Raw genomic sequence first — 72,089 nt, 5'->3', positions numbered from 1 at the left:
TCTCAAAGTGGTATGGCCGTAAGCGAAATCTGCTGCCAAAAAGGCCTATTTAAAAGGTTAGAACATTAGTTAAGTAAACTAAAAAGCTTACAGCACCTGGTATTCCCAGGCGGTCTCCCATCCAAGTACTAACCAGGCCCGACCCTGCTTAGCTTCCGAGATCAGACGAGATCGGGCGTTCTCAAAGTGGTATGGCCGTAAGCGAAATCTGCTGCCAAAAACGGCCCTTTTGAAGAAATTCATAGACTTTGACTCTTTTACAAGACCTGGCTTTTTGAAGAAACTCAGAGACTATTTCAGGCTTTTTGATGAAAACCATAGACTCTTTTTTTTTTTTAAACCAAAAAAGCTTACAGCACCTGGTATTCCCAGGCGGTCTCCCATCCAAGTACTAACCAGGCCCGACCCTGCTTAGCTTCCGAGATCAGACGAGATCGGGCGTTCTCAAAGTGGTATGGCCGTAAGCGAAATCTGCTGCCAAAAACGGCCTATTTAAAAGGTTAGAACATTAGTTAAGTAAACTAAAAAGCTTACAGCACCTGGTATTCCCAGGCGGTCTCCCATCCAAGTACTAACCAGGCCCGACCCTGCTTAGCTTCCGAGATCAGACGAGATCGGGCGTTCTCAAAGTGGTATGGCCGTAAGCGAAATCTGCTGCCAAAAACGGCCCTTTTGAAGAAATTCATAGACTTTGACTCTTTTACAAGACCTGGCTTTTTGAAGAAACTCAGAGACTATTTCAGGCTTTTTGATGAAAACCATAGACTCTTTTTTTTTTTTAAACCAAAAAAGCTTACAGCACCTGGTATTCCCAGGCGGTCTCCCATCCAAGTACTAACCAGGCCCGACCCTGCTTAGCTTCCGAGATCAGACGAGATCGGGCGTTCTCAAAGTGGTATGGCCGTAAGCGAAATCTGCTGCCAAAAACGGCCTATTTAAAAGGTTAGAACATTAGTTAAGTAAACTAAAAAGCTTACAGCACCTGGTATTCCCAGGCGGTCTCCCATCCAAGTACTAACCAGGCCCGACCCTGCTTAGCTTCCGAGATCAGACGAGATCGGGCGTTCTCAAAGTGGTATGGCCGTAAGCGAAATCTGCTGCCAAAAACGGCCCTTTTGAAGAAATTCATAGACTTTGACTCTTTTACAAGACCTGGCTTTTTGAAGAAACTCAGAGACTATTTCAGGCTTTTTGATGAAAACCATAGACTCTTTTTTTTTTTTTTTTTTTTTTTAAACCAAAAAAGCTTACAGCACCTAGTATTCCCAGGCGGTCTCCCATCCAAGTACTAACCAGGCCCGACCCTGCTTAGCTTCCGAGATCAGACGAGATCGGGCGTTCTCAAAGTGGTATGGCCGTAAGCGAAATCTGCTGCCAAAAAGGCCTATTTAAAAGGTTAGAACATTAGTTAAGTAAACTAAAAAGCTTACAGCACCTGGTATTCCCAGGCGGTCTCCCATCCAAGTACTAACCAGGCCCGACCCTGCTTAGCTTCCGAGATCAGACGAGATCGGGCGTTCTCAAAGTGGTATGGCCGTAAGCGAAATCTGCTGCCAAAAACGGCCCTTTTGAAGAAATTCATAGACTTTGACTCTTTTACAAGACCTGGCTTTTTGAAGAAACTCAGAGACTATTTCAGGCTTTTTGATGAAAACCATAGACTCTTTTTTTTTTTTTTTTAACCAAAAAAGCTTACAGCACCTGGTATTCCCAGGCGGTCTCCCATCCAAGTACTAACCAGGCCCGACCCTGCTTAGCTTCCGAGATCAGACGAGATCGGGCGTTCTCAAAGTGGTATGGCCGCAAGCGAAATCTGCTGCCAAAAACGGCCTATTTAAAAGGTTAGAACATTAGTTAAGTAAACTAAAAAGCTTACAGCACCTGGTATTCCCAGGCGGTCTCCCATCCAAGTACTAACCAGGCCCGACCCTGCTTAGCTTCCGAGATCAGACGAGATCGGGCGTTCTCAAAGTGGTATGGCCGTAAGCGAAATCTGCTGCCAAAAACGGCCTATTTAAAAGGTTAGAACATTAGTTAAGTAAACTAAAAAGCTTACAGCACCTGGTATTCCCAGGCGGTCTCCCATCCAAGTACTAACCAGGCCCGACCCTGCTTAGCTTCCGAGATCAGACGAGATCGGGCGTTCTCAAAGTGGTATGGCCGTAAGCGAAATCTGCTGCCAAAAACGGCCCTTTTGAAGAAATTCATAGACTTTGACTCTTTTACAAGACCTGGCTTTTTGAAGAAACTCAGAGACTATTTCAGGCTTTTTGATGAAAACCATAGACTCTTTTTTTTTTTAAACCAAAAAAGCTTACAGCACCTGGTATTCCCAGGCGGTCTCCCATCCAAGTACTAACCAGGCCCGACCCTGCTTAGCTTCCGAGATCAGACGAGATCGGGCGTTCTCAAAGTGGTATGGCCGTAAGCGAAATCTGCTGCCAAAACGGCCCTTTTGAAGAAATTCATAGACTTTGACTCTGCTACAAGACCTGGCTTTTTGAAGAAACTCAGAGACTATTTGAGGCTTTTTGATGAAAACCATAGATTCTTTTTTTTTTTTTTTTTTTTTTTTTAACCAAAAAAGCTTACAGCACCTGGTATTCCCAGGCGGTCTCCCATCCAAGTACTAACCAGGCCCGACCCTGCTTAGCTTCCGAGATCAGACGAGATCGGGCGTTCTCAAAGTGGTATGGCCGTAAGCGAAATCTGCTGCCAAAAACGGCCTATTTAAAAGGTTAGAACATTAGTTAAGTAAACTAAAAAGCTTACAGCACCTGGTATTCCCAGGCGGTCTCCCATCCAAGTACTAACCAGGCCCGACCCTGCTTAGCTTCCGAGATCAGACGAGATCGGGCGTTCTCAAAGTGGTATGGCCGTAAGCGAAATCTGCTGCCAAAAACGGCCCTTTTGAAGAAATTCATAGACTTTGACTCTTTTACAAGACCTGGCTTTTTGAAGAAACTCAGAGACTATTTCAGGCTTTTTGATGAAAACCATAGACTCTTTTTTTTTTTTTTTTTTTTTAAACCAAAAAAGCTTACAGCACCTGGTATTCCCAGGCGGTCTCCCATCCAAGTACTAAGCAGGCCCGACCCTGCTTAGCTTCCGAGATCAGACGAGATCGGGCGTTCTCAAAGTGGTATGGCCGTAAGCGAAATCTGCTGCCAAAAACGGCCCTTTTGAAGAAATTCATAGACTTTGACTCTTTTACAAGACCTGGCTTTTTGAAGAAACTCAGAGACTATTTCAGGCTTTTTGATGAAAAACATAGACTCTTTTTTTTTTTTTTTTTTTTTTAAACCAAAAAAGCTTACAGCACCTGGTATTCCCAGGCGGTCTCCCATCCAAGTACTAACCAGGCCCGACCCTGCTTAGCTTCCGAGATCAGACGAGATCGGGCGTTCTCAAAGTGGTATGGCCGTAAGCGAAATCTGCTGCCAAAAAGGCCTATTTAAAAGGTTAGAACATTAGTTAAGTAAACTAAAAAGCTTACAGCACCTGGTATTCCCAGGCGGTCTCCCATCCAAGTACTAACCAGGCCCGACCCTGCTTAGCTTCCGAGATCAGACGAGATCGGGCGTTCTCAAAGTGGTATGGCCGTAAGCGAAATCTGCTGCCAAAAACGGCCCTTTTGAAGAAATTCATAGACTTTGACTCTTTTACAAGACCTGGCTTTTTGAAGAAACTCAGAGACTATTTCAGGCTTTTTGATGAAAACCATAGACTCTTTTTTTTTTTTTAAACCAAAAAAGCTTACAGCACCTGGTATTCCCAGGCGGTCTCCCATCCAAGTACTAACCAGGCCCGACCCTGCTTAGCTTCCGAGATCAGACGAGATCGGGCGTTCTCAAAGTGGTATGGCCGTAAGCGAAATCTGCTGCCAAAAACGGCCCTTTTGAAGAAATTCATAGACTTTGACTCTTTTACAAGACCTGGCTTTTTGAAGAAACTCAGAGACTATTTCAGGCTTTTTGATGAAAACCATAGACTCTTTTTTTTTTTAAACCAAAAAAGCTTACAGCACCTGGTATTCCCAGGCGGTCTCCCATCCAAGTACTAACCAGGCCCGACCCTGCTTAGCTTCCGAGATCAGACGAGATCGGGCGTTCTCAAAGTGGTATGGCCGTAAGCGAAATCTGCTGCCAAAAAGGCCTATTTAAAAGGTTAGAACATTAGTTAAGTAAACTAAAAAGCTTACAGCACCTGGTATTCCCAGGCGGTCTCCCATCCAAGTACTAACCAGGCCCGACCCTGCTTAGCTTCCGAGATCAGACGAGATCGGGCGTTCTCAAAGTGGTATGGCCGTAAGCGAAATCTGCTGCCAAAAACGGCCCTTTTGAAGAAATTCATAGACTTTGACTCTTTTACAAGACCTGGCTTTTTGAAGAAACTCAGAGACTATTTCAGGCTTTTTGATGAAAACCATAGACTCTTTTTTTTTTTTTTTTAACCAAAAAAGCTTACAGCACCTGGTATTCCCAGGCGGTCTCCCATCCAAGTACTAACCAGGCCCGACCCTGCTTAGCTTCCGAGATCAGACGAGATCGGGCGTTCTCAAAGTGGTATGGCCGCAAGCGAAATCTGCTGCCAAAAACGGCCTATTTAAAAGGTTAGAACATTAGTTAAGTAAACTAAAAAGCTTACAGCACCTGGTATTCCCAGGCGGTCTCCCATCCAAGTACTAACCAGGCCCGACCCTGCTTAGCTTCCGAGATCAGACGAGATCGGGCGTTCTCAAAGTGGTATGGCCGTAAGCGAAATCTGCTGCCAAAAACGGCCTATTTAAAAGGTTAGAACATTAGTTAAGTAAACTAAAAAGCTTACAGCACCTGGTATTCCCAGGCGGTCTCCCATCCAAGTACTAACCAGGCCCGACCCTGCTTAGCTTCCGAGATCAGACGAGATCGGGCGTTCTCAAAGTGGTATGGCCGTAAGCGAAATCTGCTGCCAAAAACGGCCCTTTTGAAGAAATTCATAGACTTTGACTCTTTTACAAGACCTGGCTTTTTGAAGAAACTCAGAGACTATTTCAGGCTTTTTGATGAAAACCATAGACTCTTTTTTTTTTTAAACCAAAAAAGCTTACAGCACCTGGTATTCCCAGGCGGTCTCCCATCCAAGTACTAACCAGGCCCGACCCTGCTTAGCTTCCGAGATCAGACGAGATCGGGCGTTCTCAAAGTGGTATGGCCGTAAGCGAAATCTGCTGCCAAAACGGCCCTTTTGAAGAAATTCATAGACTTTGACTCTGCTACAAGACCTGGCTTTTTGAAGAAACTCAGAGACTATTTGAGGCTTTTTGATGAAAACCATAGATTCTTTTTTTTTTTTTTTTTTTTTTTTTAACCAAAAAAGCTTACAGCACCTGGTATTCCCAGGCGGTCTCCCATCCAAGTACTAACCAGGCCCGACCCTGCTTAGCTTCCGAGATCAGACGAGATCGGGCGTTCTCAAAGTGGTATGGCCGTAAGCGAAATCTGCTGCCAAAAACGGCCTATTTAAAAGGTTAGAACATTAGTTAAGTAAACTAAAAAGCTTACAGCACCTGGTATTCCCAGGCGGTCTCCCATCCAAGTACTAACCAGGCCCGACCCTGCTTAGCTTCCGAGATCAGACGAGATCGGGCGTTCTCAAAGTGGTATGGCCGTAAGCGAAATCTGCTGCCAAAAACGGCCCTTTTGAAGAAATTCATAGACTTTGACTCTTTTACAAGACCTGGCTTTTTGAAGAAACTCAGAGACTATTTCAGGCTTTTTGATGAAAACCATAGACTCTTTTTTTTTTTTTTTTTTTTAAACCAAAAAAGCTTACAGCACCTGGTATTCCCAGGCGGTCTCCCATCCAAGTACTAAGCAGGCCCGACCCTGCTTAGCTTCCGAGATCAGACGAGATCGGGCGTTCTCAAAGTGGTATGGCCGTAAGCGAAATCTGCTGCCAAAAACGGCCCTTTTGAAGAAATTCATAGACTTTGACTCTTTTACAAGACCTGGCTTTTTGAAGAAACTCAGAGACTATTTCAGGCTTTTTGATGAAAAACATAGACTCTTTTTTTTTTTTTTTTTTTTTTAAACCAAAAAAGCTTACAGCACCTGGTATTCCCAGGCGGTCTCCCATCCAAGTACTAACCAGGCCCGACCCTGCTTAGCTTCCGAGATCAGACGAGATCGGGCGTTCTCAAAGTGGTATGGCCGTAAGCGAAATCTGCTGCCAAAAAGGCCTATTTAAAAGGTTAGAACATTAGTTAAGTAAACTAAAAAGCTTACAGCACCTGGTATTCCCAGGCGGTCTCCCATCCAAGTACTAACCAGGCCCGACCCTGCTTAGCTTCCGAGATCAGACGAGATCGGGCGTTCTCAAAGTGGTATGGCCGTAAGCGAAATCTGCTGCCAAAAACGGCCCTTTTGAAGAAATTCATAGACTTTGACTCTTTTACAAGACCTGGCTTTTTGAAGAAACTCAGAGACTATTTCAGGCTTTTTGATGAAAACCATAGACTCTTTTTTTTTTTTTAAACCAAAAAAGCTTACAGCACCTGGTATTCCCAGGCGGTCTCCCATCCAAGTACTAACCAGGCCCGACCCTGCTTAGCTTCCGAGATCAGACGAGATCGGGCGTTCTCAAAGTGGTATGGCCGTAAGCGAAATCTGCTGCCAAAAACGGCCCTTTTGAAGAAATTCATAGACTTTGACTCTTTTACAAGACCTGGCTCTTTGAAGAAACTCAGAGACTATTTCAGGCTTTTTGATGAAAACCATAGACTCTTTTTTTTTTTAAACCAAAAAAGCTTACAGCACCTGGTATTCCCAGGCGGTCTCCCATCCAAGTACTAACCAGGCCCGACCCTGCTTAGCTTCCGAGATCAGACGAGATCGGGCGTTCTCAAAGTGGTATGGCCGTAAGCGAAATCTGCTGCCAAAAAGGCCTATTTAAAAGGTTAGAACATTAGTTAAGTAAACTAAAAAGCTTACAGCACCTGGTATTCCCAGGCGGTCTCCCATCCAAGTACTAACCAGGCCCGACCCTGCTTAGCTTCCGAGATCAGACGAGATCGGGCGTTCTCAAAGTGGTATGGCCGTAAGCGAAATCTGCTGCCAAAAACGGCCCTTTTGAAGAAATTCATAGACTTTGACTCTTTTACAAGACCTGGCTTTTTGAAGAAACTCAGAGACTATTTCAGGCTTTTTGATGAAAACCATAGACTCTTTTTTTTTTTTAAACCAAAAAAGCTTACAGCACCTGGTATTCCCAGGCGGTCTCCCATCCAAGTACTAACCAGGCCCGACCCTGCTTAGCTTCCGAGATCAGATGAGATCGGGCGTTCTCAAAGTGGTATGGCCGTAAGCGAAATCTGCTGCCAAAAACGGCCCTTTTGAAGAAATTCATAGACTTTGACTCTTTTACAAGACCTGGCTTTTTGAAGAAACTCAGAGACTATTTCAGGCTTTTTGATGAAAACCATAGACTCTTTTTTTTTTTTTTCTTTTTTTTTTAAACCAAAAAAGCTTACAGCACCTGGTATTCCCAGGCGGTCTCCCATCCAAGTACTAACCAGGCCCGACCCTGCTTAGCTTCCGAGATCAGACGAGATCGGGCGTTCTCAAAGTGGTATGGCCGTAAGCGAAATCTGCTGCCAAAAAGGCCTATTTAAAAGGTTAGAACATTAGTTAAGTAAACTAAAAAGCTTACAGCACCTGGTATTCCCAGGCGGTCTCCCATCCAAGTACTAACCAGGCCCGACCCTGCTTAGCTTCCGAGATCAGACGAGATCGGGCGTTCTCAAAGTGGTATGGCCGTAAGCGAAATCTGCTGCCAAAAACGGCCCTTTTGAAGAAATTCATAGACTTTGACTCTTTTACAAGACCTGGCTTTTTGAAGAAACTCAGAGACTATTTCAGGCTTTTTGATGAAAACCATAGACTCTTTTTTTTTTTTTAAACCAAAAAAGCTTACAGCACCTGGTATTCCCAGGCGGTCTCCCATCCAAGTACTAACCAGGCCCGACCCTGCTTAGCTTCCGAGATCAGACGAGATCGGGCGTTCTCAAAGTGGTATGGCCGTAAGCGAAATCTGCTGCCAAAAACGGCCCTTTTGAAGAAATTCATAGACTTTGACTCTTTTACAAGACCTGGCTTTTTGAAGAAACTCAGAGACTATTTCAGGCTTTTTGATGAAAACCATAGACTCTTTTTTTTTTTAAACCAAAAAAGCTTACAGCACCTGGTATTCCCAGGCGGTCTCCCATCCAAGTACTAACCAGGCCCGACCCTGCTTAGCTTCCGAGATCAGACGAGATCGGGCGTTCTCAAAGTGGTATGGCCGTAAGCGAAATCTGCTGCCAAAAAGGCCTATTTAAAAGGTTAGAACATTAGTTAAGTAAACTAAAAAGCTTACAGCACCTGGTATTCCCAGGCGGTCTCCCATCCAAGTACTAACCAGGCCCGACCCTGCTTAGCTTCCGAGATCAGACGAGATCGGGCGTTCTCAAAGTGGTATGGCCGTAAGCGAAATCTGCTGCCAAAAACGGCCCTTTTGAAGAAATTCATAGACTTTGACTCTTTTACAAGACCTGGCTTTTTGAAGAAACTCAGAGACTATTTCAGGCTTTTTGATGAAAACCATAGACTCTTTTTTTTTTTTAAACCAAAAAAGCTTACAGCACCTGGTATTCCCAGGCGGTCTCCCATCCAAGTACTAACCAGGCCCGACCCTGCTTAGCTTCCGAGATCAGATGAGATCGGGCGTTCTCAAAGTGGTATGGCCGTAAGCGAAATCTGCTGCCAAAAACGGCCCTTTTGAAGAAATTCATAGACTTTGACTCTTTTACAAGACCTGGCTTTTTGAAGAAACTCAGAGACTATTTCAGGCTTTTTGATGAAAACCATAGACTCTTTTTTTTTTTTTTTTTTTTTTTTAAACCAAAAAAGCTTACAGCACCTGGTATTCCCAGGCGGTCTCCCATCCAAGTACTAACCAGGCCCGACCCTGCTTAGCTTCCGAGATCAGACGAGATCGGGCGTTCTCAAAGTGGTATGGCCGTAAGCGAAATCTGCTGCCAAAAAGGCCTATTTAAAAGGTTAGAACATTAGTTAAGTAAACTAAAAAGCTTACAGCACCTGGTATTCCCAGGCGGTCTCCCATCCAAGTACTAACCAGGCCCGACCCTGCTTAGCTTCCGAGATCAGACGAGATCGGGCGTTCTCAAAGTGGTATGGCCGTAAGCGAAATCTGCTGCCAAAAACGGCCCTTTTGAAGAAATTCATAGACTTTGACTCTTTTACAAGACCTGGCTTTTTGAAGAAACTCAGAGACTATTTCAGGCTTTTTGATGAAAACCATAGACTCTTTTTTTTTTTTAAACCAAAAAAGCTTACAGCACCTGGTATTCCCAGGCGGTCTCCCATCCAAGTACTAACCAGGCCCGACCCTGCTTAGCTTCCGAGATCAGATGAGATCGGGCGTTCTCAAAGTGGTATGGCCGTAAGCGAAATCTGCTGCCAAAAACGGCCCTTTTGAAGAAATTCATAGACTTTGACTCTTTTACAAGACCTGGCTTTTTGAAGAAACTCAGAGACTATTTCAGGCTTTTTGATGAAAACCATAGACTCTTTTTTTTTTTTTTTTTTTTTTTTTAACCAAAAAAGCTTACAGCACCTGGTATTCCCAGGCGGTCTCCCATCCAAGTACTAACCAGGCCCGACCCTGCTTAGCTTCCGAGATCAGACGAGATCGGGCGTTCTCAAAGTGGTATGGCCGCAAGCGAAATCTGCTGCCAAAAACGGCCTATTTAAAAGGTTAGAACATTAGTTAAGTAAACTAAAAAGCTTACAGCACCTGGTATTCCCAGGCGGTCTCCCATCCAAGTACTAACCAGGCCCGACCCTGCTTAGCTTCCGAGATCAGACGAGATCGGGCGTTCTCAAAGTGGTATGGCCGTAAGCGAAATCTGCTGCCAAAAACGGCCTATTTAAAAGGTTAGAACATTAGTTAAGTAAACTAAAAAGCTTACAGCACCTGGTATTCCCAGGCGGTCTCCCATCCAAGTACTAACCAGGCCCGACCCTGCTTAGCTTCCGAGATCAGACGAGATCGGGCGTTCTCAAAGTGGTATGGCCGTAAGCGAAATCTGCTGCCAAAAACGGCCCTTTTGAAGAAATTCATAGACTTTGACTCTTTTACAAGACCTGGCTTTTTGAAGAAACTCAGAGACTATTTTAGGCTTTTTGATGAAAACCATAGACTCTTTTTTTTTTTAAACCAAAAAAGCTTACAGCACCTGGTATTCCCAGGCGGTCTCCCATCCAAGTACTAACCAGGCCCGACCCTGCTTAGCTTCCGAGATCAGACGAGATCGGGCGTTCTCAAAGTGGTATGGCCGTAAGCGAAATCTGCTGCCAAAAACGGCCTATTTAAAAGGTTAGAACATTAGTTAAGTAAACTAAAAAGCTTACAGCACCTGGTATTCCCAGGCGGTCTCCCATCCAAGTACTAACCAGGCCCGACCCTGCTTAGCTTCCGAGATCAGACGAGATCGGGCGTTCTCAAAGTGGTATGGCCGTAAGCGAAATCTGCTGCCAAAAACGGCCCTTTTGAAGAAATTCATAGACTTTGACTCTTTTACAAGACCTGGCTTTTTGAAGAAACTCAGAGACTATTTCAGGCTTTTTGATGAAAACCATAGACTCTTTTTTTTTTTTTTTTTTTTTTTTAAACCAAAAAAGCTTACAGCACCTGGTATTCCCAGGCGGTCTCCCATCCAAGTACTAACCAGGCCCGACCCTGCTTAGCTTCCGAGATCAGACGAGATCGGGCGTTCTTTTTTTTTTTTTTTTTTTTTTTGATGAAAACCATAGACTCTTTTTATTTATTTATTTTTTTAAACCAAAAAAGCTTACAGCACCTGGTATTCCCAGGCGGTCTCCCATCCAAGTACTAACCAGGCCCGACCCTGCTTAGCTTCCGAGATCAGACGAGATCGGGCGTTCTCAAAGTGGTATGGCCGTAAGCGAAATCTGCTGCCAAAAACGGCCCTTTTGAAGAAATTCATAGACTTTGACTCTTTTACAAGACCTGGCTTTTTGAAGAAACTCAGAGACTATTTCAGGCTTTTTGATGAAAACCATAGACTCTTTTTTTTTTTTAAACCAAAAAAGCTTACAGCACCTGGTATTCCCAGGCGGTCTCCCATCCAAGTACTAACCAGGCCCGACCCTGCTTAGCTTCCGAGATCAGATGAGATCGGGCGTTCTCAAAGTGGTATGGCCGTAAGCGAAATCTGCTGCCAAAAACGGCCCTTTTGAAGAAATTCATAGACTTTGACTCTTTTACAAGACCTGGCTTTTTGAAGAAACTCAGAGACTATTTCAGGCTTTTTGATGAAAACCATAGACTCTTTTTTTTTTTTTTCTTTTTTTTTTAAACCAAAAAAGCTTACAGCACCTGGTATTCCCAGGCGGTCTCCCATCCAAGTACTAACCAGGCCCGACCCTGCTTAGCTTCCGAGATCAGACGAGATCGGGCGTTCTCAAAGTGGTATGGCCGTAAGCGAAATCTGCTGCCAAAAAGGCCTATTTAAAAGGTTAGAACATTAGTTAAGTAAACTAAAAAGCTTACAGCACCTGGTATTCCCAGGCGGTCTCCCATCCAAGTACTAACCAGGCCCGACCCTGCTTAGCTTCCGAGATCAGACGAGATCGGGCGTTCTTTTTTTTTTTTTTTTTTTTTTTGATGAAAACCATAGACTCTTTTTATTTATTTATTTTTTTAAACCAAAAAAGCTTACAGCACCTGGTATTCCCAGGCGGTCTCCCATCCAAGTACTAACCAGGCCCGACCCTGCTTAGCTTCCGAGATCAGACGAGATCGGGCGTTCTCAAAGTGGTATGGCCGTAAGCGAAATCTGCTGCCAAAAACGGCCCTTTTGAAGAAATTCATAGACTTTGACTCTTTTACAAGACCTGGCTTTTTGAAGAAACTCAGAGACTATTTCAGGCTTTTTGATGAAAACCATAGACTCTTTTTTTTTTTTAAACCAAAAAAGCTTACAGCACCTGGTATTCCCAGGCGGTCTCCCATCCAAGTACTAACCAGGCCCGACCCTGCTTAGCTTCCGAGATCAGATGAGATCGGGCGTTCTCAAAGTGGTATGGCCGTAAGCGAAATCTGCTGCCAAAAACGGCCCTTTTGAAGAAATTCATAGACTTTGACTCTTTTACAAGACCTGGCTTTTTGAAGAAACTCAGAGACTATTTCAGGCTTTTTGATGAAAACCATAGACTCTTTTTTTTTTTTTTCTTTTTTTTTTAAACCAAAAAAGCTTACAGCACCTGGTATTCCCAGGCGGTCTCCCATCCAAGTACTAACCAGGCCCGACCCTGCTTAGCTTCCGAGATCAGACGAGATCGGGCGTTCTCAAAGTGGTATGGCCGTAAGCGAAATCTGCTGCCAAAAAGGCCTATTTAAAAGGTTAGAACATTAGTTAAGTAAACTAAAAAGCTTACAGCACCTGGTATTCCCAGGCGGTCTCCCATCCAAGTACTAACCAGGCCCGACCCTGCTTAGCTTCCGAGATCAGACGAGATCGGGCGTTCTCAAAGTGGTATGGCCGTAAGCGAAATCTGCTGCCAAAAACGGCCCTTTTGAAGAAATTCATAGACTTTGACTCTTTTACAAGACCTGGCTTTTTGAAGAAACTCAGAGACTATTTCAGGCTTTTTGATGAAAACCATAGACTCTTTTTTTTTTTTTAAACCAAAAAAGCTTACAGCACCTGGTATTCCCAGGCGGTCTCCCATCCAAGTACTAACCAGGCCCGACCCTGCTTAGCTTCCGAGATCAGACGAGATCGGGCGTTCTCAAAGTGGTATGGCCGTAAGCGAAATCTGCTGCCAAAAAGGCCTATTTAAAAGGTTAGAACATTAGTTAAGTAAACTAAAAAGCTTACAGCACCTGGTATTCCCAGGCGGTCTCCCATCCAAGTACTAACCAGGCCCGACCCTGCTTAGCTTCCGAGATCAGACGAGATCGGGCGTTCTCAAAGTGGTATGGCCGTAAGCGAAATCTGCTGCCAAAAACGGCCCTTTTGAAGAAATTCATAGACTTTGACTCTTTTACAAGACCTGGCTTTTTGAAGAAACTCAGAGACTATTTCAGGCTTTTTGATGAAAACCATAGACTCTTTTTTTTTTTTAAACCAAAAAAGCTTACAGCACCTGGTATTCCCAGGCGGTCTCCCATCCAAGTACTAACCAGGCCCGACCCTGCTTAGCTTCCGAGATCAGATGAGATCGGGCGTTCTCAAAGTGGTATGGCCGTAAGCGAAATCTGCTGCCAAAAACGGCCCTTTTGAAGAAATTCATAGACTTTGACTCTTTTACAAGACCTGGCTTTTTGAAGAAACTCAGAGACTATTTCAGGCTTTTTGATGAAAACCATAGACTCTTTTTTTTTTTTTTCTTTTTTTTTTAAACCAAAAAAGCTTACAGCACCTGGTATTCCCAGGCGGTCTCCCATCCAAGTACTAACCAGGCCCGACCCTGCTTAGCTTCCGAGATCAGACGAGATCGGGCGTTCTCAAAGTGGTATGGCCGTAAGCGAAATCTGCTGCCAAAAAGGCCTATTTAAAAGGTTAGAACATTAGTTAAGTAAACTAAAAAGCTTACAGCACCTGGTATTCCCAGGCGGTCTCCCATCCAAGTACTAACCAGGCCCGACCCTGCTTAGCTTCCGAGATCAGACGAGATCGGGCGTTCTCAAAGTGGTATGGCCGTAAGCGAAATCTGCTGCCAAAAACGGCCCTTTTGAAGAAATTCATAGACTTTGACTCTTTTACAAGACCTGGCTTTTTGAAGAAACTCAGAGACTATTTCAGGCTTTTTGATGAAAACCATAGACTCTTTTTTTTTTTTAAACCAAAAAAGCTTACAGCACCTGGTATTCCCAGGCGGTCTCCCATCCAAGTACTAACCAGGCCCGACCCTGCTTAGCTTCCGAGATCAGATGAGATCGGGCGTTCTCAAAGTGGTATGGCCGTAAGCGAAATCTGCTGCCAAAAACGGCCCTTTTGAAGAAATTCATAGACTTTGACTCTTTTACAAGACCTGGCTTTTTGAAGAAACTCAGAGACTATGTCAGGCTTTTTGATGAAAACCATAGACTCTTTTTTTTTTTTTTCTTTTTTTTTTAAACCAAAAAAGCTTACAGCACCTGGTATTCCCAGGCGGTCTCCCATCCAAGTACTAACCAGGCCCGACCCTGCTTAGCTTCCGAGATCAGACGAGATCGGGCGTTCTCAAAGTGGTATGGCCGCAAGCGAAATCTGCTGCCAAAAACGGCCTATTTAAAAGGTTAGAACATTAGTTAAGTAAACTAAAAAGCTTACAGCACCTGGTATTCCCAGGCGGTCTCCCATCCAAGTACTAACCAGGCCCGACCCTGCTTAGCTTCCGAGATCAGACGAGATCGGGCGTTCTCAAAGTGGTATGGCCGTAAGCGAAATCTGCTGCCAAAAACGGCCTATTTAAAAGGTTAGAACATTAGTTAAGTAAACTAAAAAGCTTACAGCACCTGGTATTCCCAGGCGGTCTCCCATCCAAGTACTAACCAGGCCCGACCCTGCTTAGCTTCCGAGATCAGACGAGATCGGGCGTTCTCAAAGTGGTATGGCCGTAAGCGAAATCTGCTGCCAAAAACGGCCCTTTTGAAGAAATTCATAGACTTTGACTCTTTTACAAGACCTGGCTTTTTGAAGAAACTCAGAGACTATTTTAGGCTTTTTGATGAAAACCATAGACTCTTTTTTTTTTTAAACCAAAAAAGCTTACAGCACCTGGTATTCCCAGGCGGTCTCCCATCCAAGTACTAACCAGGCCCGACCCTGCTTAGCTTCCGAGATCAGACGAGATCGGGCGTTCTCAAAGTGGTATGGCCGTAAGCGAAATCTGCTGCCAAAAACGGCCTATTTAAAAGGTTAGAACATTAGTTAAGTAAACTAAAAAGCTTACAGCACCTGGTATTCCCAGGCGGTCTCCCATCCAAGTACTAACCAGGCCCGACCCTGCTTAGCTTCCGAGATCAGACGAGATCGGGCGTTCTCAAAGTGGTATGGCCGTAAGCGAAATCTGCTGCCAAAAACGGCCCTTTTGAAGAAATTCATAGACTTTGACTCTTTTACAAGACCTGGCTTTTTGAAGAAACTCAGAGACTATTTCAGGCTTTTTGATGAAAACCATAGACTCTTTTTTTTTTTTTTTTTTTTTTTTAAACCAAAAAAGCTTACAGCACCTGGTATTCCCAGGCGGTCTCCCATCCAAGTACTAACCAGGCCCGACCCTGCTTAGCTTCCGAGATCAGACGAGATCGGGCGTTCTTTTTTTTTTTTTTTTTTTTTTTGATGAAAACCATAGACTCTTTTTATTTATTTATTTTTTTAAACCAAAAAAGCTTACAGCACCTGGTATTCCCAGGCGGTCTCCCATCCAAGTACTAACCAGGCCCGACCCTGCTTAGCTTCCGAGATCAGACGAGATCGGGCGTTCTTTTTTTTTTTTTTTTTTTTTTTTTTTTTTTATTGAAAGTTTTCCAAATACAAAAACTACATCATAACTTTCATCACTTTGAATACATCACTTGACAATACAAATACTCAGTACAATGTACTTAAACTTAAAAAGCTGTTAAAAATTAAGGTAAAAAATAAAAAATAAAATACAATGTAAGTAAAAGCAAAACTTAAAAAACCCAATCACTTTCCGGTACATTCCATGCTAAATCGTTTAAAACTTTAGTAACCCTTGGGGTAAAAACATCATAAAAGCTTTGCAACATGTTTTCATACTTAAAATACAAATACAGTCCTTCAATATATCTTTCTGTTTTCCTTTTAAGAACATTCCAAACATCAAGCACCACTCTTCCTTTTTTGGCCACATTTCTTCTTTCCCATACTGCATTTTTTATCAACATTACCAACAGGTTCACAAACTTTTTATTTTGACAATTTTCATCCCACCCAAACATTACTACCCTCTTCCATTCTATTACCTCTTCGTCCCAGTCCTCAATCAATTCTTTTATCATCTTTTTGCATTTTCTGTAAAAGCCCTCCAACTCTTTACAGTATAAAAACAAGTGTAAAATTCCTTCGTCTTCGTCTTTGCATACTTTACATGTTGCGTTCTGTTCCATTCCAATCTTAGTTAAAATACATTCGGTAAAAATCACTTTGTGCCTTATAAAATACTCTAAACATTCCAGTTTGGTTTCCACAATCTTTCCCCTCATATTTCTCCATATGCTTTCTTTTTTCAGATCTTTAATTCTCTGTACCCAAAACTCGTTAGCAACTGGTTCTTTAAAAACAACATCTCTAAAATAACAATAAAACCGTTTAACATTACACTCCTTAAAATTACATAGTTTCCCTTTCAATCTGACATAAATGTCTTTCTCTTCCTTCCGCTCCTCCATGTTTTCTATTCTTTTAATCCATTCCTTCGGTATTGCGTTTTTGATAATTTCGTATTTATTTTCTATTTCTCGTTTGTTGCATTCCTCTTTTGCTTCCTCCATTGCATCCATTATAAATTGTGATGGTAAAAAACCTTCTTTAAATTCATACAAAACATCCCTTACCCTTGTTATTCCCACCTCCATCCATTTTTTAAAAAAGATCTCTTTCCCATCTCTTAAAATACTTTTGTTTAAGAACAGAGGTTGGTTTAAAATGTTTTCTCTTCCTTTCAGATTATAATCAATTACCGTTAAGAAATCCCCCCAAGCACTTAAAATTTCCTTATAGAAGTCAGGTAATCCTTCCGCCATCCAGTTTTTTGTTTTCATCCATAAAATATCCTCCCCCAAATTAAAATTCCCACATTTGTTTAAAAAATATTTCATAACTTTCTTCCATTCTGTTTCATTTTCCTCTTGCAACAATTTTTTGACTATTTTAACCCTTAACCTGTTAGCCTTCACCAGAGCGAGGACGCTCTGAAGCGTTTTTTTTTTTTAAATAGTTCAAAGTTACTATCAGATTTAATGTTATTACCTTGACAAACTATACATCATTAAAAATATATAAGTCTCACGTTTCAGTATTTGACCACTATTGTATTCTGAGAAACTTATAGTGACAGTTATGTCTTAATTTGTGTCAGGATTTATGTAATGAAAAAATGAGTCGATACCTTTAATATGAATTATGAGCGTCAGCTGCTCCATTCAGAAAAAAACTCCGGTGCTGTTGTCTTGAGAACGCGTGACAAAACAACGTTCCTCAGGGCTTTTGGCTCAAAAATGTGCAGATTTGGAGAAATATTGATATATTATCATAGGTTTACATCATATTTCTATAGACAGGAATAATATTTATTGAATTTATATCCAAATGCGTCGATGTATACATAAAGAGCGCTGGATACTCTGATGTACTGTGTTTTCAATCCATACAGCAGACTGAGGGCGCCATTTGCACAGTTTTTTCCAAATATGAAAGCTCACGAAGAAGAAATAACCTGTGACCTTCCAGGACGTCACTGACATAAACACAGCTAACGTTAGCTTTCAGAGATCGCTATAACATGCAGATAAAGATGTTTTGAAGACAATAAACATGATTGCAATGATATTTGATTTACCTGTGTTCTTCGAGCCATGTCAGGTATTTTTATAATAATAGATTATATGTATAATGCAATGCTAATCGATATAGACTTTACAAACATGCAGAATACCATAAACTCATTTATTTTCTGTCTGATTTTCTTTTCTGAAGCCAAATAAGCTCATAGAAGATTATTTAAAACACTCGACTTGCGCTATAAAGTAAGTTTGGAGCATAAAACAGGGTTTTAATCTCATAAATTGTCGTGTATTGATGGTGTGCTAAGCTAACATGCTAGCTAGCTCTCTAGTTGCACCTGCCATCTAGCTGTTATTTTTTATGATTTTTTTTCTAAATCGGAATGCTTACTGAAATATTTCTTTATTTGAGAAAGGCATTTGATACAGTTTCAAATGTGAAGTGAAGATTATGAAAGAAATTAGGGGGTGAAACACCGTGATTAGCCAGTCGTTAGCGATTATAATGGAGACAAAGGAAAATAATATTTATGGCCATAAGCAGGCTGGAAAGGTGTAAATGTGTGCAGGAGAGAGTGACACTGAATGGGGCTCGTTTGCACCACAAAACAATAGAGACAATAGACTGAATAGATGCTAATAGATGACAATAAACACAAGTTTGCATTTTAGAGTCAATTCAAAATAAAGTCATTTGAGATGATCTTGAAAAACATTTAACAAAATACAGAGTTTTAGACTTATCACCTTCAAATTTTAAATATAACATGGTCAGACATGTGTCTTTAGCTGGAGTGCATTTCTAGAGTGCTGACGGGCCAACTTCAATTTAATTTTCATGAAGATGTTTCATAAAAATAAATTTCTAATAACTTACACAACTTTGAAGCTATTCATAATTTTTTTTTCATTATGACAATAATTCATTCTACATTTCCAATAAAGTGCCAGGTGTCAGCTTTCAAATGAGATCATGCTTGAGCTTTTAGGACGAAGGGTCAATGAATTGAATCTTTTTTAGGTTGGGTATGCTATTTCTGGGGATTTTTCAAAAGTGGCGCTGAAGGCTAACAGGTTAAGCAGTTTTTCCTTTGTTTAATATCCATTAACCCCAACCCACCCTCTTCTAATGGTCCTAATAAAGTGTTGTATGCTATTCTAGAGGGTTTACCCTCCCACAAAAAACAGAGAAAACATTTTTTCAACCTCCCTTCTACCCACAAAGGCATTTCTGTCACATATAAAACATACCACAACTTTGAAGCCATTAAAACATTCAATACTAAAACCTTCCCTTTCAAATTTAAAGCTCTCATTCTCCAAAAATTTAACCTCCGCTCTATTCCTGTTATCAATTCCTCCCACATTTTTTCTCTTACTTGTCTCCCATCCTTTCCCATTAAAATCCCTAAAATCCTCATTTCTTCAACTTCCTTAAAATTAAAACATTCCGTTAAAACTGACGTTGCCCCGAACCTCATATACACTGTCTTGTCCTCATTAATTTTACTTCCGGATCCTTTGCAAAATTCTTGTACATTCTTCATTACTTGTTTTACACCCTCTTTCCCTTTAACTATTATTGTTGTGTCATCCGCATATTGAAAAATTTTCCCTTCTGCTTTGCTTTCCTGTATTTGTATTCCTTTTATTTGCTCTTCTTTTCGTATTGCTAGGCCCAAAGGTTCTGCCACAAGAGAGTATAATAAAGCTGAGAGTGGGCATCCTTGTCTAATTGATCTAGTTATTTTAAAACATTCCGTTAAAAACCCGTTACATTTTATTCTCGTTAGAGCCCCCTTATATAAAATCTTTATCCATTTCATAAAATTCTCACCAAACCCAAACCTATTTAAAACCCCAAACAAATATTCATGCTCCACTCTATCAAAAGCCTTTTCGAAGTCTAAGCTGATCAAATACCCGTCATAATTCTTTTCTTTTATGTATTGTATTGTGTCCCTTATACTCATCGTTATGTCTGCTATGTCTCTTCCTTTTACTGCATATGCTTGATTTGTTTTTATTATCTGTGGCATCACTTCTTTTAACCTATTTGCTAAAATCTTTGCTAATATCTTTAAATCAGTATTTAACATTGTTATTGGCCTGTAGTTTTTTAAATCAGTTTGTTCACCTTTCCTTTTATATATTAGCTTCATCAGCCCCATTCCCATCCTTTCATTCATCTCTTCCTCTTTAAAAATGTCCTTAAAAACCTCCTTTAAAATCTCTATTAAAATGTCCTTAAAACGTATATAAAATTCACTTCCCAAACCATCTATCCCTGGGCTTTTCCTTTTATTTAGTTGATCAATCGCTCTTTCGATCTCCTCGTTCTTGATTTCCCCATCACATTCTTTTTTATCCTCTTCACTTAAATTTGTTTCAATATAATTTAACAGTTTCTTTTTTTCCTCTTCTTCCACTCCTCTCGTTTTAAAAAGATCCTCATAAAAAAACTTTATCTCTTCTAGCACTTTTTCATTCCCCTCCACAATCTCTCCACTTCTCCCTTTTATTTCTTTTATTATTCCAACTTTCGCCCTTTTTTTCTCCAAGTCAAAAAAAAACTTTGTGCATTTCTCCCCCTCCACCATATATTTGGACTTGCTTCTTAATCTCGCCCCCTCAAATTCTTTTTCTTCTATTTCTTTCAGTTTCTCCTCTATTTCTTTTATCTTTTTTATGTCTTTATTCTCATTATTTAATTCTCTTTCTAATGTCTCCTTTATTTCTTTTTCTTTGTGTCTTTTACTTATTTGTAAGATTCTGCAATACTTTATTGAAAACTTTTTTACTAGATATTTAACATTCTCCCACCACATTCTTTTATCTTCTTCATACATTGCATTATTCTTCTCTTTCTCTATGATTCCTTCTATCTTTGTAACATAATCTTCATTCTTTAAAATCTCTGTATTTAAAATCCATGTACCCGGTCCCCTTTGCACATTATTCCAATCTATTTTAAAACGTAAAAACTTATGATCACTAAAACTGGTTTCTTCATAGCTGATTTTTTCAATAAAATTCTCCACATTTCTTGTACATAGCACATAATCAATTCTTGTTTTACATATAAAATTCCCCACTATTTGCTTCCTTGAATAAACCTTTTTTCCCCCATTTCTTTCCCTCCATACATCTATTAAATTATTTTCTCTCATCAATTCATTTAATTCTTTCCTCCCTGTGTCCGATTTAAAAACCATCCCCTCTGCCATGTCTAGTTTGCTAAAAACTGTGTTAAAATCCCCCATCATTATTATTTCCTTATATTTCTTTATTACACTCCTTAAACCATTAAAAAATTCTTTCTTTTCTTTCTCTTCTAGTGGTGCATGTACATTCACTAAAATTAATTCACGTCCTTCATAATTTACTTCCACAGCCATGCATTTTCCCATCATATCTTTGTACACCACTTTAGTTGTACTAAAAACATCTTTTCTCATTAAAAACGCCACCCCTCTTCCAAGCCTACCATCCCCATTATTATATAAAATATCCCCTTCCCATTTCTTTTTGTATTCCATCATCACTCTCTCTTTCCAATTAGTTTCTTGTAAAACAATGACATCTTCTCCTCTACACTTTTCTTTCACTCTTTCAAATTTTCCCATGTTCATCAGTCCCCTTGCATTAAAAGTAACACAACTTAAAACCATTAAAATAAATAAAAATAAATACCTAAAAACCATTATTCTCCATTTTCTCCCTCCAGGCCCTTTAACACTTCATATCTGTTTGTACTTTCATCTTGGCTCCCTGCCATAGTCTTTTTTCTTGCATTTTCCAAATTTGGTGTTACCTTTAATGATCTCCTTCTTATTTGTCCTCTCTCCCCTCTGTCTTTGTCCATATTGTCCATTGTTATTTCTTCTTCATCTCTCTCCATGTCATCCCGATAATTTTTAAAACTGTCCGATATTTCCATCGGTGTCCATTGTGTGTCCTGTTCCATTGTTTGTTCTTTATCTTTCTCGTTCTCTTGCTCCCTTTCTCCTTCGTCTCTGTTGCTTGTTCCTCCTTCCATTTCGTTTTGTTGTACATTTTCTTCCTCTTGTCCTTCATCGGTTTGTCTTTCCTCCTCGTTGCTTCCTTCATGCACCTGTCCGTCCACCTGATGCTCCCTACCTCCTTCCTCCATCCAACACTCACACTTATTTAAAATTTCCCGACACTCCGGGCACCTGACTGCATTACAGTCTCTTGCGAAGTGTCCCCCTTCTTCGCATTTGTAGCACTTAAAATCCGGGCACTCTTTAAGCAGGTGATCTGGGCTCATGCACAGCCTACAGGTCTTCACCTGGTGACTGTGCACCACCCTAAAATACTGCTGCCCTTCTGCTGTTTCCAGCCTTGTGCTGTATGGCAACGATGCCACATCTTTAGGGAACCTTACTTTAAGGAACCTTGTTCCATCCTCGATTTCGGTGCCCGGGTAGCATCTCCTTTTAATTTTTGATATGGGATTAACTCCCCAACCCTCCAATTTTCCGATAATTTCTTTATCATCAAGGTAGACGGGCAGGTGCATGAAGGAAACAACATAGTCTCTATTTTGCAGTTTTTTAATTTCACAATTCACCCCTTTTATGTTCAGTCCATCAATCAATTCCTCACATGTTTCCTCATTTTCCATTGTTAGTTCATATTCATTCCCTTGTCTTGGTCTTAACGCCAGAATTTTCCCATTTCCACATTTATCCACCACTGCCTTGATAATATCCATCGCTCTCACCTCATTAACATTCTCCACATTCACAATCATCGTCGCCTCCTTTAAATACTTCCTTCCACCGAACCTGTCTCGAACGTCTTGTTTTTTCCCGTATCCTGCTCGTTGTCGATAATCCAGTCCAGTGTCGTTTGCCATGCGTTTCTCTCCAGCCAGTCCAGTGTCGTTTGCCATGCGTTTCTCTCCAGCCAGTCCAGTGTCGTTTGCCATGCGTTTCTCTCCAGCCAGTCCAGTGTCGTTTGCCATTCGTGTTCCTCCATCCGGTCCAGTTTCGTTTGCCATGCGTGTTCCTCCATCCAGTCCAGGGTCGTTTGCCTTTAATCCGTCCATTTTATGAAGAAAAAAATAAAAATAACCACCCTCCAGCCAGCAAAAAGCTGCTGTTAGGTGGTTTCAAAACTGTCAAAAAACAAAACAAAAACAAAAATAAGTTAAAAAACTCAAAAACAAAGACAAAAAAGAAACCACAAGATGGAGGAGAGCCTTCCTCTCCCAACTACTGCCACGTCACTTCCTGTGAGCTCTCTAGCGCCCTCAAAGTGGTATGGCCGTAAGCGAAATCTGCTGCCAAAAAGGCCTATTTAAAAGGTTAGAACATTAGTTAAGTAAACTAAAAAGCTTACAGCACCTGGTATTCCCAGGCGGTCTCCCATCCAAGTACTAACCAGGCCCGACCCTGCTTAGCTTCCGAGATCAGACGAGATCGGGCGTTCTCAAAGTGGTATGGCCGTAAGCGAAATCTGCTGCCAAAAACGGCCCTTTTGAAGAAATTCATAGACTTTGACTCTTTTACAAGACCTGGCTTTTTGAAGAAACTCAGAGACTATTTCAGGCTTTTTGATGAAAACCATAGACTCTTTTTTTTTTTTTTTTTTTTTAAACCAAAAAAGCTTACAGCACCTGGTATTCCCAGGCGGTCTCCCATCCAAGTACTAAGCAGGCCCGACCCTGCTTAGCTTCCGAGATCAGACGTGATCGGGCGTTCTCAAAGTGGTATGGCCGTAAGCGAAATCTGCTGCCAAAAACGGCCCTTTTGAAGAAATTCATAGACTTTGACTCTTTTACAAGACCTGGCTTTTTGAAGAAACTCAGAGACTATTTCAGGCTTTTTGATGAAAACCATAGACTCTTTTTTTTTTTTTTTTTTTTTAAACCAAAAAAGCTTACAGCACCTGGTATTCCCAGGCGGTCTCCCATCCAAGTACTAACCAGGCCCGACCCTGCTTAGCTTCCGAGATCAGACGAGATCGGGCGTTCTCAAAGTGGTATGGCCGTAAGCGAAATCTGCTGCCAAAAAGGCCTATTTAAAAGGTTAGAACATTAGTTAAGTAAACTAAAAAGCTTACAGCACCTGGTATTCCCAGGCGGTCTCCCATCCAAGTACTAACCAGGCCCGACCCTGCTTAGCTTCCGAGATCAGACGAGATCGGGCGTTCTCAAAGTGGTATGGCCGTAAGCGAAATCTGCTGCCAAAAACGGCCCTTTTGAAGAAATTCATAGACTTTGACTCTTTTACAAGACCTGGCTTTTTGAAGAAACTCAGAGACTATTTCAGGCTTTTTGATGAAAACCATAGACTCTTTTTTTTTTTTAAACCAAAAAAGCTTACAGCACCTGGTATTCCCAGGCGGTCTCCCATCCAAGTACTAACCAGGCCCGACCCTGCTTAGCTTCCGAGATCAGACGAGATCGGGCGTTCTCAAAGTGGTATGGCCGTAAGCGAAATCTGCTGCCAAAAACGGCCTATTTAAAAGGTTAGAACATTAGTTAAGTAAACTAAAAAGCTTACAGCACCTGGTATTCCCAGGCGGTCTCCCATCCAAGTACTAACCAGGCCCGACCCTGCTTAGCTTCCGAGATCAGACGAGATCGGGCGTTCTCAAAGTGGTATGGCCGTAAGCGAAATCTGCTGCCAAAAACGGCCCTTTTGAAGAAATTCATAGACTTTGACTCTTTTACAAGACCTGGCTTTTTGAAGAAACTCAGAGACTATTTCAGGCTTTTTGATGAAAACCATAGACTCTTTTTTTTTTTAAACCAAAAAAGCTTACAGCACCTGGTATTCCCAGGCGGTCTCCCATCCAAGTACTAACCAGGCCCGACCCTGCTTAGCTTCCGAGATCAGACGAGATCGGGCGTTCTCAAAGTGGTATGGCCGTAAGCGAAATCTGCTGCCAAAAACGGCCTATTTAAAAGGTTAGAACATTAGTTAAGTAAACTAAAAAGCTTACAGCACCTGGTATTCCCAGGCGGTCTCCCATCCAAGTACTAACCAGGCCCGACCCTGCTTAGCTTCCGAGATCAGACGAGATCGGGCGTTCTCAAAGTGGTATGGCCGTAAGCGAAATCTGCTGCCAAAAACGGCCCTTTTGAAGAAATTCATAGACTTTGACTCTTTTACAAGACCTGGCTTTTTGAAGAAACTCAGAGACTATTTCAGGCTTTTTGATGAAAACCATAGACTCTTTTTTTTTTTAAACCAAAAAAGCTTACAGCACCTGGTATTCCCAGGCGGTCTCCCATCCAAGTACTAACCAGGCCCGACCCTGCTTAGCTTCCGAGATCAGACGAGATCGGGCGTTCTCAAAGTGGTATGGCCGTAAGCGAAATCTGCTGCCAAAAAGGCCTATTTAAAAGGTTAGAACATTAGTTAAGTAAACTAAAAAGCTTACAGCACCTGGTATTCCCAGGCGGTCTCCCATCCAAGTACTAACCAGGCCCGACCCTGCTTAGCTTCCGAGATCAGACGAGATCGGGCGTTCTCAAAGTGGTATGGCCGTAAGCGAAATCTGCTGCCAAAAACGGCCCTTTTGAAGAAATTCATAGACTTTGACTCTTTTACAAGACCTGGCTTTTTGAAGAAACTCAGAGACTATTTCAGGCTTTTTGATGAAAACCATAGACTCTTTTTTTTTTTTAAACCAAAAAAGCTTACAGCACCTGGTATTCCCAGGCGGTCTCCCATCCAAGTACTAACCAGGCCCGACCCTGCTTAGCTTCCGAGATCAGATGAGATCGGGCGTTCTCAAAGTGGTATGGCCGTAAGCGAAATCTGCTGCCAAAAACGGCCCTTTTGAAGAAATTCATAGACTTTGACTCTTTTACAAGACCTGGCTTTTTGAAGAAACTCAGAGACTATTTCAGGCTTTTTGATGAAAACCATAGACTCTTTTTTTTTTTTTTTTTTTTAAACCAAAAAAGCTTACAGCACCTGGTATTCCCAGGCGGTCTCCCATCCAAGTACTAACCAGGCCCGACCCTGCTTAGCTTCCGAGATCAGACGAGATCGGGCGTTCTCAAAGTGGTATGGCCGCAAGCGAAATCTGCTGCCAAAAACGGCCTATTTAAAAGGTTAGAACATTAGTTAAGTAAACTAAAAAGCTTACAGCACCTGGTATTCCCAGGCGGTCTCCCATCCAAGTACTAACCAGGCCCGACCCTGCTTAGCTTCCGAGATCAGACGAGATCGGGCGTTCTCAAAGTGGTATGGCCGTAAGCGAAATCTGCTGCCAAAAACGGCCTATTTAAAAGGTTAGAGCATTAGTTAAGTAAACTAAAAAGCTTACAGCACCTGGTATTCCCAGGCGGTCTCCCATCCAAGTACTAACCAGGCCCGACCCTGCTTAGCTTCCGAGATCAGACGAGATCGGGCGTTCTCAAAGTGGTATGGCCGTAAGCGAAATCTGCTGCCAAAAACGGCCCTTTTGAAGAAATTCATAGCCTTTGACTCTTTTACAAGACCTGGCTTTTTGAAGAAACTCAGAGACTATTTCAGGCTTTTTGATGAAAACCATAGACTCTTTTTTTTTTAAACCAAAAAAGCTTACAGCACCTGGTATTCCCAGGCGGTCTCCCATCCAAGTACTAACCAGGCCCGACCCTGCTTAGCTTCCGAGATCAGACGAGATCGGGCGTTCTCAAAGTGGTATGGCCGTAAGCGAAATCTGCTGCCAAAAACGGCCTATTTAAAAGGTTAGAACATTAGTTAAGTAAACTAAAAAGCTTACAGCACCTGGTATTCCCAGGCGGTCTCCCATCCAAGTACTAACCAGGCCCGACCCTGCTTAGCTTCCGAGATCAGACGAGATCGGGCGTTCTCAAAGTGGTATGGCCGTAAGCGAAATCTGCTGCCAAAAACGGCCCTTTTTAAGAAATTCATAGACTTTGACTCTTTTACAAGACCTGGCTTTTTGAAGAAACTCAGAGACTATTTCAGGCTTTTTGATGAAAACCATAGACTCTTTTTTTTTTTTAAACCAAAAAAGCTTACAGCACCTGGTATTCCCAGGCGGTCTCCCATCCAAGTACTAACCAGGCCCGACCCTGCTTAGCTTCCGAGATCAGACGAGATCGGGCGTTCTCAAAGTGGTATGGCCGTAAGCGAAATCTGCTGCCAAAAACGGCCCTTTTGAAGAAATTCATAGACTTTGACTCTTTTACAAGACCTGGCTTTTTGAAGAAACTCAGAGACTATTTCAGGCTTTTTGATGAAAACCATAGACTCTTTTTTTTTTTTAAACCAAAAAAGCTTACAGCACCTGGTATTCCCAGGCGGTCTCCCATCCAAGTACTAACCAGGCCCGACCCTGCTTAGCTTCCGAGATCAGACGAGATCGGGCGTTCTCAAAGTGGTATGGCCGTAAGCGAAATCTGCTGCCAAAAACGGCCCTTTTGAAGAAATTCATAGACTTTGACTCTTTTACAAGACCTGGCTTTTTGAAGAAAACCAGACTCTTTTTTTTTTTTTTTTTTTTTTTAAACCAAAAAAGCTTACAGCACCTGGTATTCCCAGGCGGTCTCCCATCCAAGTACTAACCAGGCCCGACCCTGCTTAGCTTCCGAGATCAGACGAGATCGGGCGTTCTCAAAGTGGTATGGCCGTAAGCGAAATCTGCTGCCAAAAACGGCCCTTTTGAAGAAATTCATAGACTTTGACTCTTTTACAAGACCTGGCTTTTTGAAGAAACTCAGAGACTATTTCAGGCTTTTTGATGAAAACCATAGACTCTTTTTTTTTTTTTTTTAACCAAAAAAGCTTACAGCACCTGGTATTCCCAGGCGGTCTCCCATCCAAGTACTAACCAGGCCCGACCCTGCTTAGCTTCCGAGATCAGACGAGATCGGGCGTTCTCAAAGTGGTATGGCCGTAAGCGAAATCTGCTGCCAAAAACGGCCCTTTTGAAGAAATTCATAGACTTTGACTCTTTTACAAGACCTGGCTTTTTGAAGAAACTCAGAGACTATTTCAGGCTTTTTGATGAAAACCATAGACTCTTTTTTTTTTTTTTAAACCAAAAAAGCTTACAGCACCTGGTATTCCCAGGCGGTCTCCCATCCAAGTACTAACCAGGCCCGACCCTGCTTAGCTTCCGAGATCAGATGAGATCGGGCGTTCTCAAAGTGGTATGGCCGTAAGCGAAATCTGCTGCCAAAAACGGCCCTTTTGAAGAAATTCATAGACTTTGACTCTTTTACAAGACCTGGCTTTTTGAAGAAACTCAGAGACTATTTCAGGCTTTTTGATGAAAACCATAGACTCTTTTTTTTTTTTTTTTAACCAAAAAAGCTTACAGCACCTGGTATTCCCAGGCGGTCTCCCATCCAAGTACTAACCAGGCCCGACCCTGCTTAGCTTCCGAGATCAGACGAGATCGGGCGTTCTCAAAGTGGTATGGCCGTAAGCGAAATCTGCTGCCAAAAACGGCCCTTTTGAAGAAATTCATAGACTTTGACTCTTTTACAAGACCTGGCTTTTTGAAGAAACTCAGAGACTATTTCAGGCTTTTTGATGAAAACCATAGACTCTTTTTTTTTTTTAAACCAAAAAAGCTTACAGCACCTGGTATTCCCAGGCGGTCTCCCATCCAAGTACTAACCAGGCCCGACCCTGCTTAGCTTCCGAGATCAGACGAGATCGGGCGTTCTCAAAGTGGTATGGCCGTAAGCGAAATCTGCTGCCAAAAACGGCCCTTTTGAAGAAATTCATAGACTTTGACTCTTTTACAAGACCTGGCTTTTTGAAGAAAACCAGACTCTTTTTTTTTTTTTTTTTTTTTTTAAACCAAAAAAGCTTACAGCACCTGGTATTCCCAGGCGGTCTCCCATCCAAGTACTAACCAGGCCCGACCCTGCTTAGCTTCCGAGATCAGACGAGATCGGGCGTTCTCAAAATGGTATGGCCGTAAGCGAAATCTGCTGCCAAAAACGGCCCTTTTGAAGAAATTCATAGACTTTGACTCTTTTACAAGACCTGGCTTTTTGAAGAAACTCAGAGACTATTTCAGGCTTTTTGATGAAAACCATAGACTCTTTTTTTTTTTTTTTTAACCAAAAAGGCTTACAGCACCTGGTATTCCCAGGCGGTCTCCCATCCAAGTACTAACCAGGCCCGACCCTGCTTAGCTTCCGAGATCAGACGAGATCGGGCGTTCTCAAAGTGGTATGGCCGTAAGCGAAATCTGCTGCCAAAAACGGCCCTTTTGAAGAAATTCATAGACTTTGACTCTTTTACAAGACCTGGCTTTTTGAAGAAACTCAGAGACTATTTCAGGCTTTTTGATGAAAACCATAGACTCTTTTTTTTTTTTTTTAACCAAAAAAGCTTACAGCACCTGGTATTCCCAGGCGGTCTCCCATCCAAGTACTAACCAGGCCCGACCCTGCTTAGCTTCCGAGATCAGACGAGATCGGGCGTTCTCAAAGTGGTATGGCCGTAAGCGAAATCTGCTGCCAAAAACGGCCCTTTTGAAGAAATTCATAGACTTTGACTCTTTTACAAGACCTGGCTTTTTGAAGAAACTCAGAGACTATTTCAGGCTTTTTGATGAAAACCAGACTCTTTTTTTTTTTTTTTTTTTTTTTAAACCAAAAAAGCTTACAGCACCTGGTATTCCCAGGCGGTCTCCCATCCAAGTACTAACCAGGCCCGACCCTGCTTAGCTTCCGAGATCAGACGAGATCGGGCGTTCTCAAAGTGGTATGGCCGTAAGCGAAATCTGCTGCCAAAAACGGCCTATTTAAAAGGTTAGAACATTAGTTAAGTAAACTAAAAAGCTTACAGCACCTTGTATTCCCAGGCGGTCTCCCATCCAAGTACTAACCAGGCCCGACCCTGCTTAGCTTCCGAGATCAGATGAGATCGGGCGTTCTCAAAGTGGTATGGCCGTAAGCGAAATCTGCTGCCAAAAACGGCCCTTTTGAAGAAATTCATAGACTTTGACTCTTTTACAAGACCTGGCTTTTTGAAGAAACTCAGAGACTATTTCAGGCTTTTTGATGAAAACCATAGACTCTTTTTTTTTTTTTTTTTTTTTTAAACCAAAAAAGCTTACAGCACCTGGTATTCCCAGGCGGTCTCCCATCCAAGTACTAACCAGGCCCGACCCTGCTTAGCTTCCGAGATCAGACGAGATCGGGCGTTCTCAAAGTGGTATGGCCGTAAGCGAAATCTGCTGCCAAAAACGGCCTATTTAAAAGGTTAGAACATTAGTTAAGTAAACTAAAAAGCTTACAGCACCTGGTATTCCCAGGCGGTCTCCCATCCAAGTACTAACCAGGCCCGACTCTGCTTAGCTTCCGAGATCAGATGAGATCGGGCGTTCTCAAAGTGGTATGGCCGTAAGCGAAATCTGCTGCCAAAAACGGCCCTTTTGAAGAAATTCATAGACTTTGACTCTTTTACAAGACCTGGCTTTTTGAAGAAACTCAGAGACTATTTCAGGCTTTTTGATGAAAACCATAGACTCTTTTTTTTTTTTAAACCAAAAAAGCTTACAGCACCTGGTATTCCCAGGCGGTCTCCCATCCAAGTACTAACCAGGCCCGACCCTGCTTAGCTTCCGAGATCAGACGAGATCGGGCGTTCTCAAAGTGGTATGGCCGTAAGCGAAATCTGCTGCCAAAAACGGCCCTTTTGAAGAAATTCATAGACTTTGACTCTTTTACAAGACCTGGCTTTTTGAAGAAACTCAGAGACTATTTCAGGCTTTTTGATGAAAACCATAGACTCTTTTTTTTTTTTAAACCAAAAAAGCTTACAGCACCTGGTATTCCCAGGCGGTCTCCCATCCAAGTACTAACCAGGCCCGACCCTGCTTAGCTTCCGAGATCAGACGAGATCGGGCGTTCTCAAAGTGGTATGGCCGTAAGCGAAATCTGCTGCCAAAAACGGCCCTTTTGAAGAAATTCATAGACTTTGACTCTTTTACAAGACCTGGCTTTTTGAAGAAACTCAGAGACTATTTCAGGCTTTTTGATGAAAACCATAGACTCTTTTTTTTTTTTAAACCAAAAAAGCTTACAGCACCTGGTATTCCCAGGCGGTCTCCCATCCAAGTACTAACCAGGCCCGACCCTGCTTAGCTTCCGAGATCAGATGAGATCGGGCGTTCTCAAAGTGGTATGGCCGTAAGCGAAATCTGCTGCCAAAAACGGCCCTTTTGAAGAAATTCATAGACTTTGACTCTTTTACAAGACCTGGCTTTTTGAAGAAACTCAGAGACTATTTCAGGCTTTTTGATGAAAACCATAGACTCTTTTTTTTTTTTTCTTTTTTTTTTAAACCAAAAAAGCTTACAGCACCTGGTATTCCCAGGCGGTCTCCCATCCAAGTACTAACCAGGCCCGACCCTGCTTAGCTTCCGAGATCAGACGAGATCGGGCGTTCTCAAAGTGGTATGGCCGCAAGCGAAATCTGCTGCCAAAAACGGCCTATTTAAAAGGTTAGAACATTAGTTAAGTAAACTAAAAAGCTTACAGCACCTGGTATTCCCAGGCGGTCTCCCATCCAAGTACTAACCAGGCCCGACCCTGCTTAGCTTCCGAGATCAGACGAGATCGGGCGTTCTCAAAGTGGTATGGCCGTAAGCGAAATCTGCTGCCAAAAACGGCCTATTTAAAAGGTTAGAACATTAGTTAAGTAAACTAAAAAGCTTACAGCACCTGGTATTCCCAGGCGGTCTCCCATCCAAGTACTAACCAGGCCCGACCCTGCTTAGCTTCCGAGATCAGACGAGATCGGGCGTTCTCAAAGTGGTATGGCCGTAAGCGAAATCTGCTGCCAAAAACGGCCTATTTAAAAGGTTAGAACATTAGTTAAGTAAACTAAAAAGCTTACAGCACCTGGTATTCCCAGGCGGTCTCCCATACAAGTACTAACCAGGCCCGACCCTGCTTAGCTTCCGAGATCAGACGAGATCGGGCGTTCTCAAAGTGGTATGGCCGTAAGCGAAATCTGCTGCCAAAAACGGCCCTTTTGAAGAAATTCATAGACTTTGACTCTTTTACAAGACCTGGCTTTTTGAAGAAACTCAGAGACTATTTCAGGCTTTTTGATGAAAACCATAGACTCTTTTTTTTTTTAAACCAAAAAAGCTTACAGCACCTGGTATTCCCAGGCGGTCTCCCATCCAAGTACTAACCAGGCCCGACCCTGCTTAGCTTCCGAGATCAGACGAGATCGGGCGTTCTCAAAGTGGTATGGCCGTAAGCGAAATCTGCTGCCAAAAACGGCCCTTTTGAAGAAATTCATAGACTTTGACTCTTTTACAAGACCTGGCTTTTTGAAGAAACTCAGAGACTATTTCAGGCTTTTTGATGAAAACCATAGACTCTTTTTTTTTTTAAACCAAAAAAGCTTACAGCACCTGGTATTCCCAGGCGGTCTCCCATCCAAGTACTAACCAGGCCCGACCCTGCTTAGCTTCCGAGATCAGACGAGATCGGGCATTCTCAAAGTGGTATGGCCGTAAGCGAAATCTGCTGCCAAAAACGGCCCTTTTGAAGAAATTCATAGACTTTGACTCTTTTACAAGACCTGGCTTTTTGAAGAAACTCAGAGACTATTTCAGGCTTTTTGATGAAAACCATAGACTCTTTTTTTTTTTTTTTTTTTTTTTTTTAAACCAAAAAAGCTTACAGCACCTGGTATTCCCAGGCGGTCTCCCATCCAAGTACTAACCAGGCCCGACCCTGCTTAGCTTCCGAGATCAGACGAGATCGGGCGTTCTCAAAGTGGTATGGCCGTAAGCGAAATCTGCTGCCAAAAAGGCCTATTTAAAAGGTTAGAACATTAGTTAAGTAAACTAAAAAGCTTACAGCACCAGGTATTCCCAGGCGGTCTCCCATCCAAGTACTAACCAGGCCCGACCCTGCTTAGCTTCCGAGATCAGACGAGATCGGGCGTTCTCAAAGTGGTATGGCCGTAAGCGAAATCTGCTGCCAAAAACGGCCCTTTTGAAGAAATTCATAGACTTTGACTCTTTTACAAGACCTGGCTTTTTGAAGAAACTCAGAGACTATTTCAGGCTTTTTGATGAAAACCATAGACTCTTTTTTTTTTTTAAACCAAAAAAGCTTACAGCACCTGGTATTCCCAGGCGGTCTCCCATCCAAGTACTAACCAGGCCCGACCCTGCTTAGCTTCCGAGATCAGATGAGATCGGGCGTTCTCAAAGTGGTATGGCCGTAAGCGAAATCTGCTGCCAAAAACGGCCCTTTTGAAGAAATTCATAGACTTTGACTCTTTTACAAGACCTGGCTTTTTGAAGAAACTCAGAGACTATTTCAGGCTTTTTGATGAAAACCATAGACTCTTTTTTTTTTTTTTTTTTTTTTTTAAACCAAAAAAGCTTACAGCACCTGGTATTCCCAGGCGGTCTCCCATCCAAGTACTAACCAGGCCCGACCCTGCTTAGCTTCCGAGATCAGACGAGATCGGGCGTTCTCAAAGTGGTATGGCCGCAAGCGAAATCTGCTGCCAAAAACGGCCTATTTAAAAGGTTAGAACATTAGTTAAGTAAACTAAAAAGCTTACAGCACCTGGTATTCCCAGGCGGTCTCCCATCCAAGTACTAACCAGGCCCGACCCTGCTTAGCTTCCGAGATCAGACGAGATCGGGCGTTCTCAAAGTGGTATGGCCTTAAGCGAAATCTGCTGCCAAAAACGGCCTATTTAAAAGGTTAGAACATTAGTTAAGTAAACTAAAAAGCTTACAGCACCTGGTATTCCCAGGCGGTCTCCCATCCAAGTACTAACCAGGCCCGACCCTGCTTAGCTTCCGAGATCAGACGAGATCGGGCGTTCTCAAAGTGGTATGGCCGTAAGCGAAATCTGCTGCCAAAAACGGCCCTTTTGAAGAAATTCATAGACTTTGACTCTTTTACAAGACCTGGCTTTTTGAAGAAACTCAGAGACTATTTCAGGCTTTTTGATGAAAACCATAGACTCTTTTTTTTTTTTTTTTTACCAAAAAAGCTTACAGCACCTGGTATTCCCAGGCGGTCTCCCATCCAAGTACTAACCAGGCCCGACCCTGCTTAGCTTCCGAGATCAGACGAGATCGGGCGTTCTCAAAGTGGTATGGCCGTAAGCGAAATCTGCTGCCAAAAACGGCCCTTTTGAAGAAATTCATAGACTTTGACTCTTTTACAAGACCTGGCTTTTTGAAGAAACTCAGAGACTATTTCAGGCTTTTTGATGAAAACCATAGACTCTTTTTTTTTTTTTTAAACCAAAAAAGCTTACAGCACCTGGTATTCCCAGGCGGTCTCCCATCCAAGTACTAACCAGGCCCGACCCTGCTTAGCTTCCGAGATCAGATGAGATCGGGCGTTCTCAAAGTGGTATGGCCGTAAGCGAAATCTGCTGCCAAAAACGGCCCTTTTGAAGAAATTCATAGACTTTGACTCTTTTACAAGACCTGGCTTTTTGAAGAAACTCAGAGACTATTTCAGGCTTTTTGATGAAAACCATAGACTCTTTTTTTTTTTTTTTTAACCAAAAAAGCTTACAGCACCTGGTATTCCCAGGCGGTCTCCCATCCAAGTACTAACCAGGCCCGACCCTGCTTAGCTTCCGAGATCAGACGAGATCGGGCGTTCTCAAAGTGGTATGGCCGTAAGCGAAATCTGCTGCCAAAAACGGCCCTTTTGAAGAAATTCATAGACTTTGACTCTTTTACAAGACCTGGCTTTTTGAAGAAACTCAGAGACTATTTCAGGCTTTTTGATGAAAACCATAGACTCTTTTTTTTTTTTAAACCAAAAAAGCTTACAGCACCTGGTATTCCCAGGCGGTCTCCCATCCAAGTACTAACCAGGCCCGACCCTGCTTAGCTTCCGAGATCAGACGAGATCGGGCGTTCTCAAAGTGGTATGGCCGTAAGCGAAATCTGCTGCCAAAAACGGCCCTTTTGAAGAAATTCATAGACTTTGACTCTTTTACAAGACCTGGCTTTTTGAAGAAAACCAGACTCTTTTTTTTTTTTTTTTTTTTTTTAAACCAAAAAAGCTTACAGCACCTGGTATTCCCAGGCGGTCTCCCATCCAAGTACTAACCAGGCCCGACCCTGCTTAGCTTCCGAGATCAGACGAGATCGGGCGTTCTCAAAGTGGTATGGCCGTAAGCGAAATCTGCTGCCAAAAACGGCCCTTTTGAAGAAATTCATAGACTTTGACTCTTTTACAAGACCTGGCTTTTTGAAGAAACTCAGAGACTATTTCAGGCTTTTTGATGAAAACCATAGACTCTTTTTTTTTTTTTTTTAACCAAAAAGGCTTACAGCACCTGGTATTCCCAGGCGGTCTCCCATCCAAGTACTAACCAGGCCCGACCCTGCTTAGCTTCCGAGATCAGACGAGATCGGGCGTTCTCAAAGTGGTATGGCCGTAAGCGAAATCTGCTGCCAAAAACGGCCCTTTTGAAGAAATTCATAGACTTTGACTCTTTTACAAGACCTGGCTTTTTGAAGAAACTCAGAGACTATTTCAGGCTTTTTGATGAAAACCATAGACTCTTTTTTTTTTTTTTTAACCAAAAAAGCTTACAGCACCTGGTATTCCCAGGCGGTCTCCCATCCAAGTACTAACCAGGCCCGACCCTGCTTAGCTTCCGAGATCAGACGAGATCGGGCGTTCTCAAAGTGGTATGGCCGTAAGCGAAATCTGCTGCCAAAAACGGCCCTTTTGAAGAAATTCATAGACTTTGACTCTTTTACAAGACCTGGCTTTTTGAAGAAACTCAGAGACTATTTCAGGCTTTTTGATGAAAACCAGACTCTTTTTTTTTTTTTTTTTTTTTTTAAACCAAAAAAGCTTACAGCACCTGGTATTCCCAGGCGGTCTCCCATCCAAGTACTAACCAGGCCCGACCCTGCTTAGCTTCCGAGATCAGACGAGATCGGGCGTTCTCAAAGTGGTATGGCCGTAAGCGAAATCTGCTGCCAAAAACGGCCTATTTAAAAGGTTAGAACATTAGTTAAGTAAACTAAAAAGCTTACAGCACCTGGTATTCCCAGGCGGTCTCCCATCCAAGTACTAACCAGGCCCGACTCTGCTTAGCTTCCGAGATCAGATGAGATCGGGCGTTCTCAAAGTGGTATGGCCGTAAGCGAAATCTGCTGCCAAAAACGGCCCTTTTGAAGAAATTCATAGACTTTGACTCTTTTACAAGACCTGGCTTTTTGAAGAAACTCAGAGACTATTTCAGGCTTTTTGATGAAAACCATAGACTCTTTTTTTTTTTTAAACCAAAAAAGCTTACAGCACCTGGTATTCCCAGGCGGTCTCCCATCCAAGTACTAACCAGGCCCGACCCTGCTTAGCTTCCGAGATCAGACGAGATCGGGCGTTCTCAAAGTGGTATGGCCGTAAGCGAAATCTGCTGCCAAAAACGGCCCTTTTGAAGAAATTCATAGACTTTGACTCTTTTACAAGACCTGGCTTTTTGAAGAAACTCAGAGACTATTTCAGGCTTTTTGATGAAAACCATAGACTCTTTTTTTTTTTTAAACCAAAAAAGCTTACAGCACCTGGTATTCCCAGGCGGTCTCCCATCCAAGTACTAACCAGGCCCGACCCTGCTTAGCTTCCGAGATCAGACGAGATCGGGCGTTCTCAAAGTGGTATGGCCGTAAGCGAAATCTGCTGCCAAAAACGGCCCTTTTGAAGAAATTCATAGACTTTGACTCTTTTACAAGACCTGGCTTTTTGAAGAAACTCAGAGACTATTTCAGGCTTTTTGATGAAAACCATAGACTCTTTTTTTTTTTTTTTTTTTTTTTTAAACCAAAAAAGCTTACAGCACCTGGTATTCCCAGGCGGTCTCCCATCCAAGTACTAACCAGGCCCGACCCTGCTTAGCTTCCGAGATCAGACGAGATCGGGCGTTCTCAAAGTGGTATGGCCGTAAGCGAAATCTGCTGCCAAAAAGGCCTATTTAAAAGGTTAGAACATTAGTTAAGTAAACTAAAAAGCTTACAGCACCAGGTATTCCCAGGCGGTCTCCCATCCAAGTACTAACCAGGCCCGACCCTGCTTAGCTTCCGAGATCAGACGAGATCGGGCGTTCTCAAAGTGGTATGGCCGTAAGCGAAATCTGCTGCCAAAAACGGCCCTTTTGAAGAAATTCATAGACTTTGACTCTTTTACAAGACCTGGCTTTTTGAAGAAACTCAGAGACTATTTCAGGCTTTTTGATGAAAACCATAGACTCTTTTTTTTTTTTAAACCAAAAAAGCTTACAGCACCTGGTATTCCCAGGCGGTCTCCCATCCAAGTACTAACCAGGCCCGACCCTGCTTAGCTTCCGAGATCAGATGAGATCGGGCGTTCTCAAAGTGGTATGGCCGTAAGCGAAATCTGCTGCCAAAAACGGCCCTTTTGAAGAAATTCATAGACTTTGACTCTTTTACAAGACCTGGCTTTTTGAAGAAACTCAGAGACTATTTCAGGCTTTTTGATGAAAACCATAGACTCTTTTTTTTTTTTTTTTTTTTTTTAAACCAAAAAAGCTTACAGCACCTGGTATTCCCAGGCGGTCTCCCATCCAAGTACTAACCAGGCCCGACCCTGCTTAGCTTCCGAGATCAGACGAGATCGGGCGTTCTCAAAGTGGTATGGCCGCAAGCGAAATCTGCTGCCAAAAACGGCCTATTTAAAAGGTTAGAACATTAGTTAAGTAAACTAAAAAGCTTACAGCACCTGGTATTCCCAGGCGGTCTCCCATCCAAGTACTAACCAGGCCCGACCCTGCTTAGCTTCCGAGATCAGACGAGATCGGGCGTTCTCAAAGTGGTATGGCCTTAAGCGAAATCTGCTGCCAAAAACGGCCTATTTAAAAGGTTAGAACATTAGTTAAGTAAACTAAAAAGCTTACAGCACCTGGTATTCCCAGGCGGTCTCCCATCCAAGTACTAACCAGGCCCGACCCTGCTTAGCTTCCGAGATCAGACGAGATCGGGCGTTCTCAAAGTGGTATGGCCGTAAGCGAAATCTGCTGCCAAAAACGGCCCTTTTGAAGAAATTCATAGACTTTGACTCTTTTACAAGACCTGGCTTTTTGAAGAAACTCAGAGACTATTTCAGGCTTTTTGATGAAAACCATAGACTCTTTTTTTTTTTTTTTTTACCAAAAAAGCTTACAGCACCTGGTATTCCCAGGCGGTCTCCCATCCAAGTACTAACCAGGCCCGACCCTGCTTAGCTTCCGAGATCAGACGAGATCGGGCGTTCTCAAAGTGGTATGGCCGTAAGCGAAATCTGCTGCCAAAAACGGCCCTTTTGAAGAAATTCATAGACTTTGACTCTTTTACAAGACCTGGCTTTTTGAAGAAACTCAGAGACTATTTCAGGCTTTTTGATGAAAACCATAGACTCTTTTTTTTTTTTTTAAACCAAAAAAGCTTACAGCACCTGGTATTCCCAGGCGGTCTCCCATCCAAGTACTAACCAGGCCCGACCCTGCTTAGCTTCCGAGATCAGATGAGATCGGGCGTTCTCAAAGTGGTATGGCCGTAAGCGAAATCTGCTGCCAAAAACGGCCCTTTTGAAGAAATTCATAGACTTTGACTCTTTTACAAGACCTGGCTTTTTGAAGAAACTCAGAGACTATTTCAGGCTTTTTGATGAAAACCATAGACTCTTTTTTTTTTTTTTTTAACCAAAAAAGCTTACAGCACCTGGTATTCCCAGGCGGTCTCCCATCCAAGTACTAACCAGGCCCGACCCTGCTTAGCTTCCGAGATCAGACGAGATCGGGCGTTCTCAAAGTGGTATGGCCGTAAGCGAAATCTGCTGCCAAAAACGGCCCTTTTGAAGAAATTCATAGACTTTGACTCTTTTACAAGACCTGGCTTTTTGAAGAAACTCAGAGACTATTTCAGGCTTTTTGATGAAAACCATAGACTCTTTTTTTTTTTTAAACCAAAAAAGCTTACAGCACCTGGTATTCCCAGGCGGTCTCCCATCCAAGTACTAACCAGGCCCGACCCTGCTTAGCTTCCGAGATCAGACGAGATCGGGCGTTCTCAAAGTGGTATGGCCGTAAGCGAAATCTGCTGCCAAAAACGGCCCTTTTGAAGAAATTCATAGACTTTGACTCTTTTACAAGACCTGGCTTTTTGAAGAAAACCAGACTCTTTTTTTTTTTTTTTTTTTTTTTTAAACCAAAAAAGCTTACAGCACCTGGTATTCCCAGGCGGTCTCCCATCCAAGTACTAACCAGGCCCGACCCTGCTTAGCTTCCGAGATCAGACGAGATCGGGCGTTCTCAAAGTGGTATGGCCGTAAGCGAAATCTGCTGCCAAAAACGGCCCTTTTGAAGAAATTCATAGACTTTGACTCTTTTACAAGACCTGGCTTTTTGAAGAAACTCAGAGACTATTTCAGGCTTTTTGATGAAAACCATAGACTCTTTTTTTTTTTTTTTTAACCAAAAAGGCTTACAGCACCTGGTATTCCCAGGCGGTCTCCCATCCAAGTACTAACCAGGCCCGACCCTGCTTAGCTTCCGAGATCAGACGAGATCGGGCGTTCTCAAAGTGGTATGGCCGTAAGCGAAATCTGCTGCCAAAAACGGCCCTTTTGAAGAAATTCATAGACTTTGACTCTTTTACAAGACCTGGCTTTTTGAAGAAACTCAGAGACTATTTCAGGCTTTTTGATGAAAACCATAGACTCTTTTTTTTTTTTTTTAACCAAAAAAGCTTACAGCACCTGGTATTCCCAGGCGGTCTCCCATCCAAGTACTAACCAGGCCCGACCCTGCTTAGCTTCCGAGATCAGACGAGATCGGGCGTTCTCAAAGTGGTATGGCCGTAAGCGAAATCTGCTGCCAAAAACGGCCCTTTTGAAGAAATTCATAGACTTTGACTCTTTTACAAGACCTGGCTTTTTGAAGAAACTCAGAGACTATTTCAGGCTTTTTGATGAAAACCAGACTCTTTTTTTTTTTTTTTTTTTTTTTAAACCAAAAAAGCTTACAGCACCTGGTATTCCCAGGCGGTCTCCCATCCAAGTACTAACCAGGCCCGACCCTGCTTAGCTTCCGAGATCAGACGAGATCGGGCGTTCTCAAAGTGGTATGGCCGTAAGCGAAATCTGCTGCCAAAAACGGCCTATTTAAAAGGTTAGAACATTAGTTAAGTAAACTAAAAAGCTTACAGCACCTGGTATTCCCAGGCGGTCTCCCATCCAAGTACTAACCAGGCCCGACTCTGCTTAGCTTCCGAGATCAGATGAGATCGGGCGTTCTCAAAGTGGTATGGCCGTAAGCGAAATCTGCTGCCAAAAACGGCCCTTTTGAAGAAATTCATAGACTTTGACTCTTTTACAAGACCTGGCTTTTTGAAGAAACTCAGAGACTATTTCAGGCTTTTTGATGAAAACCATAGACTCTTTTTTTTTTTTAAACCAAAAAAGCTTACAGCACCTGGTATTCCCAGGCGGTCTCCCATCCAAGTACTAACCAGGCCCGACCCTGCTTAGCTTCCGAGATCAGACGAGATCGGGCGTTCTCAAAGTGGTATGGCCGTAAGCGAAATCTGCTGCCAAAAACGGCCCTTTTGAAGAAATTCATAGACTTTGACTCTTTTACAAGACCTGGCTTTTTGAAGAAACTCAGAGACTATTTCAGGCTTTTTGATGAAAACCATAGACTCTTTTTTTTTTTTAAACCAAAAAAGCTTACAGCACCTGGTATTCCCAGGCGGTCTCCCATCCAAGTACTAACCAGGCCCGACCCTGCTTAGCTTCCGAGATCAGACGAGATCGGGCGTTCTCAAAGTGGTATGGCCGTAAGCGAAATCTGCTGCCAAAAACGGCCCTTTTGAAGAAATTCATAGACTTTGACTCTTTTACAAGACCTGGCTTTTTGAAGAAACTCAGAGACTATTTCAGGCTTTTTGATGAAAACCATAGACTCTTTTTTTTTTTTAAACCAAAAAAGCTTACAGCACCTGGTATTCCCAGGCGGTCTCCCATCCAAGTACTAACCAGGCCCGACCCTGCTTAGCTTCCGAGATCAGATGAGATCGGGCGTTCTCAAAGTGGTATGGCCGTAAGCGAAATCTGCTGCCAAAAACGGCCCTTTTGAAGAAATTCATAGACTTTGACTCTTTTACAAGACCTGGCTTTTTGAAGAAACTCAGAGACTATTTCAGGCTTTTTGATGAAAACCATAGACTCTTTTTTTTTTTTTTCTTTTTTTTTTAAACCAAAAAAGCTTACAGCACCTGGTATTCCCAGGCGGTCTCCCATCCAAGTACTAACCAGGCCCGACCCTGCTTAGCTTCCGAGATCAGACGAGATCGGGCGTTCTCAAAGTGGTATGGCCGCAAGCGAAATCTGCTGCCAAAAACGGCCTATTTAAAAGGTTAGAACATTAGTTAAGTAAACTAAAAAGCTTACAGCACCTGGTATTCCCAGGCGGTCTCCCATCCAAGTACTAACCAGGCCCGACCCTGCTTAGCTTCCGAGATCAGACGAGATCGGGCGTTCTCAAAGTGGTATGGCCGTAAGCGAAATCTGCTGCCAAAAACGGCCTATTTAAAAGGTTAGAACATTAGTTAAGTAAACTAAAAAGCTTACAGCACCTGGTATTCCCAGGCGGTCTCCCATCCAAGTACTAACCAGGCCCGACCCTGCTTAGCTTCCGAGATCAGACGAGATCGGGCGTTCTCAAAGTGGTATGGCCGTAAGCGAAATCTGCTGCCAAAAACGGCCTATTTAAAAGGTTAGAACATTAGTTAAGTAAACTAAAAAGCTTACAGCACCTGGTATTCCCAGGCGGTCTCCCATCCAAGTACTAACCAGGCCCGACCCTGCTTAGCTTCCGAGATCAGACGAGATCGGGCGTTCTCAAAGTGGTATGGCCGTAAGCGAAATCTGCTGCCAAAAACGGCCCTTTTGAAGAAATTCATAGACTTTGACTCTTTTACAAGACCTGGCTTTTTGAAGAAACTCAGAGACTATTTCAGGCTTTTTGATGAAAACCATAGACTCTTTTTTTTTTTAAACCAAAAAAGCTTACAGCACCTGGTATTCCCAGGCGGTCTCCCATCCAAGTACTAACCAGGCCCGACCCTGCTTAGCTTCCGAGATCAGACGAGATCGGGCATTCTCAAAGTGGTATGGCCGTAAGCGAAATCTGCTGCCAAAAACGGCCCTTTTGAAGAAATTCATAGACTTTGACTCTTTTACAAGACCTGGCTTTTTGAAGAAACTCAGAGACTATTTCAGGCTTTTTGATGAAAACCATAGACTCTTTTTTTTTTTTTTTTTTTTTTTTTAAACCAAAAAAGCTTACAGCACCTGGTATTCCCAGGCGGTCTCCCATCCAAGTACTAACCAGGCCCGACCCTGCTTAGCTTCCGAGATCAGACGAGATCGGGCGTTCTCAAAGTGGTATGGCCGTAAGCGAAATCTGCTGCCAAAAAGGCCTATTTAAAAGGTTAGAACATTAGTTAAGTAAACTAAAAAGCTTACAGCACCAGGTATTCCCAGGCGGTCTCCCATCCAAGTACTAACCAGGCCCGACCCTGCTTAGCTTCCGAGATCAGACGAGATCGGGCGTTCTCAAAGTGGTATGGCCGTAAGCGAAATCTGCTGCCAAAAACGGCCCTTTTGAAGAAATTCATAGACTTTGACTCTTTTACAAGACCTGGCTTTTTGAAGAAACTCAGAGACTATTTCAGGCTTTTTGATGAAAACCATAGACTCTTTTTTTTTTTTAAACCAAAAAAGCTTACAGCACCTGGTATTCCCAGGCGGTCTCCCATCCAAGTACTAACCAGGCCCGACCCTGCTTAGCTTCCGAGATCAGATGAGATCGGGCGTTCTCAAAGTGGTATGGCCGTAAGCGAAATCTGCTGCCAAAAACGGCCCTTTTGAAGAAATTCATAGACTTTGACTCTTTTACAAGACCTGGCTTTTTGAAGAAACTCAGAGACTATTTCAGGCTTTTTGATGAAAACCATAGACTCTTTTTTTTTTTTTTTTTTTTTTTTAAACCAAAAAAGCTTACAGCACCTGGTATTCCCAGGCGGTCTCCCATCCAAGTACTAACCAGGCCCGACCCTGCTTAGCTTCCGAGATCAGACGAGATCGGGCGTTCTCAAAGTGGTATGGCCGCAAGCGAAATCTGCTGCCAAAAACGGCCTATTTAAAAGGTTAGAACATTAGTTAAGTAAACTAAAAAGCTTACAGCACCTGGTATTCCCAGGCGGTCTCCCATCCAAGTACTAACCAGGCCCGACCCTGCTTAGCTTCCGAGATCAGACGAGATCGGGCGTTCTCAAAGTGGTATGGCCGTAAGCGAAATCTGCTGCCAAAAACGGCCTATTTAAAAGGTTAGAACATTAGTTAAGTAAACTAAAAAGCTTACAGCACCTGGTATTCCCAGGCGGTCTCCCATCCAAGTACTAACCAGGCCCGACCCTGCTTAGCTTCCGAGATCAGACGAGATCGGGCGTTCTCAAAGTGGTATGGCCGTAAGCGAAATCTGCTGCCAAAAACGGCCCTTTTGAAGAAATTCATAGACTTTGACTCTTTTACAAGACCTGGCTTTTTGAAGAAACTCAGAGACTATTTCAGGCTTTTTGATGAAAACCATAGACTCTTTTTTTTTTTTTTCTTTTTTTTTAAACCAAAAAAGCTTACAGCACCTGGTATTCCCAGGCGGTCTCCCATCCAAGTACTAACCAGGCCCGACCCTGCTTAGCTTCCGAGATCAGACGAGATCGGGCGTTCTCAAAGTGGTATGGCCGCAAGCGAAATCTGCTGCCAAAAACGGCCTATTTAAAAGGTTAGAACATTAGTTAAGTAAACTAAAAAGCTTACAGCACCTGGTATTCCCAGGCGGTCTCCCATCCAAGTACTAACCAGGCCCGACCCTGCTTAGCTTCCGAGATCAGACGAGATCGGGCGTTCTCAAAGTGGTATGGCCGTAAGCGAAATCTGCTGCCAAAAACGGCCTATTTAAAAGGTTAGAACATTAGTTAAGTAAACTAAAAAGCTTACAGCACCTGGTATTCCCAGGCGGTCTCCCATCCAAGTACTAACCAGGCCCGACCCTGCTTAGCTTCCGAGATCAGACGAGATCGGGCGTTCTCAAAGTGGTATGGCCGTAAGCGAAATCTGCTGCCAAAAACGGCCCTTTTGAAGAAATTCATAGACTTTGACTCTTTTACAAGACCTGGCTTTTTGAAGAAACTCAGAGACTATTTCAGGCTTTTTGATGAAAACCATAGACTCTTTTTTTTTTTAAACCAAAAAAGCTTACAGCACCTGGTATTCCCAGGCGGTCTCCCATCCAAGTACTAACCAGGCCCGACCCTGCTTAGCTTCCGAGATCAGACGAGATCGGGCGTTCTCAAAGTGGTATGGCCGTAAGCGAAATCTGCTGCCAAAAACGGCCTATTTAAAAGGTTAGAACATTAGTTAAGTAAACTAAAAAGCTTACAGCACCTGGTATTCCCAGGCGGTCTCCCATCCAAGTACTAACCAGGCCCGACCCTGCTTAGCTTCCGAGATCAGACGAGATCGGGCGTTCTCAAAGTGGTATGGCCGTAAGCGAAATCTGCTGCCAAAAACGGCCCTTTTGAAGAAATTCATAGACTTTGACTCTTTTACAAGACCTGGCTTTTTGAAGAAACTCAGAGACTATTTCAGGCTTTTTGATGAAAACCATAGACTCTTTTTTTTTTTTTAACCAAAAAAGCTTACAGCACCTGGTATTCCCAGGCGGTCTCCCATCCAAGTACTAACCAGGCCCGACCCTGCTTAGCTTCCGAGATCAGATGAGATCGGGCGTTCTCAAAGTGGTATGGCCGTAAGCGAAATCTGCTGCCAAAAACGGCCCTTTTGAAGAAATTCATAGACTTTGACTCTTTTACAAGACCTGGCTTTTTGAAGAAACTCAGAGACTATTTCAGGCTTTTTGATGAAAACCATAGACTCTTTTTTTTTTTTAAACCAAAAAAGCTTACAGCACCTGGTATTCCCAGGCGGTCTCCCATCCAAGTACTAACCAGGCCCGACCCTGCTTAGCTTCCGAGATCAGACGAGATCGGGCGTTCTCAAAGTGGTATGGCCGCAAGCGAAATCTGCTGCCAAAAACGGCCTATTTAAAAGGTTAGAACATTAGTTAAGTAAACTAAAAAGCTTACAGCACCTGGTATTCCCAGGCGGTCTCCCATCCAAGTACTAACCAGGCCCGACCCTGCTTAGCTTCCGAGATCAGACGAGATCGGGCGTTCTCAAAGTGGTATGGCCGTAAGCGAAATCTGCTGCCAAAAACGGCCTATTTAAAAGGTTAGAGCATTAGTTAAGTAAACTAAAAAGCTTACAGCACCTGGTATTCCCAGGCGGTCTCCCATCCAAGTACTAACCAGGCCCGACCCTGCTTAGCTTCCGAGATCAGACGAGATCGGGCGTTCTCAAAGTGGTATGGCCGTAAGCGAAATCTGCTGCCAAAAACGGCCCTTTTGAAGAAATTCATAGCCTTTGACTCTTTTACAAGACCTGGCTTTTTGAAGAAACTCAGAGACTATTTCAGGCTTTTTGATGAAAACCATAGACTCTTTTTTTTTTAAACCAAAAAAGCTTACAGCACCTGGTATTCCCAGGCGGTCTCCCATCCAAGTACTAACCAGGCCCGACCCTGCTTAGCTTCCGAGATCAGACGAGATCGGGCGTTCTCAAAGTGGTATGGCCGTAAGCGAAATCTGCTGCCAAAAACGGCCTATTTAAAAGGTTAGAACATTAGTTAAGTAAACTAAAAAGCTTACAGCACCTGGTATTCCCAGGCGGTCTCCCATCCAAGTACTAACCAGGCCCGACCCTGCTTAGCTTCCGAGATCAGACGAGATCGGGCGTTCTCAAAGTGGTATGGCCGTAAGCGAAATCTGCTGCCAAAAACGGCCCTTTTTAAGAAATTCATAGACTTTGACTCTTTTACAAGACCTGGCTTTTTGAAGAAACTCAGAGACTATTTCAGGCTTTTTGATGAAAACCATAGACTCTTTTTTTTTTTTAAACCAAAAAAGCTTACAGCACCTGGTATTCCCAGGCGGTCTCCCATCCAAGTACTAACCAGGCCCGACCCTGCTTAGCTTCCGAGATCAGATGAGATCGGGCGTTCTCAAAGTGGTATGGCCGTAAGCGAAATCTGCTGCCAAAAACGGCCCTTTTGAAGAAATTCATAGACTTTGACTCTTTTACAAGACCTGGCTTTTTGAAGAAACTCAGAGACTATTTCAGGCTTTTTGATGAAAACCATAGACTCTTTTTTTTTTTTTTTTTTTTTTTAAACCAAAAAAGCTTACAGCACCTGGTATTCCCAGGCGGTCTCCCATCCAAGTACTAACCAGGCCCGACCCTGCTTAGCTTCCGAGATCAGACGAGATCGGGCGTTCTCAAAGTGGTATGGCCGTAAGCGAAATCTGCTGCCAAAAACGGCCTATTTAAAAGGTTAGAACATTAGTTAAGTAAACTAAAAAGCTTACAGCACCTGGTATTCCCAGGCGGTCTCCCATCCAAGTACTAACCAGGCCCGACCCTGCTTAGCTTCCGAGATCAGATGAGATCGGGCGTTCTCAAAGTGGTATGGCCGTAAGCGAAATCTGCTGCCAAAAACGGCCCTTTTGAAGAAATTCATAGACTTTGACTCTTTTACAAGACCTGGCTTTTTGAAGAAACTCAGAGACTATTTCAGGCTTTTTGATGAAAACCATAGACTCTTTTTTTTTTTTAAACCAAAAAAGCTTACAGCACCTGGTATTCCCAGGCGGTCTCCCATCCAAGTACTAACCAGGCCCGACCCTGCTTAGCTTCCGAGATCAGACGAGATCGGGCGTTCTCAAAGTGGTATGGCCGTAAGCGAAATCTGCTGCCAAAAACGGCCCTTTTGAAGAAATTCATAGACTTTGACTCTTTTACAAGACCTGGCTTTTTGAAGAAACTCAGAGACTATTTCAGGCTTTTTGATGAAAACCATAGACTCTTTTTTTTTTTTAAACCAAAAAAGCTTACAGCACCTGGTATTCCCAGGCGGTCTCCCATCCAAGTACTAACCAGGCCCGACCCTGCTTAGCTTCCGAGATCAGACGAGATCGGGCGTTCTCAAAGTGGTATGGCCGTAAGCGAAATCTGCTGCCAAAAACGGCCCTTTTGAAGAAATTCATAGACTTTGACTCTTTTACAAGACCTGGCTTTTTGAAGAAACTCAGAGACTATTTCAGGCTTTTTGATGAAAACCATAGACTCTTTTTTTTTTTTAAACCAAAAAAGCTTACAGCACCTGGTATTCCCAGGCGGTCTCCCATCCAAGTACTAACCAGGCCCGACCCTGCTTAGCTTCCGAGATCAGATGAGATCGGGCGTTCTCAAAGTGGTATGGCCGTAAGCGAAATCTGCTGCCAAAAACGGCCCTTTTGAAGAAATTCATAGACTTTGACTCTTTTACAAGACCTGGCTTTTTGAAGAAACTCAGAGACTATTTCAGGCTTTTTGATGAAAACCATAGACTCTTTTTTTTTTTTTTTTTTTTTTTTTAAACCAAAAAAGCTTACAGCACCTGGTATTCCCAGGCGGTCTCCCATCCAAGTACTAACCAGGCCCGACCCTGCTTAGCTTCCGAGATCAGACGAGATCGGGCGTTCTCAAAGTGGTATGGCCGCAAGCGAAATCTGCTGCCAAAAACGGCCTATTTAAAAGGTTAGAACATTAGTTAAGTAAACTAAAAAGCTTACAGCACCTGGTATTCCCAGGCGGTCTCCCATCCAAGTACTAACCAGGCCCGACCCTGCTTAGCTTCCGAGATCAGACGAGATCGGGCGTTCTCAAAGTGGTATGGCCGTAAGAGAAATCTGCTGCCAAAAACGGCCTATTTAAAAGGTTAGAACATTAGTTAAGTAAACTAAAAAGCTTACAGCACCTGGTATTCCCAGGCGGTCTCCCATCCAAGTACTAACCAGGCCCGACCCTGCTTAGCTTCCGAGATCAGACGAGATCGGGCGTTCTCAAAGTGGTATGGCCGTAAGCGAAATCTGCTGCCAAAAACGGCCTATTTAAAAGGTTAGAACATTAGTTAAGTAAACTAAAAAGCTTACAGCACCTGGTATTCCCAGGCGGTCTCCCATACAAGTACTAACCAGGCCCGACCCTGCTTAGCTTCCGAGATCAGACGAGATCGGGCGTTCTCAAAGTGGTATGGCCGTAAGCGAAATCTGCTGCCAAAAACGGCCCTTTTGAAGAAATTCATAGACTTTGACTCTTTTACAAGACCTGGCTTTTTGAAGAAACTCAGAGACTATTTCAGGCTTTTTGATGAAAACCATAGACTCTTTTTTTTTTTAAACCAAAAAAGCTTACAGCACCTGGTATTCCCAGGCGGTCTCCCATCCAAGTACTAACCAGGCCCGACCCTGCTTAGCTTCCGAGATCAGACGAGATCGGGCGTTCTCAAAGTGGTATGGCCGTAAGCGAAATCTGCTGCCAAAAACGGCCCTTTTGAAGAAATTCATAGACTTTGACTCTTTTACAAGACCTGGCTTTTTGAAGAAACTCAGAGACTATTTCAGGCTTTTTGATGAAAACCATAGACTCTTTTTTTTTTTAAACCAAAAAAGCTTACAGCACCTGGTATTCCCAGGCGGTCTCCCATCCAAGTACTAACCAGGCCCGACCCTGCTTAGCTTCCGAGATCAGACGAGATCGGGCATTCTCAAAGTGGTATGGCCGTAAGCGAAATCTGCTGCCAAAAACGGCCCTTTTGAAGAAATTCATAGACTTTGACTCTTTTACAAGACCTGGCTTTTTGAAGAAACTCAGAGACTATTTCAGGCTTTTTGATGAAAACCATAGACTCTTTTTTTTTTTTAAACCAAAAAAGCTTACAGCACCTGGTATTCCCAGGCGGTCTCCCATCCAAGTACTAACCAGGCCCGACCCTGCTTAGCTTCCGAGATCAGATGAGATCGGGCGTTCTCAAAGTGGTATGGCCGTAAGCGAAATCTGCTGCCAAAAACGGCCCTTTTGAAGAAATTCATAGACTTTGACTCTTTTACAAGACCTGGCTTTTTGAAGAAACTCAGAGACTATTTCAGGCTTTTTGATGAAAACCATAGACTCTTTTTTTTTTTTTTTTTTTTTTTTTAAACCAAAAAAGCTTACAGCACCTGGTATTCCCAGGCGGTCTCCCATCCAAGTACTAACCAGGCCCGACCCTGCTTAGCTTCCGAGATCAGACGAGATCGGGCGTTCTCAAAGTGGTATGGCCGCAAGCGAAATCTGCTGCCAAAAACGGCCTATTTAAAAGGTTAGAACATTAGTTAAGTAAACTAAAAAGCTTACAGCACCTGGTATTCCCAGGCGGTCTCCCATCCAAGTACTAACCAGGCCCGACCCTGCTTAGCTTCCGAGATCAGACGAGATCGGGCGTTCTCAAAGTGGTATGGCCGTAAGCGAAATCTGCTGCCAAAAACGGCCTATTTAAAAGGTTAGAACATTAGTTAAGTAAACTAAAAAGCTTACAGCACCTGGTATTCCCAGGCGGTCTCCCATCCAAGTACTAACCAGGCCCGACCCTGCTTAGCTTCCGAGATCAGACGAGATCGGGCGTTCTCAAAGTGGTATGGCCGTAAGCGAAATCTGCTGCCAAAAACGGCCTATTTAAAAGGTTAGAACATTAGTTAAGTAAACTAAAAAGCTTACAGCACCTGGTATTCCCAGGCGGTCTCCCATACAAGTACTAACCAGGCCCGACCCTGCTTAGCTTCCGAGATCAGACGAGATCGGGCGTTCTCAAAGTGGTATGGCCGTAAGCGAAATCTGCTGCCAAAAACGGCCCTTTTGAAGAAATTCATAGACTTTGACTCTTTTACAAGACCTGGCTTTTTGAAGAAACTCAGAGACTATTTCAGGCTTTTTGATGAAAACCATAGACTCTTTTTTTTTTTAAACCAAAAAAGCTTACAGCACCTGGTATTCCCAGGCGGTCTCCCATCCAAGTACTAACCAGGCCCGACCCTGCTTAGCTTCCGAGATCAGACGAGATCGGGCGTTCTCAAAGTGGTATGGCCGTAAGCGAAATCTGCTGCCAAAAACGGCCCTTTTGAAGAAATTCATAGACTTTGACTCTTTTACAAGACCTGGCTTTTTGAAGAAACTCAGAGACTATTTCAGGCTTTTTGATGAAAACCATAGACTCTTTTTTTTTTTAAACCAAAAAAGCTTACAGCACCTGGTATTCCCAGGCGGTCTCCCATCCAAGTACTAACCAGGCCCGACCCTGCTTAGCTTCCGAGATCAGACGAGATCGGGCATTCTCAAAGTGGTATGGCCGTAAGCGAAATCTGCTGCCAAAAACGGCCCTTTTGAAGAAATTCATAGACTTTGACTCTTTTACAAGACCTGGCTTTTTGAAGAAACTCAGAGACTATTTCAGGCTTTTTGATGAAAACCATAGACTCTTTTTTTTTTTTTTTTTTTTTTTTAAACCAAAAAAGCTTACAGCACCTGGTATTCCCAGGCGGTCTCCCATCCAAGTACTAACCAGGCCCGACCCTGCTTAGCTTCCGAGATCAGACGAGATCGGGCGTTCTCAAAGTGGTATGGCCGTAAGCGAAATCTGCTGCCAAAAAGGCCTATTTAAAAGGTTAGAACATTAGTTAAGTAAACTAAAAAGCTTACAGCACCTGGTATTCCCAGGCGGTCTCCCATCCAAGTACTAACCAGGCCCGACCCTGCTTAGCTTCCGAGATCAGACGAGATCGGGCGTTCTCAAAGTGGTATGGCCGTAAGCGAAATCTGCTGCCAAAAACGGCCCTTTTGAAGAAATTCATAGACTTTGACTCTTTTACAAGACCTGGCTTTTTGAAGAAACTCAGAGACTATTTCAGGCTTTTTGATGAAAACCATAGACTCTTTTTTTTTTTTTTCTTTTTTTTTTAAACCAAAAAAGCTTACAGCACCTGGTATTCCCAGGCGGTCTCCCATCCAAGTACTAACCAGGCCCGACCCTGCTTAGCTTCCGAGATCAGACGAGATCGGGCGTTCTCAAAGTGGTATGGCCGCAAGCGAAATCTGCTGCCAAAAACGGCCTATTTAAAAGGTTAGAACATTAGTTAAGTAAACTAAAAAGCTTACAGCACCTGGTATTCCCAGGCGGTCTCCCATCCAAGTACTAACCAGGCCCGACCCTGCTTAGCTTCCGAGATCAGACGAGATCGGGCGTTCTTTTTTTTTTTTTTTTTTTTTTTTTTTTTATTGAAAATAATACATCATTACAAAAATGCATCATTGCCATAATCACTTACGGTTTCCATAGTTTTACAGATACATATATTACAGTCTGCTCAGACAAACAAAAAGTATTCATCACAATTAACAGTCCTCTTTCTTAGGCAACATTATTTTGTATTTTTTTAAAGTGCACAACACATCAGTGGTAAAAATCTCATTAAAAGTATCCAGTTCTTTTTCCATTTCAAAATATTTAAACAAGGTTCGCCCATAGTTTTCCACCAGTCCTTTAAACAAGATCCATACATCTGCTACAAAATTTTTATTTTTTGCCACATTCCTCCTTTTCCATATCGCATTTTTTACTAAAACCATCAATAAATTAATCACCTTTTTGTTTGTATTATTTTCATTCATACCAAACATTAAGATTGTGTTCCAATTAAAAACATCTTCCTTCCCTCTTAAATCTTTCACCAGTTCTTTTGTTTTGTTGAAAAAAAATGTGTTCAGTTTTTCACAATATAAAAACAGGTGTAAAATCCCCTCATCCTCTTTAAAACAAACCTTGCATACAGCATCTTGTTCCATTCCAAATTTGCACAGTCTCATTCCAGTAAAAAGCACATTGTGTCTTATAAAATAATCCAAAACTTCCAGGTCAGTATCTAAAAAAGACCATCTTATATTTTTCCATATGTCCTTCTCTTGAATATCATCAAAATGTCTTAACCAGAGTTCATTGGCTTTTGGCTTTTTAAAAACAGACAAGTTAAAATACTGATAAAATGTTTTCACATTACATGATGTAAAACACACCTCTTTATCATTCAATTTTAAAAACACCTCCATTTTATTCTCCCCGCTCCCACCACCTTGAATAATTTCCAACCAATCTACTGGAATTTTACTTTTAACCTCTTCATATTGTTTACTTAAAACATTCACATTGTACTCCTCTTTTGCTTCTTCCATTGCATCTATTATTACTTGTATAGGTAAAAACCCCTCTTTGAATTCATATAGAATGTCCCTTACTTTTAAAATGCCCACGTCTACCCACTTCTTAAAATAAAATTCCTTTCCTTGTGTCCCAATCTTCTTGTTTAAAAATAAAGGTTGATTTAAAATTCTTTCCCTTCCAACAGGTTTAAAATCCACCTCTGATAAAAAAAACCCCCAAGCGCTTAAAACTTCCTTGTAAAATTCCGGTATTCCTTGTATCATCCAATTCTTCAATTTCATCCATAAAATATTGTCTCCTATTTGCAAATTTCCACACTTATTCAAATAAAACTCCATGGTTCCCTTCCAATCTTCTTTATTTTCGTCATCTAAATATTTCTTAACCACCTTTACCCTCATACTCTTCATTTTTTGTTCCAGATCTACTAGTCCCATCCCTCCCTCTTCTACCGGCCCAATCAAAGTGTTGTAAGCAATTCTTGGGGGCTTTTTCCCCCATAAAAACTCTAAAATGAATCTTTTCATTCGTTGTCTCACCCACAGCGGCATTGCAGCCACATGTGAAACGTACCACATTTTTGATAACATTAAAACATTTACTATTAAAATCTTTCCTTTTAGATTTAAAAACCTGTTTCTCCAAAAAACCAACCTTCTTTCCATCCCATCCACTATTTCCTCCCACATAGTAGCCTGAACATTCTTTTCATTTTTCCCTAAAAGCACTCCTAAAATCTTCATTTCCTGCACTTCTGTGAAACTCAAACACCCCGCTAAAACCGGTACCCTCCCAAATCTCATGTATCCAGTTTTCTCTTCATTTATCTTTGCTCCTGACCCTTGACAATACCCATTAACTTTCTCCATTACATTTTTAACACTCTGCAGATTGTCTACTATTATTGTAGTGTCATCAGCGTACTGATAAATCGTGTTTAGCTCCTTTCCTCTACTTATCTCGATTCCTTTTATTTCTTTACAATTTTTAACTATCAGTCCTAAAGGCTCTGCAACTAATGAATATAATTGCGCTGATAATGGACATCCTTGTCTTATAGATCTAGTTAAAATAAAAGGCTCTGTTAAAAAACCATTACACTTTACTTTTGTAAATGCATCTTTGTATAAAATCTTTAACCATTTAATAAAATTCTCCCCAAAACCAAACTGCTCTAAAATCGAAAATAAAAATCCATGCTCCACTCTATCGAAAGCTTTTTCGAAGTCCAAACTAATAACGTAACCATTTTTGCTTTCTCCACTGACATAGCTTACCACATCTCTTATGCTGCTTGTTATGTCAGCTATGTCTCTTCCAATTACTCCATACGCCTGATTTGTCTCTATTATATTTGGTAAAACGTTTTTCAATCTGTTCGCTAAAACCTTTGCTAAAATCTTCAAGTCGGAATTTAACATGGTTAATGGTCTAAAATTCTTTAAAAGCGTCCTATCACCCTTTCTCTTATATATTATTTTCATTAAACCCATACTCATTCTTTGATTAAAAGCCCCTTTCTTAAAAACCTCCTCATATACTTCTAGTAGAATCAAACTTATTTTATCCTTAAAAACTTTATAAAACTCATTACCTATCCCATCTATACCAGGACTTTTCTTGCTTTTCAAATTATTTATTGCTTGTGTTATTTCTTCCTGCTGTATTTCTTTATCGCATTCCATTTTGTCTGTTCCCTCCACTCTTTTTGTTATTTGTTGTAATAATACATTTCTCATTTTTTCATCCGTATCTTTCGCTTTAAATAATTCTCCATAATAGCTTCTTACTTCTTCCAAAATTCCCTTTGTTTCCTTAATTAACTCGCCGTTTTTATTTTTCAACTCTTTTATCATTTCCGATTTTGCTTTTCTCCTTTCCAGGTTAAAGAAGAATCTGGTGCATTTTTCTCCTTCTACTGTATATTTTGCTCTGCTTCTTAACATTGCTCCATTACATTTACTTTCTTCAAATTTCTTCAATTTCTCCTCCATTACTATAACATTTTGTACATTTACCACTTCCTTATTTAATTCTTCCTTTAAATTATCTCTTATGTCTTTTTCTTCAGCCCTTTTCACTTTCTGGATCAACTTACTAAACTTTATTGAGTATTTTTTTATTTCATATTTTACGTTCTCCCACCACTGTCTCTTGTCTTCCCAATACATTCCATTTTTCTTTTCTTCTTCTATTATATTTTCAATCCCTTGTTTGTAACTTTCGTTTTTTAAAAGCTCTGTGTTTAAAATCCAAACCCCAGGTCCCTTAATATCATCTTTAAAATCCATCCTCATTAAAACCATTTTATGATCACTCAAGGAGGTTTCTTTATAAGATACATCCTCTATAAAATGTTCTAGGTTTCTTGTGCATAAAAAGTGATCCAGTCTTGTTTGACATAAAAAATTCCCAACTAGTTGTTTCCTAGAATATTCTCTTTTCTTTTCATTCCGCTCTCTCCATACATCTATTATGTTTTTCCCCTCCATCAACCCTTTTAATTCTTTTCTCCCTGTGTCTGACTTAAAAACCATTCCATCCACCATATCTCTCTTACTAAAAACCGTATTAAAATCACCCGCCATTATTATTTTCCCCCATCCTTCCGTCAAGTCTCTTAAAACATTAAAAAACATTGTCTTTTCTTTTTCTCCATTTGGCGCATGAATGTTGATTAAATTAAACTCCTCATTTCCATATTTAATATTCACCCCTATACTTTTACCTTTTTTATCATCATAAATTAGTTTCCCTTCTATTTCCTTGTTTTTTCTTATTAATATAGCAACCCCACCTCCTATTTTCCCTTCTCCATTATTAAAAAATATTTCTCCATCCCATCTCCTCTTAAAAGCATCCATTACATCCCTTCTCCAATTTGTTTCTTGCAATAAAATGATATCCTCATGTTTACACAGTTCTATAAGTTTTTCAAATTTCGTTTCATTCAACAGTCCCCTCGCATTAAAAGCAACAAAACTTAAAACCATAAAACATAATAAAACATGCATGGAACCCATTTTCTCAGTCTGCGCTCACATAGTCTTTCGGCATTTCAACTCGATTGTCATTTGCTAGAGTGTTCTCTTGTGTCCCTCTTTTTCTTGCTCTAGTAAGGTTCGGTCTTACCTTGGGCGCCCTTCTTCTTTTGTTCCCTTTCACTTCAGTGTCGTCCTCGTTACTTTCCTCACTTTCTTCATCTGCAAGTTGTCCTTTGTCCTCTTGATTTTCCTTTTCCATTTTATCCAACGCACTGTCCAGACTTTCCGCTTTTTGCATTTTTGTCAATTTTTCATATTCCATTTGTGTCTGCATCCTTTGTTCATTACCGTCCTCTCCTTGTCCATTACTGTTCTCTTTATTTCCACTGTCCGGCGTTCCTTCCACCTCTTCCTCCATCTCCTTTTCATCATCTCTCTCGTGCACCTGCCCGCTCACCTGCTCCTCTTGATTCTGGTTACTTTCCATCCAGCACTCGCACTTGTCCAGCACTCTCCTGCATTCCGGGCACCTCACTGCTCTGCAGTCCCTTGCAAAGTGGCCCCTCTCCTCGCACTTGTAGCACCGAAATTCTGGGCAGTCCTTCACCATGTGATCCGGGCTCATGCACAGCCTACAGGTCTTCACCTGGTTACTGTGCACCACCCGGAAAAACTGTGGTCCTTCCGCCGTCTCGAACTTGGTGCTGTAGGGAAGGGATGCCACCTCCTTGGGGAACCGCACTTTAATGTACCTTGTTCCGTCCTCGATGCTGGTGCCCGGGTATGTCCTCCTCCTGATGTTAGAGACGGGGGATACCCCCCATCCCTCCAGCTTATTTAAAATATCCTCATCGTTCATGTAAGCAGGCAGGTGCATGAATGAGACAACATAATCTCTGTTATGCAGCTTTTTCACCTCACATTCGATCCCCTTAATCGTCAGTCCATTGGTTAATTCCTCCGCATCCTCCTCATTCTCTAAGGTAATTTCATAATCCTTTGAAGGCTTTGGTCTCACCGCCAGAATTTTTGCCACACCGATTCTCTCTGTGATCGCTTTAATAATATCCTCGGCCCTCGCATCCTGCACATTCAATAATTCCACAATCACTGTAGCTTCTTTCATATAAACTCTTTTCACAGCTTCTCTCCTTTCATCTTTATCCATTCCTTTTCCATCTCGTCGTCGATTTGCCAGTCCAGGTTCTTTTTGCCGTTGTGTCTCTCCTTCCATTGCTTTGTCCGTCACCTGAGATCCGTCCATTTTTAACTTATACAAACAAACTAGTAGACTTAGTTTCCTCCCAAACAGCGTTAGCTGTTGGGAGGATTAACTTAAACAAAAAAAAACAAAACAAAAAACAAAAAAACCTTCTAAAACAAACACAAAACAAATAAAAAACAAGCGTTTGGTGAGCCTTCCTCACCCTCTACTGCCACACAACTTCCTGGTTGCTCAGTAGCGCCCTCAAAGTGGTATGGCCGTAAGCCAAATCTGCTGCCAAAAACGGCCTATTTAAAAGGTTAGAACATTAGTTAAGTAAACTAAAAAGCTTACAGCACCTGGTATTCCCAGGCGGTCTCCCATCCAAGTACTAACCAGGCCCGACCCTGCTTAGCTTCCGAGATCAGACGAGATCGGGCGTTCTCAAAGTGGTATGGCCGTAAGCGAAATCTGCTGCCAAAAACGGCCCTTTTGAAGAAATTCATAGACTTTGACTCTTTTACAAGACCTGGCTTTTTGAAGAAACTCAGAGACTATTTCAGGCTTTTTGATGAAAACCATAGACTCTTTTTTTTTTTTTTTTTTTTTTTAAACCAAAAAAGCTTACAGCACCTGGTATTCCCAGGCGGTCTCCCATCCAAGTACTAACCAGGCCCGACCCTGCTTAGCTTCCGAGATCAGACGAGATCGGGCGTTCTCAAAGTGGTATGGCCGTAAGCGAAATCTGCTGCCAAAAACGGCCTATTTAAAAGGTTAGAACATTAGTTAAGTAAACTAAAAAGCTTACAGCACCTGGTATTCCCAGGCGGTCTCCCATCCAAGTACTAACCAGGCCCGACCCTGCTTAGCTTCCGAGATCAGATGAGATCGGGCGTTCTCAAAGTGGTATGGCCGTAAGCGAAATCTGCTGCCAAAAACGGCCCTTTTGAAGAAATTCATAGACTTTGACTCTTTTACAAGACCTGGCTTTTTGAAGAAACTCAGAGACTATTTCAGGCTTTTTGATGAAAACCATAGACTCTTTTTTTTTTTTAAACCAAAAAAGCTTACAGCACCTGGTATTCCCAGGCGGTCTCCCATCCAAGTACTAACCAGGCCCGACCCTGCTTAGCTTCCGAGATCAGACGAGATCGGGCGTTCTCAAAGTGGTATGGCCGTAAGCGAAATCTGCTGCCAAAAACGGCCCTTTTGAAGAAATTCATAGACTTTGACTCTTTTACAAGACCTGGCTTTTTGAAGAAACTCAGAGACTATTTCAGGCTTTTTGATGAAAACCATAGACTCTTTTTTTTTTTTAAACCAAAAAAGCTTACAGCACCTGGTATTCCCAGGCGGTCTCCCATCCAAGTACTAACCAGGCCCGACCCTGCTTAGCTTCCGAGATCAGACGAGATCGGGCGTTCTCAAAGTGGTATGGCCGTAAGCGAAATCTGCTGCCAAAAACGGCCCTTTTGAAGAAATTCATAGACTTTGACTCTTTTACAAGACCTGGCTTTTTGAAGAAACTCAGAGACTATTTCAGGCTTTTTGATGAAAACCATAGACTCTTTTTTTTTTTTAAACCAAAAAAGCTTACAGCACCTGGTATTCCCAGGCGGTCTCCCATCCAAGTACTAACCAGGCCCGACCCTGCTTAGCTTCCGAGATCAGATGAGATCGGGCGTTCTCAAAGTGGTATGGCCGTAAGCGAAATCTGCTGCCAAAAACGGCCCTTTTGAAGAAATTCATAGACTTTGACTCTTTTACAAGACCTGGCTTTTTGAAGAAACTCAGAGACTATTTCAGGCTTTTTGATGAAAACCATAGACTCTTTTTTTTTTTTTTCTTTTTTTTTTAAACCAAAAAAGCTTACAGCACCTGGTATTCCCAGGCGGTCTCCCATCCAAGTACTAACCAGGCCCGACCCTGCTTAGCTTCCGAGATCAGACGAGATCGGGCGTTCTCAAAGTGGTATGGCCGCAAGCGAAATCTGCTGCCAAAAACGGCCTATTTAAAAGGTTAGAACATTAGTTAAGTAAACTAAAAAGCTTACAGCACCTGGTATTCCCAGGCGGTCTCCCATCCAAGTACTAACCAGGCCCGACCCTGCTTAGCTTCCGAGATCAGACGAGATCGGGCATTCTCAAAGTGGTATGGCCGTAAGCGAAATCTGCTGCCAAAAACGGCCCTTTTGAAGAAATTCATAGACTTTGACTCTTTTACAAGACCTGGCTTTTTGAAGAAACTCAGAGACTATTTCAGGCTTTTTGATGAAAACCATAGACTCTTTTTTTTTTTTTTTTTTTTTTTTTAAACCAAAAAAGCTTACAGCACCTGGTATTCCCAGGCGGTCTCCCATCCAAGTACTAACCAGGCCCGACCCTGCTTAGCTTCCGAGATCAGACGAGATCGGGCGTTCTCAAAGTGGTATGGCCGTAAGCGAAATCTGCTGCCAAAAAGGCCTATTTAAAAGGTTAGAACATTAGTTAAGTAAACTAAAAAGCTTACAGCACCTGGTATTCCCAGGCGGTCTCCCATCCAAGTACTAACCAGGCCCGACCCTGCTTAGCTTCCGAGATCAGACGAGATCGGGCGTTCTCAAAGTGGTATGGCCGTAAGCGAAATCTGCTGCCAAAAACGGCCCTTTTGAAGAAATTCATAGACTTTGACTCTTTTACAAGACCTGGCTTTTTGAAGAAACTCAGAGACTATTTCAGGCTTTTTGATGAAAACCATAGACTCTTTTTTTTTTTTAAACCAAAAAAGCTTACAGCACCTGGTATTCCCAGGCGGTCTCCCATCCAAGTACTAACCAGGCCCGACCCTGCTTAGCTTCCGAGATCAGATGAGATCGGGCGTTCTCAAAGTGGTATGGCCGTAAGCGAAATCTGCTGCCAAAAACGGCCCTTTTGAAGAAATTCATAGACTTTGACTCTTTTACAAGACCTGGCTTTTTGAAGAAACTCAGAGACTATTTCAGGCTTTTTGATGAAAACCATAGACTCTTTTTTTTTTTTTTTTTTTTTTTTAAACCAAAAAAGCTTACAGCACCTGGTATTCCCAGGCGGTCTCCCATCCAAGTACTAACCAGGCCCGACCCTGCTTAGCTTCCGAGATCAGACGAGATCGGGCGTTCTCAAAGTGGTATGGCCGCAAGCGAAATCTGCTGCCAAAAACGGCCTATTTAAAAGGTTAGAACATTAGTTAAGTAAACTAAAAAGCTTACAGCACCTGGTATTCCCAGGCGGTCTCCCATCCAAGTACTAACCAGGCCCGACCCTGCTTAGCTTCCGAGATCAGACGAGATCGGGCGTTCTTTTTTTTTTTTTTTTTTTTTTTTTTTTTATTGAAAATAATACATCATTACAAAAATGCATCATTGCCATAATCACTTACGGTTTCCATAGTTTTACAGATACATATATTACAGTCTGCTCAGACAAACAAAAAGTATTCATCACAATTAACAGTCCTCTTTCTTAGGCAACATTATTTTGTATTTTTTTAAAGTGCACAACACATCAGTGGTAAAAATCTCATTAAAAGTATCCAGTTCTTTTTCCATTTCAAAATATTTAAACAAGGTTCGCCCATAGTTTTCCACCAGTCCTTTAAACAAGATCCATACATCTGCTACAAAATTTTTATTTTTTGCCACATTCCTCCTTTTCCATATCGCATTTTTTACTAAAACCATCAATAAATTAATCACCTTTTTGTTTGTATTATTTTCATTCATACCAAACATTAAGATTGTGTTCCAATTAAAAACATCTTCCTTCCCTCTTAAATCTTTCACCAGTTCTTTTGTTTTGTTAAAAAATGTGTTCAGTTTTTCACAATATAAAAACAGGTGTAAAATCCCCTCATCCTCTTTAAAACAAACCTTGCATACAGCATCTTGTTCCATTCCAAATTTGCACAGTCTCATTCCAGTAAAAAGCACATTGTGTCTTATAAAATAATCCAAAACTTCCAGGTCAGTATCTAAAAAAGACCATCTTATATTTTTCCATATGTCCTTCTCTTGAATATCATCAAAATGTCTTAACCAGAGTTCATTGGCTTTTGGCTTTTTAAAAACAGACAAGTTAAAATACTGATAAAATGTTTTCACATTACATGATGTAAAACACACCTCTTTATCATTCAATTTTAAAAACACCTCCATTTTATTCTCCCCGCTCCCACCACCTTGAATAATTTCCAACCAATCTACTGGAATTTTACTTTTAACCTCTTCATATTGTTTACTTAAAACATTCACATTGTACTCCTCTTTTGCTTCTTCCATTGCATCTATTATTACTTGTATAGGTAAAAACCCCTCTTTGAATTCATATAGAATGTCCCTTACTTTTAAAATGCCCACGTCTACCCACTTCTTAAAATAAAATTCCTTTCCTTGTGTCCCAATCTTCTTGTTTAAAAATAAAGGTTGATTTAAAATTCTTTCCCTTCCAACAGGTTTAAAATCCACCTCTGATAAAAAAAACCCCCAAGCGCTTAAAACTTCCTTGTAAAATTCCGGTATTCCTTGTATCATCCAATTCTTCAATTTCATCCATAAAATATTGTCTCCTATTTGCAAATTTCCACACTTATTCAAATAAAACTCCATGGTTCCCTTCCAATCTTCTTTATTTTCGTCATCTAAATATTTCTTAACCACCTTTACCCTCATACTCTTCATTTTTTGTTCCAGATCTACTAGTCCCATCCCTCCCTCTTCTACCGGCCCAATCAAAGTGTTGTAAGCAATTCTTGGGGGCTTTTTCCCCCATAAAAACTCTAAAATGAATCTTTTCATTCGTTGTCTCACCCACAGCGGCATTGCAGCCACATGTGAAACGTACCACATTTTTGATAACATTAAAACATTTACTATTAAAATCTTTCCTTTTAGATTTAAAAACCTGTTTCTCCAAAAAACCAACCTTCTTTCCATCCCATCCACTATTTCCTCCCACATAGTAGCCTGAACATTCTTTTCATTTTTCCCTAAAAGCACTCCTAAAATCTTCATTTCCTGCACTTCTGTGAAACTCAAACACCCCGCTAAAACCGGTACCCTCCCAAATCTCATGTATCCAGTTTTCTCTTCATTTATCTTTGCTCCTGACCCTTGACAATACCCATTAACTTTCTCCATTACATTTTTAACACTCTGCAGATTGTCTACTATTATTGTAGTGTCATCAGCGTACTGATAAATCGTGTTTAGCTCCTTTCCTCTACTTATCTCGATTCCTTTTATTTCTTTACAATTTTTAACTATCAGTCCTAAAGGCTCTGCAACTAATGAATATAATTGCGCTGATAATGGACATCCTTGTCTTATAGATCTAGTTAAAATAAAAGGCTCTGTTAAAAAACCATTACACTTTACTTTTGTAAATGCATCTTTGTATAAAATCTTTAACCATTTAATAAAATTCTCCCCAAAACCAAACTGCTCTAAAATCGAAAATAAAAATCCATGCTCCACTCTATCGAAAGCTTTTTCGAAGTCCAAACTAATAACGTAACCATTTTTGCTTTCTCCACTGACATAGCTTACCACATCTCTTATGCTGCTTGTTATGTCAGCTATGTCTCTTCCAATTACTCCATACGCCTGATTTGTCTCTATTATATTTGGTAAAACGTTTTTCAATCTGTTCGCTAAAACCTTTGCTAAAATCTTCAAGTCGGAATTTAACATGGTTAATGGTCTAAAATTCTTTAAAAGCGTCCTATCACCCTTTCTCTTATATATTATTTTCATTAAACCCATACTCATTCTTTGATTAAAAGCCCCTTTCTTAAAAACCTCCTCATATACTTCTAGTAGAATCAAACTTATTTTATCCTTAAAAACTTTATAAAACTCATTACCTATCCCATCTATACCAGGACTTTTCTTGCTTTTCAAATTATTTATTGCTTGTGTTATTTCTTCCTGCTGTATTTCTTTATCGCATTCCATTTTGTCTGTTCCCTCCACTCTTTTTGTTATTTGTTGTAATAATACATTTCTCATTTTTTCATCCGTATCTTTCGCTTTAAATAATTCTCCATAATAGCTTCTTACTTCTTCCAAAATTCCCTTTGTTTCCTTAATTAACTCGCCGTTTTTATTTTTCAACTCTTTTATCATTTCCGATTTTGCTTTTCTCCTTTCCAGGTTAAAGAAGAATCTGGTGCATTTTTCTCCTTCTACTGTATATTTTGCTCTGCTTCTTAACATTGCTCCATTACATTTACTTTCTTCAAATTTCTTCAATTTCTCCTCCATTACTATAACATTTTGTACATTTACCACTTCCTTATTTAATTCTTCCTTTAAATTATCTCTTATGTCTTTTTCTTCAGCCCTTTTCACTTTCTGGATCAACTTACTAAACTTTATTGAGTATTTTTTTATTTCATATTTTACGTTCTCCCACCACTGTCTCTTGTCTTCCCAATACATTCCATTTTTCTTTTCTTCTTCTATTATATTTTCAATCCCTTGTTTGTAACTTTCGTTTTTTAAAAGCTCTGTGTTTAAAATCCAAACCCCAGGTCCCTTAATATCATCTTTAAAATCCATCCTCATTAAAACCATTTTATGATCACTCAAGGAGGTTTCTTTATAAGATACATCCTCTATAAAATGTTCTAGGTTTCTTGTGCATAAAAAGTGATCCAGTCTTGTTTGACATAAAAAATTCCCAACTAGTTGTTTCCTAGAATATTCTCTTTTCTTTTCATTCCGCTCTCTCCATACATCTATTATGTTTTTCCCCTCCATCAACCCTTTTAATTCTTTTCTCCCTGTGTCTGACTTAAAAACCATTCCATCCACCATATCTCTCTTACTAAAAACCGTATTAAAATCACCCGCCATTATTATTTTCCCCCATCCTTCCGTCAAGTCTCTTAAAACATTAAAAAACATTGTCTTTTCTTTTTCTCCATTTGGCGCATGAATGTTGATTAAATTAAACTCCTCATTTCCATATTTAATATTCACCCCTATACTTTTACCTTTTTTATCATCATAAATTAGTTTCCCTTCTATTTCCTTGTTTTTTCTTATTAATATAGCAACCCCACCTCCTATTTTCCCTTCTCCATTATTAAAAAATATTTCTCCATCCCATCTCCTCTTAAAAGCATCCATTACATCCCTTCTCCAATTTGTTTCTTGCAATAAAATGATATCCTCATGTTTACACAGTTCTATAAGTTTTTCAAATTTCGTTTCATTCAACAGTCCCCTCGCATTAAAAGCAACAAAACTTAAAACCATAAAACATAATAAAACATGCATGGAACCCATTTTCTCAGTCTGCGCTCACATAGTCTTTCGGCATTTCAACTCGATTGTCATTTGCTAGAGTGTTCTCTTGTGTCCCTCTTTTTCTTGCTCTAGTAAGGTTCGGTCTTACCTTGGGCGCCCTTCTTCTTTTGTTCCCTTTCACTTCAGTGTCGTCCTCGTTACTTTCCTCACTTTCTTCATCTGCAAGTTGTCCTTTGTCCTCTTGATTTTCCTTTTCCATTTTATCCAACGCACTGTCCAGACTTTCCGCTTTTTGCATTTTTGTCAATTTTTCATATTCCATTTGTGTCTGCATCCTTTGTTCATTACCGTCCTCTCCTTGTCCATTACTGTTCTCTTTATTTCCACTGTCCGGCGTTCCTTCCACCTCTTCCTCCATCTCCTTTTCATCATCTCTCTCGTGCACCTGCCCGCTCACCTGCTCCTCTTGATTCTGGTTACTTTCCATCCAGCACTCGCACTTGTCCAGCACTCTCCTGCATTCCGGGCACCTCACTGCTCTGCAGTCCCTTGCAAAGTGGCCCCTCTCCTCGCACTTGTAGCACCGAAATTCTGGGCAGTCCTTCACCATGTGATCCGGGCTCATGCACAGCCTACAGGTCTTCACCTGGTTACTGTGCACCACCCGGAAAAACTGTGGTCCTTCCGCCGTCTCGAACTTGGTGCTGTAGGGAAGGGATGCCACCTCCTTGGGGAACCGCACTTTAATGTACCTTGTTCCGTCCTCGATGCTGGTGCCCGGGTATGTCCTCCTCCTGATGTTAGAGACGGGGGATACCCCCCATCCCTCCAGCTTATTTAAAATATCCTCATCGTTCATGTAAGCAGGCAGGTGCATGAATGAGACAACATAATCTCTGTTATGCAGCTTTTTCACCTCACATTCGATCCCCTTAATCGTCAGTCCATTGGTTAATTCCTCCGCATCCTCCTCATTCTCTAAGGTAATTTCATAATCCTTTGAAGGCTTTGGTCTCACCGCCAGAATTTTTGCCACACCGATTCTCTCTGTGATCGCTTTAATAATATCCTCGGCCCTCGCATCCTGCACATTCAATAATTCCACAATCACTGTAGCTTCTTTCATATAAACTCTTTTCACAGCTTCTCTCCTTTCATCTTTATCCATTCCTTTTCCATCTCGTCGTCGATTTGCCAGTCCAGGTTCTTTTTGCCGTTGTGTCTCTCCTTCCATTGCTTTGTCCGTCACCTGAGATCCGTCCATTTTTAACTTATACAAACAAACTAGTAGACTTAGTTTCCTCCCAAACAGCGTTAGCTGTTGGGAGGATTAACTTAAACAAAAAAAAACAAAACAAAAAACAAAAAAACCTTCTAAAACAAACACAAAACAAATAAAAAACAAGCGTTTGGTGAGCCTTCCTCACCCTCTACTGCCACACAACTTCCTGGTTGCTCAGTAGCGCCCTCAAAGTGGTATGGCCGTAAGCCAAATCTGCTGCCAAAAACGGCCTATTTAAAAGGTTAGAACATTAGTTAAGTAAACTAAAAAGCTTACAGCACCTGGTATTCCCAGGCGGTCTCCCATCCAAGTACTAACCAGGCCCGACCCTGCTTAGCTTCCGAGATCAGACGAGATCGGGCGTTCTCAAAGTGGTATGGCCGTAAGCGAAATCTGCTGCCAAAAACGGCCCTTTTGAAGAAATTCATAGACTTTGACTCTTTTACAAGACCTGGCTTTTTGAAGAAACTCAGAGACTATTTCAGGCTTTTTGATGAAAACCATAGACTCTTTTTTTTTTTAAACCAAAAAAGCTTACAGCACCTGGTATTCCCAGGCGGTCTCCCATCCAAGTACTAACCAGGCCCGACCCTGCTTAGCTTCCGAGATCAGACGAGATCGGGCGTTCTCAAAGTGGTATGGCCGTAAGCGAAATCTGCTGCCAAAAACGGCCTATTTAAAAGGTTAGAACATTAGTTAAGTAAACTAAAAAGCTTACAGCACCTGGTATTCCCAGGCGGTCTCCCATCCAAGTACTAACCAGGCCCGACCCTGCTTAGCTTCCGAGATCAGACGAGATCGGGCGTTCTCAAAGTGGTATGGCCGTAAGCGAAATCTGCTGCCAAAAACGGCCCTTTTGAAGAAATTCATAGACTTTGACTCTTTTACAAGACCTGGCTTTTTGAAGAAACTCAGAGACTATTTCAGGCTTTTTGATGAAAACCATAGACTCTTTTTTTTTTTAAACCAAAAAAGCTTACAGCACCTGGTATTCCCAGGCGGTCTCCCATCCAAGTACTAACCAGGCCCGACCCTGCTTAGCTTCCGAGATCAGACGAGATCGGGCGTTCTTTTTTTTTTTTTTTTTTTTTTTTTTTTTTTTTTTTAAGTAAACTAAAAAGCTTACAGCACCTGGTATTCCCAGGTGGTCTCCCATCCAAGCACTAACCAGGCCCGACCCTGCCCAGCTTCCGAGATCAGACGAGATCGGGCGTTCTTTTTTTTTTTTTTTTTTTTTTTTTTTTTTTTTTTTTTTTTTTTTTAAAAGAATACAGATCAAAATGTACAAATACAGACAATTAGCATTACAAACAACTTGATCCTAGAAATATTTGTTACAGATCACTCCAACCAGATCTTAAATTCTTTGTCCCCTTTATATGGCTAGTTCCATTTTATATTTCTTAAATATATTTCCCACTTCAGTTGTGTACATTTTAAAAAACACTTCTTCTTTTCCCTCCATTCTCCAATAGTTATAGAGAACTAACATATAGTCCTTCACTATATTTTTATATAGCATCCACACATCTATCGACACATCTCTAATTTTAACAGTATTTCTTCTTTTCCAAATAGCCTTTTTTGCAAGCATAATTAACAGATTCATAACCTCTTTGTTTTTACACTTCTCCTCCATTCCAAACATCAAAATTCTTTGCCAATCCCCCTCTTCTGTTCTCCCCCTTAGGTCGTTCATCATATTCTTTACATTTTTTGAAAATGCTCTTAATTTTTCACACAGTAAAAACAAATGCAGCAACCCTTCATCTTGTTTTTTACACACCTTACACAATGCATTTGGCTCTTTTTTCATTAAACACAGTCTCATTTCCGTATAAATAACATTATGCCTAATAAAATAATCTAAACTTTCCATTTCTGTGCTTATTAAAACCCCTCTCATATTTTGCCATATTGCTTTCTCACTCAAACCATTAAAATGTCTCAACCACATATCATTTGAATTCGGCTTTTTAAAAGTCTCTTCCATAAAAACATGATAAAACACTTTCATATTTCCCAGTTTTAGCTCCATTCTTTTATCTTGATTCATAAAAAAACATTTCAATTCTCCCTTCTTTCTTCTCTCCCCACTCTGTATTTCATTCAGCCACTCATTTGGTATTGCATTTTTCATCTCTTCATACTGCTTCTTCACACAACTTATATCATACTCTTCCTTTGCCTCCTCTAACTCATCAATGATCACTTGCATTGGTAAAAAGCCATCCCTTATTTCATACAATATATCTTTCACTCTTGAAATTCCAACATCCCACCATTTTTTAAAAAACATTTCCTTCCCATTACTCACAATATTTTTATTTAAAAACAATGGTTGGTTTAAAATCTCTTCTCTCCCTTCTGGTTTAAAATCCACCTTAGAGAGGAAAAAACCCCAAGCTTTTAAAACTTCCTTATAAAAATCTGGTACCCCTTTAAACATCCACTCCTTCATTTTCATCCATAAAACACTGTCCCCCAATTTCACCTCCCCACATTTGTTCAAAAAGTATTTCATTGTTTCTTTCCATTCCCCCTTCTCCTCTTCATCTATATATTTTTTCACCACTTTGATCCTCATACTTTTCTTCTTTAATTCTACGTCAGCTAATCCCATCCCTCCCTTATCTGTCTGTCCGATCAAAGTGTTATATGCAACTCTTGGGGTTTTTTTCTCCCACACAAATTCTAAAACACATCTTTTCAATCTCATTTCCGCCCATCTTGGTATTGCACTAACAGTTAAAATATACCACATTTTAGATAACATTAATGCATTTACCACTAAAATTTTCCCTTTAAAACTTAAAATCCTTCCCCTCCAAAAAATTAATCTCCTCTCCATTTCTCCCACCATCATTTCAAACATTCTTTCTCTAGCTCCTTTCTCATCTTTCCCTAAAATCACACCCAAAATTTTTGTTTCTTTTACTTCCTCAAAATTCACAACCCCAACCAAGTTTGGTACCCTTCCAAACCTCATGTACACTGTCTTTTCTTCATTCACTCTTGCACCTGTTCCTTTACCATATCTCTCTACTTTTCTCATTACTTCCTTCACACTTTCTAAATCCTTTAAAAACAGCGTTGTGTCGTCTGCATATTGAAATATCTTTTTCTCTTCTTTACCTTCTTTTATTCTAATACCATGTATACTTTTATCTTTTTTAATCATTAATCCTATGGGTTCTGCTACCAAAGTGTACAGCTGTGCTGAAAGTGGACATCCTTGCCTAATTGACCTGGTTATTCTAAAAGGTTCAGTTAAAAAGCCATTACACTTTACTCTTGTCATTACGTTCTTGTATAAAATTTTCATCCAATCATTAAAATTTTCCCCAAACCCAAAACGTTCTAAAATTGAAAATAAAAACCCATGTTCTACCCTATCGAAAGCCTTTTCAAAATCTAAATTAACAACATATCCATCCTCCTGCGTTTCATTTAAATAACTTATTATGTCTCTTATACCACTTGTTATATCTGCAATATCTCTCCCTCTTACACCATACGCTTGGTTAGTCATTATAATTGTTGGTAAAACATTTTTAAGTCTGTTAGCAAGAACTTTAGCAAGTATTTTCAAATCTGTATTTAACATTGTTATTGGCCTAAAATTACTTAAATTATTTTTACTTCCTTTCTTTTTATAAATCAATTTCATCAATCCCATACTCATCCTCTGGTCAATTTCCCTTTTCTTAAAAATCTCCTGATATACTTCTTTTAAAATTCCACTTATTCTCTCTTTAAAAACTTTATAGAATTCATTTACTATCCCATCCGTCCCTGGGCTTTTCTTTCCTTTTAAACTATTTATGGCTTGTATAATTTCCTCTTTGCTAATTTCTTTATCACATTCTTCTTTATCCTCTTTACTTACTTTAGCTGTAACATACTCTAGTAATAGATTTTTCTCTTTTTCATCTATTCCGTTTGTTCCCAAAAGTTCTCCATAATACTCATTTACTTCTTTTAAAATCCCTTTAATGTCTTTCACCGTTTCTCCTTTTTTATTTTGTAATTCTTTTATCAGATCTGCCTTTCTTCTACTTTTTTCTAAACTAAAGAAAAATTTGGTACATTTCTCTCCTTCAATTGTATATTTTGCCTTACTTCTTAATATTGCTCCTTTACACTTTTCTTCCTCAAATTTCCTTAGCTCCTCCTCCCACCGTATTATCTGTTTGATCTGTGCTTCACTTTTATTTGTCTCTTCTCTTAGATTTTCCCTTATCTTTACCTCTTTTGCTTTTTTAACTCTCTGTACCAGTTTACTATAATTCATAGAATATTTTTTTATTTCATATTTTACATTTTGCCACCACAATCTTTTGTCTTCAATGTACATTCCATCCTCTTTCTCTTTGTCTAATATTCCTTCAATTCCTATTCTGTAACTTTCATGTGCCAGTATTTCTGAATTTAAAATCCACACACCAGGCCCTTTTTTCTCTCTACTAAAATCAATTTTCCATAAAAGCATCTTATGATCACTCAAGCTGGTATCCTTATAACAAATGTCCTCCAGAAAGCCTTCCATTTCCCTTACACTCAAAATAAAATCTATTCTTGTCTGACACATAAAATTCCCTACTAATTGTCTTCTGGAAAAGTCTATTTTCCTTTCATTATTACCTCTCCAAACATCAATCAAATTTCTCTCCTCCATCATTTCTTTTAACGCTTTCCTTCCCACATCTGTTTTAAAAACCATCCCATCCGCCATATCAATCTTACTAAAAACTGTATTAAAATCTCCAACTAAAATTAAATTTTTCCATTTCTTTGTTAAAGTCCTAATACCCTCAAAAAATTGTCTTTTTTCTCCCTCATGCGTAGGTGCATGTAAGTTAATTATCACAAATTCATTATCACCTTGTGTAATTTTAATACCATTACATTTCCCTTTTTTGTCATTATATACTTCACATGAATTAATTTCAACATTTTCTCTTATTAAAATTGCTACCCCTCTTCCCATCCTTCCATCCCCATTATTATAAAATATTTGCCCTTTCCATCTCTTTTTCACATCCTCTATCATTTCTTCTTTCCAGTTCGTTTCTTGTAGAATTATCACATCTTGATTTTTACATAGTTCATTTACCATCCCAAATTTCATTTGACCCATTAATCCTCTTGCATTCCAACATACAAAATTTAAAACCATACTGTACAAAAATAAATAATTAAAAACATTCATTCTTGATTATCTTCTCCGTCTTCCCTTCTCACCTCCTCAGCCGTATTATCTGATTGTTTATATCTTTTCCTTTTAGCCAGTTCTAAATTAGGTGTTACCTTCTGTTGTTTTCTTCGCGGCATTATTCCCAGTCCTATGTCCGTTCGTACCTCCGTTTGGTTCTTTTGTCCTTCATCTCTTGCCAGTTCTACTACATTCAGTTCTTCTCCCCTTGATGGTATTTCTTCTGTTACTGTATCTTCCTCCATTCTTTCCTCCTGATCTCCCACTTCCTGTTGCTCCTCTTCTTCTTGTTCTTTACTAGTCCCATGTCCCTCTCCTCCAGTTCTCTCATAGCGTTCTTCCTTTTCGTTTGTTTCTTGGGTTTCTGTAGTGTCGTTATGCATCTGCCCATTCATTCGTTGCTCCTTCTCTTCCTCGTTGCTCTGCATCCAGCATTCACATTTGTTAAGTGTTTTAAAACATTCTGGACACTTCACTGCACTGCATTCCCGTGCAAAATGGCCATGCTCCTCACATTTGCGACACTTAAAGTCTGGACAGTCTTTCAGGATATGCTCCGGGCTCATACACAACCGGCAGGTTTTAACCTGCTTATTGTGTATCACCCGAAAATGCTGAGTTCCCTCTGCTGTCTCAAACCGCGTACTGTATGGGAGTGACGCCACCTCTCTTGGGAATTTAGCTTTGATGAACCTTGTTCCATCTTCAATATCAGTGCCTGGATAGCATCTCCTCTTCACAGTTGATACGGGGATAACTCCCCACCCCTCCAGTTTTGTTATGATGTCGTCGTCCTCCAGATAAACGGGTAGATGCATAAACGACACCACATACTCCCTATCTTCCAACTTCTTCACTTCACACATTTGTCCATTAATATCCAGTCCATTTAACAGTTCATCACATAAATCCTCATTTTCCATTGTTACCTCGTATTGTTTCTGTTGTTTTGGGCGCACTGCCAAGATTCCTTCCACACCGATTTTCTTCGTTATTGCTTTAATGATGTTCTCTGCATTGCCATCTCTGGTTTCACTCACATCAATCGTTATTGTTGCCTCCTTCTTGTAAAGTCTCTTTGTGTTGCTTACGATCTTTCCTCGTTGTCTTAATTCAGTCCTTTGTTCTTTTGCCATCTCTGTTTCTGCCGCCATTTCCTTGTTGATGCCGTGTAGTCCGTCCGTATCACTCATTCTAACGAAAAAACAACAAACACAAACCACTTCCCAGACAGCACGCGGCTGCTGGTTAGTGGTTTAAAACAAAAAAACGTACTAAAACAAAACTCCTGTTCCACTCAAACTAAACAAAAAACACGTAAAGGTTAAGAGAAACTCTCTTTCCCAGCTGCAGTCACACACTTCCTGGTTTGCTCTAGGGCGCCCCCAAAGTGGTATGGCCGTAAGCGAAATCTGCTGCCAAAAAGGCCTATTTAAAAGGTTAGAACATTAGTTAAGTAAACTAAAAAGCTTACAGCACCTGGTATTCCCAGGCGGTCTCCCATCCAAGTACTAACCAGGCCCGACCCTGCTTAGCTTCCGAGATCAGACGAGATCGGGCGTTCACAAAGTGGTATGGCCGTAAGCGAAATCTGCTGCCAAAAACGGCCCTTTTGAAGAAATTCATAGACTTTGACTCTTTTACAAGACCTGGCTTTTTGAAGAAACTCAGAGACTATTTCAGGCTTTTTGATGAAAACCATAGACTCTTTTTTTTTTTTAAACCAAAAAAGCTTACAGCACCTGGTATTCCCAGGCGGTCTCCCATCCAAGTACTAACCAGGCCCGACCCTGCTTAGCTTCCGAGATCAGATGAGATCGGGCGTTCTCAAAGTGGTATGGCCGTAAGCGAAATCTGCTGCCAAAAACGGCCCTTTTGAAGAAATTCATAGACTTTGACTCTTTTACAAGACCTGGCTTTTTGAAGAAACTCAGAGACTATTTCAGGCTTTTTGATGAAAACCATAGACTCTTTTTTTTTTTTTTTTTTTTTTTTTAAACCAAAAAAGCTTACAGCACCTGGTATTCCCAGGCGGTCTCCCATCCAAGTACTAACCAGGCCCGACCCTGCTTAGCTTCCGAGATCAGACGAGATCGGGCGTTCTCAAAGTGGTATGGCCGCAAGCGAAATCTGCTGCCAAAAACGGCCTATTTAAAAGGTTAGAACATTAGTTAAGTAAACTAAAAAGCTTACAGCACCTGGTATTCCCAGGCGGTCTCCCATCCAAGTACTAACCAGGCCCGACCCTGCTTAGCTTCCGAGATCAGACGAGATCGGGCGTTCTCAAAGTGGTATGGCCGTAAGCGAAATCTGCTGCCAAAAAGGCCTATT

Source organism: Phoxinus phoxinus, assembly GCF_949152265.1.
Source record: "Phoxinus phoxinus genome assembly, chromosome: 23".
NCBI classification, from domain to species: Eukaryota; Metazoa; Chordata; class Actinopteri; order Cypriniformes; family Leuciscidae; genus Phoxinus; species Phoxinus phoxinus.
This window is presented reverse-complemented; position numbering follows the sequence as displayed.